This window comes from Hesperophylax consimilis, chromosome 6, assembly GCF_061612785.1.
Source record: "Hesperophylax consimilis isolate HC1 chromosome 6, BYU_Hcon_1.0, whole genome shotgun sequence".
In the NCBI taxonomy this organism is placed as follows: domain Eukaryota; kingdom Metazoa; phylum Arthropoda; class Insecta; order Trichoptera; family Limnephilidae; genus Hesperophylax; species Hesperophylax consimilis.
The window spans coordinates 23,024,962-23,097,050 of NC_142841.1; positions in this window are offsets into that span (position 1 = coordinate 23,024,962).

The window sequence follows — 72,089 nt, forward strand, 5'->3', positions numbered from 1 at the left end:
TAGGAAACTTAAATGGTCTTCCCATATTAATAATTTAGTTACTAAATGCGAAAAAAATTTAAATATCATCAGATCATTATCTGGCGTTTGGTGGGGAGCTCACCCTACTTGCATTAAGTTGCTTTACAATGCACTTATTCGAAGCCATCTCGACTATGCCTGCCCACTTTTTAGTACCGCCTCAAAAAATGTACTTAATAAATTAGACAAAATTCAATCTAAATCTTTGCGAATAATAACTGGAGCGATGCAATCGTCACCCATCAATTCCCTTCAAGTAGAATGTTCTGATCCTCCTCTTTATTTAAGGCGTCAACTATTTGCTGACAAATTTGTTCTTAAATGTTTAAATTCTAAATGTCATCAGGTTATCCCCAGCGTCTCGTTGTTCATTGACTCAACCCATTCATCTACAATCAGAGCTTCAACTAAACCTATTCCTGACATCTGTAAAAATTTTAAGTCTCTCTCAGAGCTCCACATCATCCAAAATGATCTACTTCCCTTATACAAACTAAAATATAGTCACGTCACCCTATCCCCAACAATATTAGAAGGGATCGGAATCTTGAAAAGTCATTCCAATCTCCCGGCCCGAACTGTCAATAATATGTTCAATGACATTATTTTATCTAAATGGCCCAACTTTTCTCTTTTATTTACTGATGGATCCAAATCTCCCGACTCTCCTAACTGTGGTATAGGTATTAACGTTTACCACAATAATTCTAATGATAGAATATTTCATTCAATTTCAAATCAATTTTCAATATTTTCAGCTGAGTGCATTGCAATAATAGAATCTCTCAAATATATAATCAAAAATAATTTTGAACATTCCCTCGTTCTCTCTGACTCTCTCAGTTCCCTCCAAAAACTTAAATCCAGTCCTCTTCTTCATCCTGATGATCATTTTGTATGCCTTATTCGAGAGATGATAGCATCCATTCAAAGCTCTGGTAAATCTGTAACTCTGATTTGGATTCCTGGACATGTTGGTATCATGGGTAATGATATTGCGGATGCCTTGGCAAAACAAGGAGCGTCCAACCCTGTTGTTACCCTCGTAAACCACATTCCCTTATCTGACATTTTTTCCATCATCAAAGAAAGATCCCGCAATGTTTGGTCAGAGTATTGGCACATTGCTAGTCAATCCAAGGGAGCCTGCTATGCCTCAATACAAAGGACTATTCCATCAAAACCGTGGTTTCAGCAATTCCCTCATTTTTCCAAAAAAGAAATTTCTTCACTCATTCGAATGAGGATCGGTCATTGTTCCGTTCCTTCCCATCTTTTTAAAATTCACGTCCTTGACTCCCCAGATTGTACATTCTGTGGTCTAGAAGTGGGAACTTTAGATCACATATTTTTTGGTTGTCCCTCTCTAAACAAATATCCTCTCTTCTATCAAGCCTTAACTAAAATTGCCTCCCCTCCATTCAACATTTCATCTCTTTTAAGTCTGAACTCGACTCCAATTTTCATTATAATTTTGAAATTTGCCTATTTAAATAAAATTAATATTTAAATTCAACTTTCAATACACCTTTCTCAATAATTTTAAATGATGGCCAAGAACACCCTTGAAGGGTGAAAGCCAGAAATAATGGAAAAAAAAAAAAAAAAAAATGTAACCCATATGATCTATATTAAAATAATAAAATATATATATGTGAATACTAATAATTTTTGTATAACCTATAACCATGTTTTATAAATGTCCTGTTTACGTTTCAAATAAATAATATTATGTTATTGTCCATTACACCATACACACAGATATATACACCCGAAATTAGTATTTTTAATAATACTGCCCAAAGAAGCTAACTTAGTAGCTAGACCTAATCGGCAATAGGTTTAAAAATAAAAGAGATCTTTATGTTATTATATTTTTGTGTTATTTTAAAACATTCATAAAAGCATTCGTATGTTTGTCTGAAAGTGTGATGTGCTATGTACGAAATACGAGAATGAAACGCATATATCAACAATTTTATGACTGGCTATCAGATATTCTTCATGAATACATGTATTTTCCGCTTAAATTACCAAAAAAACTTTGTGTATAAATTTATTTTGCGTGCTAGGGGAAAATATTACAACGCTGTTAAAAAAAATGCGTTTAATAACTTCATTCTACCACGCAATACTGAATAATTAATTTAATATTTCATGTTTTAACTGCCTAGGAAGAATTGCGTTAAGGGATTTTTATAATAAAATAGTAAAAAAGGTATTATAATATTTATGCTAAGCTTAATGGTGATTTCAAATACATTTTTTATTCTTATTGGAATAAAAAAAAACTATTTAAAAAACTTTAATATCGCAGTCAAAATGATACATATAATAATTTCTTTTGAATTGATTTAAGAAACATACAGCTGTACATGAGAATTAATTTTCATTTTAGTTGAATATAAAACAAACCAGTTCAGTTACAATTTTTTTTGTGGTACAGGTTAGGAAGAAAGTACATATTTAAAGTTATTGGTAAAAAATGAATGAAAATAATAGAAGAACAATAAAAATAATCGTTTTTAATTATTTATTTATTTAACGCCCAGAGGGCTTTTACATGGTTGGTAGTATAATTTTTATTTCACAGATACTTTGAAACATAAAAAAAAAGAATAAAATTACACTTGATGAAAGCTATGCAACAAGTCATACAAACACAAGAAACAAAAACAGAAAATTACAGCTATTTGTAGGTTTACATGATGTGTTTAGGAGTATTGTTGAAATAAATATTTAAAATGATTCACAAAACTTGCCAAGTTGGTATTGAATATGTCAACATCACCCAAGTAATGATTTCCCATAGTGTGAAGTCGTTGTATCGGAGAGTGGGCAATGTAGTTACGCTTATTTGTGCTGCTGTAGAATATTGTATTTTGTCGTGTTGTTACTGTGGGTGTATGTATGTTTATAAGTTGCAGGAGTTCACAACAGTCGAATTTAGAGTTAAGTATTTTGAATAAGAACAAATAAAAATAATAAAAAATTTACGAAAATTCTAAGGTTTTAAAAAGTTTTTAGGGTACAGTGGAAAATATCGTTATCTCTGGGTATTCTAAGTTTTGCAGATACGTCCGAGTAAAAATTTTGGGCGTATTTTGATTTGAAATGTTGTTCGATCTAGTATTGCGTTCAGGGCAAAGAAATGCAATATTTTCTAGAGCTAGTGATTAGAGTCAATAAGGCAGTTCAAAATCACAAATCAGTACATCAAACTTTTTTCTTTGTTTTTAAAGGGTAATAAGGTTACACTGATGATTTTCAAAGCCATACGACAGATATTTCAATTTTAATATTTTCTCTTCGGTTAATATAAGATTGGTATTGGGGATTCCAGATGGCAGATGCAAATTCGAAATGAGATCTTATGTTTGCCATATATAGTAGTTCAAGTGTAAAAGATTTATTGACTAGTTTTGTGGAGCGTAGAATGAAACCCATTTATTCCTTCCGTGTTTAATTAATCTCAGAAGTACAGAACAAGAATTCATACTTTACCAAAACATTATACTAGTATATACCCACGAAAATGCATAGAAGAATATAATTTAAAAAAAAAAACAGTTTTCTTTTGTAAATAGTTGCTTTATTTATTAGTTTCTACATACAGTGTACAAAATAAACACATTATTTGTTTTGCTTCTATTAAACTTAAACTTAATATTTATTTAGAGTTTATAAGCTTTTGAATTTAATAATAATAATTTAAATCAACAAAATACAGAAATAGTTTTTGTACCTCTTAGTTTGGAAGACACTAGTGTGAAATGATCATTTAAAATTAAAACGATGTTGCTGGTTTTTTATTATTGGATTAGTTAAGTCCAGCTTAATTAGTTAGTTAGATGTCGAGCTAATTTTATTTTCCTCGTTATCTACACCTTCCTCATTTCCACCAGCCTCATATTTGTCAGAGACTTCAGAGGAAGCTACAAGCCAAAAATGTGTATATTCTTGCCATATCGTATACTGTAGGTAATAGGCATTAAAATCGCGACGAAATTGACAAACGGAGTTTAGAAACGGTCGATTTCAAGCACAAAACTGGTTTTTAATTATTTTGTAAATAATTTTATAAGAAAGTTAAAAAGTTAATCAAGTGAAACTGTCACAGATAATCTTAGCTATAATACTGTATTTTTAAAAGTTGTTTCTTTCACGCGTTCATACATTTCTATTGATTTTTTTTTATAGTTTGAATTATTGCTTTTTATTGAGTAATTTATTATATTATTTGTATTCTACTCAAGCGAAACGTTAGGAAAACCTTCAATTTATATAAATCATATTTTTTGTAATCATAATGTACACCAATTCGTTAAAAAGATTAATTAAAATAGTGATTTAGCATTAAGCTTCACCTTAAGTTTAATATTATTTCATAATCTCTTCCTTACCTTCCAATCCTAAAATGAAGCGATTGTTCCGCTGTCTCCATGCAATTTGAGCTCTATGTTTTTGTAATCTGTGAAAGTTCTATTGATTTATTGTTCGTGAAGAAATCTACTGCTTGAATGCTGTTTTCAAAAAATAAATATATACTACTATTCGCATCTCTCAGTTATGTTAGAAACTTATATACGGCTTATGCTTCTTTTGCAACTTTCATTCTTTACTGTATTAGAATACTATTTATTATGTAGTCTTGTATGGTGTCTGTGCACTTGTGACGTTATTATAAATGTTATTTTCGTATGTATAAGTCCATATTGTAATAAAAAATCACATTTACATTAAAGTATTCACTCAAAACACCATTAGTTTTTACATCTCCTTCCTTGCCGGTGCTGTCAATTGGTTTTACTTGTATTCAATATCATTATTTTTATTTTACTCAATTATTTCAACATACATAATTGACAACTAGTTTAAATTTAAGTAAGGTATTTTGCAGCAATTAATTTAAGCGTTGGATAAAATTAATAATTAAAATATATAATACATATTGATAGAAGTAAGTAAGAACATCAGAAACTGTGCAGCTAGTGTAACTGGCCCGCTCATTTGGAATAAACTTCCCTCAGCTCTAGAATTTGGCTTAATTTAAACGTGCTTTAAAAACAACATTATTTAAAAAAATCCTACCATTCATAAATCGTAACTTCTTTTCAATGTTTTATACTAAGCCATATTCTCATACTTCTGGTAATTGTTTGGTTTTGGTTGCCTCCTTATTGTACATTTTTTAAGTGTTTACTTAGAAGATTCTCATTTCTGAGCACAAACTGCCTCCTGTTTTGTCTTATGTTTTAGTTTTAATGTTCTTGCTTTGTCCTGTCCTGCTGTTATTGTTATTCTTTGTTTTGTCATCGCTTTGCGTAAACTGTACATTTAGTGTTATATTTTTAGATCTGTATTGGGTAAAGCACACTGTAGGAATAATTTTAAGAACATGACCACTAATACTAAAATACAGTTTTTAAGGTTGTTATAGTAAAGCGCACTTGAAGTAAAATGACACTTAACTGCGCTATATAAATGCTATGTTATTATTTTTATTATTATTATAGTAAGTTTAATAATGGATCATATAGTATATGTTCAAAGCTGTTAATGAATACCTCCCTAATTACCCACACAGTATCACGACGTGCGGTTGTCAGTAGTAGTCAGCCGGTGGTCTGCCGGCTGTAATGGGCGTATCATGCGTTATACGAATCAATGAAGTTTTTTCATAGTTTTCAGCACTAATACACAATATTATACTTATATCGATACGTACCATGACTGAAATGATTTACGTAAGTAATAAATGTAATCTATTGATAATTTTTATCCAAATTGAAAACGACAAAATTTTAAATATGTATTTCGTATGCTGAGTATACAGCAGCACCGTTGCTCATAGGAGAAGGGTTATTACTTAGTTTTATTAATGCAATTAACCAATCCAATAATATGCACAACAAAGCCTAAACAAAGTAATAATATTTTCAATAGCACTGGCATGCACTGCTATGATCAAAGGTATTATATTAAAAAAATTGAATAAAGCAAATATATCTTCTTCCGCTGATTGTTGTAGCCAACTTAATAAATAGGATTTACCCAGTTGTATTAATATGATCTCTTGCGGTTACTTATTCTTAGGACAGGCATTGCTTTTCAGCTTTATAGACTGCGCGCCACTGCTCAATAGCTGGAGCAATTTGTAATTAACCAACCAACTAATACCTTGAAATGGTCAAAACAGTTATGTATTTAATGCAGTAAAAACATTTTATTAATCTCTTCTGCAAGGGAATAACAAATTTATTGAACCATTAGAGAGAATAAATGGCCACACTCTCTAGGGATTCATAAAATAAACAACAATTATGTAAATTTATATCGGAAATCGAGATAAATATTCATTTCATTCTGTTTTGTTCATATTTAAGTTGGAATTTATTCAAATGTAATTTCTTTTCTTTTGGGTGAGATTTAAATAAATTTTAACTTTTCGAATTTTTCCCATCAACGGGCGGGAAAATGTTTTCATTCAACAGAGTTCATAATGATTTTAATATAGTCCTGCTTCTAAAATTATAAACTTAAATATTAAAGTCTTCCACTTGCGTAATCTTAACTAAATACAGGAAATCTGGGTCTAAAAATCTAGTGATATTTTTTGTAAATTTAACTATAATAACTTTATTGCGACTATTTTCAACTAACAGTGTCATTACACTTGTGATCTTGGAAACCTCAAATAATATGTCCTCATTTTATTGATTCTATATTTAACTATAGTTAACGTTGTTCAAATATAGTTAACGTCGTTTAAATATTAGTTTTTGCCGTTTAAATATGGTTAACGTCGTTTAAATATAAATTTACGCCGTTTAAATATAGTTAACATCGTTTAAATAATACAATTGAACTTCGTTCAAAGTAGCAACCACTGTCAAATAATGAGATGTATAGAATGATTGAAATAATTATTTATTTTATTTTAGGGAAATCAATAGTTTACAATATGGTTGGTTTATAAATATACTTGTGCCTTTTTGCTTAATTGAGAAACCAATTATAGATTTTCTCATTATTCTGATATGACCGGTCGGTGGCTGATTGGACATAGCGTTTGTGCCCCACCATGTGCTCCATCACAACACAAATAACATTTTCAGCTTACTGCGATGGTAGTAGGAGATTTTCAAATATTGTCAGGTTATTCGTAACCCGGGATAGTTTGAATTTTTTTTAAAATAAAAAATACAAAATAGTAATAAAATCATTTTTAGCAAATAAAATATTATAAGTAGACATAATCTATTAACCATCATCACTTTTTATGTAGTTTGGTTTAGTTGGGATATGAAAAAAATTTTAAAACAGATATTTATTTTCGTTACAATTGAAGATATCTACATCAGAGAGAATATTATTATACGTTCAACGCAATCTTTGAAGGCAGGCTTTTAAATATCAATTTGTTTTTACGTTATTTTTCGTATATATTATTAATGTCTAAAGTCCAATGTTGAACCACTAAATATTACTCAAAAATTGATCCTTAAAGTAATGTACAAAAAAACATTCTGTTATCCATCCAACCTACTTTATAAGGAATGTAATGTTATGTGTATAAAACAGCTATATATCACTCAAATACTTTGTCGATTTTTTATCAATATTAAATTTGCTGAAAGAACACAACAAATGCGGACAACTAGAATTAGCTCTACATTGAACTTTGTGGCAGTACATACTAATACTTCTTTTGGTCAAAGAAATTATTTATATCAGGCACCACTTATGTTTAATATTCTTCCAAATCATATTAAGTCTACCAATTCCTGAGTTAAATTTAAACATTTAATTAAGATTTTTGTATTGACAGACAATTGTCTTAATATATTTTCATCCTTGTCCTTTCTTAAATAATAAGATTTTATATAAGTCCCATTTACTAAAAACTGAATGTCACCCTATCTGTCTTTATTATCTACTTTGCTTCTTCTTTTGAATAATGATTAACGATTAGTTATGGTTCAAATATTGTTACAATATATTGTCAAATTACCCATCTGGTAACACATCTAATACTTATTTTTTCTTTGATTTTGAAATATTTTGTGTTTGTATGTAGAATTAATTTATGTTTGTGATTACTCTTATGTTTGCTTCACTATAATGTAAATTGTTAACCTCGATACAGGCTCAGTCCTAGTGAGGTTGATTTTTATGAGAAAAAAAGTGTTTTATGTATAGTGAGATGCAATAAATAAATAAATTATGTGGCAATCATTATGAAGTTCCGATACAAAATTTTCTGGTCGCAAAAATTAATTTATTACTGATGTAATATGTTCATAATAACATTATTTGACTCCTGTTGAGCTATAAATCTGAGAAAGTTAATTATATTATCACTTATTTTCAATTTTATTTATATGTGAAAATAATTTTCGATAACCTCTCTTATTCATAACGTAAAAGCATCGGTTCGAATATCGAATTCCATAGAAATGATTCATGGGAATAAAGTAGAAAAATATTTCCCATCCACACAGTTCGCTCTGGTGATCCGTAAGGAATAAATTAAGGGCTCGGCGGGTCCGTCCACCCCCTGAGCCTTCTGCGTCCCTCGTCCCCGGGTGTATTATCATTAGGGCATATTAGGGATGGTTCGGATAAGGGATGATAAGGACCAGCGGGTCGATGGAACTAAAAACAGTGAAGGGCGACCCAAACAATTAACGGGGTATAGCTGACACAAAAGATAGGTTTGAAATTAATGATAAATTTGACTTGACATTGACTTTTTCCTCTTATAATATCACACAAGAGATAAAATAGGTTGACATAATACTTGACAGATGCTAAGATGAATAAATAGAGTATAGTGACGTTACGAAAATAACGCGCATGGTATCACCGAACTAGGTTTAGTTGATATACGTTGGCGGCCCGTTCATATGCATATTCTATGAATGGCTATCCTTTTCATAAAAGCTGTTACATTTTTTGTTCGATTAGTATGAATATAATGTGTCTTGTATTTTCATGATGTCATTGGACAGATGTCGTAATTGTACTAACATTCGATTGGTGAATTTCTTCTTACGAAAAAAACAGTGATCCTGCAACAAATATATTTTTAGAAATACGTTTAGCTTCACAAATACTGAAATTTTAATATCCTGTAATTTTCAACGGGTCCGTGCTAATGTTATAAATAATTTTATTGATGTAAGTCAGCGATGGAATGACACATTTCGTGATAATGTTTTTTTAAGGGTGACAATTTCGAAACCCGTTTGTTGATTGGTGTAATGCTGAAGGCAGTTAGGGGTGGAGCGGTAAACTGAAACAAAGAAAAGGAAAGTGCCTCGCCATTCAGATCTAGTAATTAAGCTCAAGATTGGATTCTGAATGAAGATCTTTCCCAGTGAGTAAATTTTTCTTTAAGACTTATCTTCAGGAAACTAAAAAAATATTTTTTTTATTTTCACAGAAATGATCTTCTGAACACCGCAGTAAAAATCAAACCATTTGCAACAATAAATACAAATAAATTTTTATTTATGTTATCTTTGCTGGGCTTGGAACCAGTGGCGCACAGTGGGCTGAAAATCGCCTTTCATAGACATAGAGACTTACATTTTCAAGGGTATTTTTTTTGGCTAGAAATGGATTCTGCTGATAAGCATTTTTAATTTTTCAATTTTATAGCATAACTATGCTATAAAATTTCGTACAAAGTAATTGCGTGTACAAATGAAGAAGTTATCATTTTTTAAAGAAAAATTTGTATGGCACTGACATTAAAAATGAGGCTATCTCTGGAATCATAAGGTTGGCCATTCTATCCTTACACACAGATATACTACTATTTATATGTATTTTTTGACATACTTCGTATTGTGGCGCAACTTTTTTTTTTTTAAAATCCTCAAAGTTGAAAAAAACACTTTTTAATGTTGATGATTCATTTTAATGCTTAAATGCTTTTAGGTTTGCAATGTAAATAAAATATTGTAAACTAGACAAAGCATACTCATATGTAAAGCATTTAAGCATTAAAATGAATCATCAACATAAAAAAGTTATTTTTTCAATTAAAGGTGATTTTCAGCCCACTGTGTGGCGGTTTTCTTTGAGACCCCGTAGTAAGCGTTCAAAGATGGTTTGAAAAGAAGATATGTAAATACGAATGTTAGAGGGAGCGGGCCAATATCATAAATCGATAATAATTCGTTTGGTGATTTAGCAGGAGTGCCCGGGTTCATCGGGTGAGGTGTGTTCAGGATGCGCCTACCCACCAGCTATAACCTTCCACCTACCTACGTGGCGTGACAGATAAGGAGAGGTTGTTTAGGGGAGACCCTTTGACCTCTCCAACTTATCTCTCCGGACCCATCGCCTTGCGCTGCAGCGGGAAGGATAGATCATACGTCCGTCACTCCTGAACACACTGATACATAGATTTCTACCCATTCCTCATACCTTTTCCTCCTCAAAACTTCCCTCCTTCCATTCCCTAAAAAATACTTCCACACAGCATTCCTAGAGATGACATAGGCCCTGAAGGAAAATTATTTTGTTCAGGGCCTCCTGTGTTGCATAAACATAAAAAATATATGATTATTTATTATATTCATTGAAATTGTTAAGTCACAGAAAGAAAATTTTTTTAAATGTAAATTATCAGTTTAATAGGCCCTGATATATTAATGTTGATTCAATTTCATGTTTCTGCCTTAATAACAATAATACATCAAGGTTACCTTGTATATATTATTGTTACAATTTATTATACTACGGTTTCAGGCTACGAATATTTTATAAATAGATTACATGCCATTGACAACTCTTATGCTATGTTAGGTGATGCTTTTAATATTCCTCTATTTATGTATGAAGCTACATATATTTTAACGAACTGACTGCATAATAGCTTTTTTGTGTTTGTTTTTATTGTTCTTATTCATTTCTTTCATCAACTTTGTTCTAATGTATGTTCTGTTTTTTTTTGTCTTGTTTACTGATATAATGTTTGAAGGCATTATCAAACTATCGTTACAGTTTGATAATGCCTTCAGAGGGCGAAACAGCTGTCACGCGTAATAATAATTACACAGCAGAACTTGTTTAAAAATAAACTGTTTTTATAAACCCAATAACAATATTATTAAATATATAAAAAAAAAAAAAAACAAACAAACAAATTTATATAAATTATTAAACAAATATTAAAAAAAAACTATTCCATATGGAATAGTTTTATGCAAGAATCAATAGATTCTTTTCGGTGATTATCGTTTTTTAAGTTGTCACTAAAATAAGTTAATTTCTGAATATGTTACTTTGCATATTAAAAAAATTAACAGTTTCTTACGCAAATTGTGATTTTAAATTTCAAACTGACTCACGATGTTAAATTCAAAATAGCCAAATTGTATCCTGTTGCTAGGTCGCTAATATCTGGTGCCGAAATATTATTAAATAGATGAGTTAATTTATTCTCCCTTTTTTAATCTCCTATTGAACACCCAATGAGATATGCCTCAAACCGCCGCTACTGGGAACCAATGCTCGAAAGCTTTCCACTTTGTACGGAGGCTGTATTTACTAAAATAAGGGGTGTATCAATGATGGTTTGTAACTTCTGAATATCGTTACACGAGTAATATGTTTGACGATACGAGATACGAGCACATGTTGAAGTCTCACGGACAATAGCAAAGGGGTGAGAAATGCGAGGTGTGTCGCATCGTCTCAATGGCGTGAGTGACACTTAGAAGCATAGTAGATATCCGATACTCTTTATTTAGTTCAGTCATGTGTTGTGTGTTTCGAAGAATGGGTGTGTGTCTAAGAGCAAACAATCGACTGCCGGGATATCTTTGAGACGTCAAGAGGGTGAATAATAATAGATGATGGTTTACTGAAGGTAGTGTGAACTCAATCGATCTCAATCTTACAGCCTATTAAGTTGTACTAAGCCAAGGTGATAAATCATTCAGTTGCTATTACTGGGTGTTAATATTTCGCATTTGTTACATTCGGTGGCCATTACGCTAGGAGTTCAATCGGAGAATAAAAATGGAGAATAAATCCTTTGTTGGTTTTATTATACAAGTATATTTTTTCCAGATCTATAGGAATTTCATCACGTCACTGCACCAGAGACTCGTGGCAGCGAATTCAGATAGTTAGTAGATTCCGAAGGTTTACAAGTCTACCGCTCTGGCACCTCTGGCTTGTTTGTATGAACCTAAGAAATATGACGGAAGATCACGTAGATGCCGATAATCTTAACGCACCTATGGGATTTGTAATACAGTTCTGACTCACTTTTGGGCAGTACGTGCATCATTTAGACGCGTATTTACTTTTCCGTGTTCAATAGAAGGCAGTGCTGCCCTGAATCATGCACAGGCTAGCTTTTTGTAAACTCGTATTCAATTTAAGGCGCTCGTCCTCCAATCGTGCACGGGTTTATAATTACCATGCGCATTGATTGTAACAAATCCGTGCGTGATTTAAGGCAGCACTGCCTCCCTTTGAACGCGGAAAAGGAAATATGCCATCCGGAGAGGTTGATTTTTTAGCACTGAATTTGAAAGTGCGCTGTTTAAAGTTTGGTGAAATTATGATACAAGTTTGTCTCATTCTCTTATATTTTTTTACTTTTATACTTCATATAACATATATATTTGTTTTATTTTATTAAATCCGCGGTTTTAGATCAAAATGTATGATAGAAAACATATAATATCTCATTAGAACAGTTTTAAACAATCAATTATTATTGTTATTATCATGAGTTTTACCGGTTCGTTTGATTCGGTCATTTCTTGGGTCTTTGGTGCATAATAATAATAATGACATGGAATTTATATAGCGCAGTTTAGTGTCATTTCACTTCAAGTGCGCTTAACTACTCGTTTATAAACTTTAAAAAAATGGTAATTCAGTATTAATGGTTCTTAAACTAATATACAAGGTAACAACTTTGCGAAATAAGTGCTTACCTCAATTATTATTTTCACAAATGAAACTATCACAAATAATCTAAATGTAATAGTATTTTTTTAAAGTTGTTTCTTATATGCGTTCATAAATCATTCGTTCATCGTTTTTTAACCAAAAAGGCAAAATATAACGAAAACAAAACACCAAAATAATGACATAAAAAGCTCTTTGTTTAATAATAGAACGAACGAATATTTTAAAAGGCAATAAAGATTCGAATATCAAGATTTGAAAAAAATATTTCCAGATCTAGAATGTTCTTGAAAATAATCAACGGGTAAAAAACTTCCGCTGGGGATACTAGTATAATATAACTGTACAGTGTAATCTCATCTCTTTAGTCTTCTCTGGTTGAGTCGAGATTTCTTTAAGGAAAGTATCACATTTGCATCATCGTGCCGTTTAGGATATAAGGAAAACTTTCCTCACAATGAAGGTGCTATCAAAACTAATTAAATTAGAACAATTTTGTATTAGAATGGAGAAAGACTTCGAAACGTATTAAAATAGATTCTTCTTAGTTAAAGTCCGATATTTACTTTTAATCTTACTATTAAACTCTTGCAAAGGATGTAATTAAGGTTTTCTTTTATTTAAGTTTATGTTATTTTCATGTAACACCTCACAAGACCGTCCCTGTCTGTATGGTGTAAAAACAGGGAACTATGTCGTCAGCAGGTTGGGCGGCGTTGTGAGTAGGGGCTGTAGGAAAGGATCTATTAATGCGGGTCTTGAAGAGGCCCGGATTATATGAAGGAGAAAAAAAATATGTCGGTAGCCCGTTCCACCAACGAGCCGACATACACAAAAACGAGTCGCAGAAGCGGCCTGTTCTCACGAAGCCAACATCAAATTTGAACGGGTGTTCCACTCGTGCCTGTCGAGTTTCCGGCACCTGCGCCGCTGCACCGGGGATACGTGCTGCTAGCTCCTTAGAGTAGGCTCCATTAAAATACCCGCAAAACAGACACAGCATTCTTACATTGATTCTGTGTATTAGAGATGACAATCAGTCTGTTAATAATGGATTATCAACCAGATGGACCACCCTCCTTTGCACAGAATCAAGTAGGTTTATCTAGTATTGTAGGGCTCCAGCCCAGAGGTGACTCACTTGAGATTTGCATAGGGTTGGAAGTTGGTCATATTGAAGAATATTGTATTAAGTATTAATAGTAAGTATTGAAGAATCTGCCAGCCCCATAAAAGAAGCCCAGTTTCTTGGAAGCTATATTTACTCGACTTATGCTTATTTTGCTTATTATGTTGAGTTTAAATATTCTTACTTACAAGCCTTACTAAAACAACATTGTAACAAACTTGACTTATTACCATGGAGTTTGTTTAGTTAAAACGGTCTTAAAGGCCGGTTTTACCACACCAACGTTGAACGGGCGCGTAAAAACAAAATAAGTAAGACATTAAATCACCTTATCATAAACAAACGGTTAAATGGATTTCAAAGCTCCGTATTTTCTAGTGGAATTGATATTTTGAGCTAAAAATGGGTGTGAAATCAGGACGGAACTTACTGTTCGATTTGCTACTCTAAGCAAACAGAATCTACTCTAGGTTGATAATCATAGTTCTTGGAATAGTTATTTAAAGAATCGAATTTATATTTGAATTGAAGCAGGGACAGTATTTTTTCGTATACAAAATGTCAACGTGTCAAATTACCTAGTACCGAAAACGTTGCCGCTATTTTGAGTGACGTGTCAACTTTTCTTGAGACGTCGCGACGCCGACGCACAGTGGGGCCGAACCCCCAAAACGTGGCGGAAACCCCGAAACGACGTTTAATTCAAACAAAACTCATCACTCAGGGGTTTTTGAGGTCGCTGATTACGAATTTGAAGTTAAAAATTATCCAAACACAATGGTGGATCCAATATAGCAACGAGACGCATGAAAACCCGAAAATATATAGACAGTAGGAGATCAATAATTACAACAATTAACATACTGAAAACGTCATTGTTTATTAAACTAAATAACAGAATATCAGTCGAAAATATATCGAAGCATTGTTGTCTTAAAATTCAAAACTTAATCTGATTAACCCTATGCCCTATCCGAATCAGTATCGCTCTCGAAGTCCTCAGAGTCAGAATCCACATCAGAGTCTTCCGTGTTCAGTCGTGGTGCGATTTGAATTTCAGGAGAAAGTAATAATCCTATTGCCTCCTTTGATAAACTTTTCATTTTCTTCTGTGGCAGTTTTCTGATGCTGGAGATGTATGGATCGGAAGTTACCAGAAGCCGCTTGAAAACGTCTTCCATTGTTTTTACTCGCGAACACTTTCTGGAAAAGTCTTCGCGATATCTTTTAATATCCTTGTTCCTCGCTTCCTGTGCTTCTTCGGATAACTGACCGATTGGTAGCAATGCGTGAGCTACAATTTGTGGACCGTGAATCAATAACTTATGCACCGAAGTAGGCATATAATACCATGGATACAGCTCAACGAATTTCCTCGCAGTTGTCAGCGTATAATTATGGAACTTATCAGAATTGATTTCATGTCCACTCGAAATGACTTGTAAGATGACGTGAAACCGTTCTATCAAATCTATGTCCAATGATGTTATGAGAGCAGATGTCTTCGAATTTTCAAAAAAGCGTCGAGCTGTATTTCCATCATTGGTATTTCCGTAACCAGGTTTCGGACGATCGACAATAAGTCCCAGTTTTGATCTGAATCCCTTTTGAATGATCTTCTTGCGCGTGTCTACCATCTCTTTTTCTTCGGCACTGCGTGCTTGCCATTTTTTTAAGCCAAGTTTATACGACAAATGCAAGCAGCATTCAAAAAACCTTATCCAAGCATGTAATATTGAAAGTCCAAACTTCAGATTCTCTTCTTTGACTTCTTTTTGCAAAACAGCATCGATGTTATTGAAATCTTTGCTAGTACTTCCACATAAATAGCATCGTTGCGTAGAGCTTATGGATGCGACTGCGTTGCATACTTTGCCATCGATCATTGTGAACGCCATATTGTACGAAACCGAGATTTCTTTCCCATATATTATATTCTCAAAGGGAACAAGTGATTTTATCTGCTCTTCAATATATTGCACCTCACTGACCGTAGATTCTGCACTTTCGTGCAAAAATTGTAGTCTCAGTGGTCAACAAAATCGAGGAGACGATGGTCTAGGATTCTTCCAAATCACGACTACTGCCTCTGATTTTGGATCCACAGAAATGAGTTGTAAGGGTACTACCGATGTAAAAAATACATTCGCATCTGATACGCGTTCATCCTCAAATGTTTGTTTATATTCACTTTGTCCTGAACTTCCGTCACAACCCCATTTGAAAATGAATTTCATGTGGCTAACATTCGCTTGATCCAAACTGCGAATGATATCTTCTTGGCATAGTAAAATACGGTCGGTTGTATGATCCAATAAAGCTTGTAGCTGAACTTCAGCCATGCTTTCTGTAATGGTGATAGCAGTATTAGGTGGATAGCAACGTTTTTTCGCTTCTGCCAATTTCTTGTATGAAGGATACAGCTTGCAGTTATTCTCATTACTTGTTATTCTCAATCCCTGATATTGATTCTTTGTGAATTTGTACTCAATATATAACGAAAGTGCGGCTTCGGAGGACAAAGTTTTCTCGCTTGTCGCGGTCAATTGGAAAGCCTGTCGATACTTCAAAGCTCTCGATGGACTTGTCATTGTTATTTCATAAAGAACCTTTGAAGCATCCAATTTACCTGCAGAGCGCAGGCTCATTTGAGTAGCATAAGCTAACTCTTGTGGCGTCAAAGTTTCGCGAACTGATTGGGTTCTTTCGCGTTTCGACCTCTTGCTCAATAATTCAAAATCCCCAGAAGGACGACCACTGCACGTACTAGTCGATGGCAGATCACAGTCAGCTTGATAATTGCCACTAACAATAGGTGCCGGAAATGAAACGGATGCATTCAGCCATTCATTATTCCGTTTCAAAAAGGGATTCTCTGTCCTGTTAGCTTTTTGCCACCTTGTTCTCATTTGATTAAACAATATAGAAAGCGAGACTCTCATGTCCTCAGGTACCTGCAACGGTCGATCAATTTTTCCGGAAAGTTGTTCCTCCAGAAAAGGGATTATTTCAGGTAGGCCATCATTCAACCGGTGTTTAACGATGTTGAATATTTCTTGCCGAGTGAATTTCACACACTCTTCATCCGAATCTGTATGAAAAATATTACTTTAGCATTAGCAACAAATTAATTACAGAAAAATAATCAAATATCGTAAGCGTGCTGCATGGGAAAAATAGTTCTGAAGCCTGCCGCACCGCGCGCTACATCGACCGCGGTGCACCGCCATGTTGTGATACGTTATTTGGGACGCACACGCTCGAAGAAAAATTCATTATACAAGAGAATAGGCAGATTTAGGCAGCTGATTTTTGTCAATTCCATCAGATAATTGATTATTCTATAGTCTGGGAGTTGTAATTCCGCATGATATTGCAAAAAATGCTACTTTTGCTCTAGTTGAAAATACAAGTACAGAAAATCATGCTATTTTTGTACAAGCGTCGAAATATGTGTAATATAAATAGGATAACCATTAGATTTAAAACTTATTAGTATATGAATATTTTTTACATACCTGAGGCAATCGTTTCCATTTTGTAGAATTGTAATTCTTTACTTCACTACTTAATTATGAACTCACTAATCGAGGGTAAATTTGACTAGTTTCGACAGCGACACGTGTGCTCTTGACAAAGGTCAACTTCGAACTGAAATGGTTTGACAGATCCCGAAGGTAGGGACCTATCCGTTCGGAGTGAGATGCACGAACCCTTCCCCCACCCGCTTCATTCCTTGAAATACCCCGAATCGAACATTCATTTTTCGGGGTTTCCGCCACGTTTTGGCGATTTGGCCCCACTGTGCGACGGGTCGTTTCTCATAAAGTGAGATTAAAGTGAAATATTGATATATTTTCGACACCCTTGAAGAAAATTTTAAGTTATTTGGATTATCGTAGGTGGAAAATCAATCCATGATAGCATTAGTATATGTCTGTTTGCCATTGCGAAAAAATAGGTACAGGGGATTGACGTCCAGCCTATAATGAATCATCCCTTGATGTCATGGTATAAGCGTGAAACCCAGCGCATACTAATCCTTAATTCCGTCACCTCCTAGACCTGCTGAAACCAACATTCTGAAGCTTACCAAATGGACTTAAAAATATAAATCAAGTTACATTTTTGCAAAGAAAAAAGATTTCTAAAAAAACAAAACAATTTACGTTGCAGTACAATTAGTTAAACAATAGTCAGTATGTTTCTCCTATTTTTTTTTAGAAAAGTAAGTAATTATCGCTATACCGAGGCAAAACCAAAAAATTACCGCGACCCCTTGAACCAAGCGAACAAAATAACATTTATCTTTATAATCTTGAAAATATAAAAGTACCGCGACCCCTTGAACCAAGAGAACAAAATAACATTTGGCTTTATAATCTTGAAAATATAAAAGTACCGCGACCCCCTGAACCAAGCGAATAAAATAACATTTGTCTCTATAATCTTGATAATATAAAAGTACAGCGACTCCCTGAACAAAAGCGACAGAATTACATTTGGCTCTATAATCTTGCAAATATAAAAGCTTTCAGTGTGTTTTCGCGTTAAAAGAATATTCACAAAGGCTCTAAGAGAATTAAGAACTAATTGAAATAGATTTAGATGTTATCATAACAACACAAAATCACTTTTCCGAATCGGAGCGAGGAAACTTTGTAAATAAAAACATTGTTTCGATGTAATTAAAGTTCTGGGATTCTTTCTGTCGCAAGCTTTATTTTATTATGTTTTATTGCCCCTTAGTTGCGACGCAAAGACTGCCGGGGAAGAAAAAGGCAAATGTTAAATTTATGGCGAACAACTTTTTCATTTGTAATTAACAATAAGAGACCATAAAGAAAAAAAGTTCACAGAGAAGAGCTTTGCTCCCTTGAGAACAGAAGTTCTGCTTCATGGCCAAAATATATATTTTTTAAGGCGTAAGAAATTAAACAGCTCAGATAAGATAAATAAATATATACAGCTAAATAAAATTTATGGAGGGTAAATTAAATATTTGTAAGAGAGTCCTCAGTCCTCAGTCCTCAGTCTTCAGTCCTCGGTCCCAAGAGTGAATCATCAATGACTTACAAAATTAAACGCAAAGTACAAGATACAATCCTATATTTTCTGAAGGATATCAATTGAATATTAATACTATGGAACAAATAATAGTACGGGGTTTTGTATTATTTTTTTACTGATCTAATTATATTTAAAGCTCCTTAGGTGTTGATGAATAAATATTTGCTTTCGCGGAAAAATATTTTTTTATAAAAAAATCCGTTTAAACGTTAACCCTAGATAACTAAACTGTTTTCATTGTAACTACACTTTTGTCAAGTGGACTACGCAATAAAACACTAGAAATAAATCAAAAATATTTAATTAAGATAGGAACTTGTTACATGGCATAAAAGTAAGGTTTATAATGAACAAATTAATATCAAAATATCAGTCTACAACAGTGACCACACGTGTCAACATTATGTGGACCACAAATAGCCCCTCTATATCTGGTGCAACGGTATTTGGTCATTCTCCGGGCCTTTGATGGATACAGGTAGCAAATTTTACGCACGTTTGACGTAGATGGAACCGGAGCTTCTATTGTAGAAGATTCGCCAACATTAACAATAAATATAAGAATATATGAATGTACGTACCTTAAAAATAAAAATTGTTGTTATAACTAAACTTTCGTCCAGCGGACGACGAGATGGTCATACGGCACGTCCTAGTATGCGTGTGGCCGCAATCGCGTCACGTGCTGCACTGTTTGCTCAAATTAGGAAGGTAATGAAAGAGTCAAGGTCGGGGAGCGGGGGGAAGTAAGTGATTTTGAATTTCACCAAGTAGCGCGTCGTCGCCTTGACGAGCGATTAGTTATCTAGGGTTAACACTATTAATGCGCATATGGTGATTTGAAAGGCACTTTTGAAATTCAGTACTAAAAATATATATTTAAATATGAATTATCGACACAAATTGGCGAGGAGCGAAATGATAATGTGTTTTTCTGTCAATTAGCTATTCAGATATTTTGCATTGAAAATAAGCAATTCAATTTCTGCCAAAATTAATAACTTATAACATATTAAAATTTATATGATTAATTTTTTTGGTGTAGGTAACCAAAAAAATACAACATGGAAAGTCTTGTAAACCTTTTGACCTACGACCTTTAAAAATAGATTCTTAAAGTGAAGGTATTTTCTTGAAATATAATAGACCAGCGAGCCGCTCCGGCTTCGCACGGGTGCAATGTATAATGTGGCGTCATAAGTGTCTGCATACTACATTGGAGCTGCAGATGTAACGATCAGATTGATATTTCTGCTGAATGTAGCTTGAACTGTACCTTTTTATATGCATATTATATTTATAGACAAGATAAACTACAATATAAACTAATCAAAGGCCGTTTGTGCTGTCTAATGAAAAAACAGCTGTAAACATTGTACATAAAGACATTATGTAGTTACTGGCAGTGTAATCTGATTCAAGATAAAACTTTGATATTAACAGTTAATATAATCTAATAAAGTCGTCAAATCGGTAAGCTGTATAAAAATGAATGTTTACAGTAAATATTAATAAGTAATAAAATATAATGTAAAGTAATATTTTTTTAGTTAATTCTAAACGCACTTTTTGGAACTATAATCTGTCAATGTCAAAGCGCCAAAAAATAGATCGGATTGTTCATGTGTCTAAATCACTCGGACACTTTACCATTACACCCGTGTTAAACCAGGGCGGGTCACTAGTTATATATATATTACATATAACATTATTATATATATATATATATATGCAATGTAATAAAAATAAATGTAATATAAACCTTTCCGAAGAAATTCTCTTCATGATAGTGAAAAACCTATCAAAATCAGTTGCGTAGTTTAGAATAACAAGCGCACAAACAGACAGATGCAGATAGCGATTTTATTAATTACTGTTTAGAAACGTGTTAATTTTTACCACATCGCAAAAATATGAAACGTTAAAATTGGAAATAAATTATTTTGAACGATAGAGATAGGCAACTATGACATAAGCTGTGAAATATCAGAGAGGAATTTCCCCTAAATCAAAAACTATAGGATGTAACTTAACGTTGTAACTAGTTCCAAGAGATTCGATGAGAAGATAGATAGCGCTGCGCGCTGGTTTGAAATGCTAATTTATCAGTTTGCGTTTGATCGATCTTCATATGAACCCTACAAATTACTTGGGCGTAATATGCTTATTAAGTAACTAGGCTTTGCGCCGACAGACAGTGGTTAACTACATTATCGTCACTACTCGTATAATCTCATCAGGCGTTTGTGACAGTGATAATGTTGGGCTGTTTCTCTGGAGATTCAACTTTTGCGATTCATGTCGAAATTATAATCATTTATTTATTTTGAGATAGTTTAGTTGTTCGATTCTTGCAGATTTAAACAATATTTCCTGAATAATATTCGAAAGAGAAATTATTATTTATGAGAGTGATTTGTAGGTAAAGTGGGATGATTTCTCTGAAGATTGAAGTTTGGCAAGCTCGATTCTAAACAATATTTTAGAGATTGTATTTGTAATTAAAATGTAAGTTATTCTAATCCGTTATTTATGACAGTGGCAGGGTAAGATGGTTTCTCTGGAGATTCAAGTTTGGCTTAATTTTTGGTAGAAATTAAAAAATATATTTTTATGATGATATTAGTGACAGAAGTGTAACTTACTCTTGCCTCGATATAATATGTAACAAAAACACCGGTTAACGGTTGTGAAATGTCTGATTTGTATTTTTGTTGTTTTTGGTGTATTTTTTCCCAGAAAGAATTAATCAAATCGTTGCAACTGGATTCTCGAATCAAAATTCCTATTATCACGGAATTAGGTTTTATCCACGAACACAAATTAAATTTCACGGGATTCACCAGAAATAAGAGTAATTTTTGTTGTTGTGTTAGAACAATAATAATTCTTCGAATCATTTTTACGATTGAAATTCTCGTAATTTAAACAATCTGAGAGATAATAAAATAAAGAAACGTAATTATATAATCAGATACAAAAATAGAATTATTTGTACCGAAAAAAAATCTTCTAAGAAAAAAAATATTTTTTCTATGGAAAAAAATTTTGGAAATTCAATCAAAGTTGTTTATGTTTTTTACTTCTACCATCGTATAGAATCACCTCTTAAGTTAGCGAACTTTACCCCCGGACATTTTTAATTTAAAAAAAATTAAAACCACCCCCAAAGTTTATCTAAAAATAAAAATTCCCAAACCTTTACTTATTGTGGCTTTATTTCGAACTTCCTGGTAAATAAATGCCAAAGGATCGTGAACTTCAAAAGGAAAATAATTTGTCGATTTTAACCCTTTTAAGTTTTAAGGCCACATGGAGAAGGCGGTTTTATCTCGCCATCGAAAACATCTAATAACATGTGTGCGGAATTCCGATTTTCATGGAAACTCGATAGAGGGTTTATTCAATATGTTGTAGTTTCACAGTTTCTACGTTTATGGAACACTGAGGGTGGATATCGTTTCGCTTCTAGACATTCTGTTGCTATTGTGTTGATCGTTTTCCGAATTTAAAGTTACATTCTTTGGTTTTTGTGGATTTCTAAAAACTAAACGAATTTAAATATTTTTTTAGATGTCATAAATGGTACAATGTACAATGGGGAGGTAATAACAAACTAAATATAAAAAAAAAATTCATCCGAATAAAGCCAGAATGAAACGTAAGTCCAAAACGAGAGTCCAAACTGCCCAAAGCCAAGTAGGAATATAATATTCCCAATAAGTTGTGAGAATAAAGTGAGTGGGAAGGGAAGAAGATTGGGAAGATAAAGGCTAGGAAATACCTGGCTATTCAAATGTGATCACTTAACACGGGTAAGAAGACTTTAAGCAATATTTAGATTCTGATGGTAGTCTATCGCCAAGGCGTTGATTAATCACAATATTATCTAAAACCATATTATCTAAAATAATAATATCTAAAACACAATATTTTTTTTAAATAAGAGAAATTCTATTATTATACCGTGTTAACTACAGTAGAATATTTTTAATTAAGGAGATGCTTGCTTGTGTACTGTTTGTATCGTAGGACTAGCGTGGGGTAAGAGGGGACCACGAGCGGGTGTTCCAACTAATTTAAACCACTATTAGTGTGCACACAAATATTCATACATGCGCTCCTTAAAATGAAATGAAATTTCCTAAAACAAAACAACATTTTAATAAGGTAATAATAAATAAAATCGATATTTTTAAATTAACCAGATGTTGAGGATATTGTAAATGTAAGAGTATCGTTGCTTCTTTGACAACATTTAATTTCCGCTCTCCCAGGTAAAACCCAGTAGCTACCATCTTTTCAATCGTGAAAAAGTGATTGGATTTTTTTACGCCTATTTATTAATTAGATGCGGCTTTTGTAAAACTTCAAACACAGGGTTTTCCAATAAGAGGTGTTATTTTGAATAGCCCGCTATTTCGGTAGATGTTACTTTTGAAGCTGCTATTTTTTGACATTTGACAAGTAAAAACTACGTCATTAATAAAAATGTAACGATACACGCTTCAACAATGCTTTGAAATTATTAAAATTCACTTGAGTGAATCAAATGCAAATCATCTTGAGTGATGAGACCTATTTCCACCTCGGTGGCTTCGTCAACAAGCAAAATTGTCGCATCTGGGGCTCGGGAAACCCAAGAATTATTGTTGAAAAGCCTCTCTATCCTCGACGTGTGACTGTTTGGTTCGGTTTATGGTCCGGCGGAGTCATTGGACCTTACTTTTTTAAAAATGTGGCTGAAGCAACAGTTACGGTGAATGAATTGCGCTAGCGAGAGATGATTAATGATTTTTTTATGGCCGGAACTAGATGGTATTAATTTGGACAACGTTTACTTTCATTAAGACGGCGCTACGTGCTACAAAAGTAACGAAACCATTGATCTTTTACGATTGAATATCAACATAACACCTCTTATTGGAAAACCCTGAATTTAAAAAATAACTTGTAAATAAGACTTCGATTAAAAATATCGACTTTGATCGTCCACATAGTCCTTAGTTCCTAACTTTTAATTGGATAACCATAGAGATAGCTCTAGTAAACTGCAATTTATGGCGAGAAGTGTATTTGATTTCGGTAATCAAATGATGGAAGAAGGATGTTTAGGAACGGAAAAAAGTAAATGATACAACCACACAGGATGTCAACAGAATATTAAAATGGGCATACCTTTTGATGGATGTCCTTTTGTTCACACTTTTGGACTAAAACTATAATAAACATTTGGATTGCTCTTTTTGCGCGTAACGCTAAGTTGAACATATCACTCATAACTTCCTTGTTGAACTTTTGAAATTGTCCCTTTAAGTTTTTTTTGGGTCGAGAAGAAAGTGAAATAATGATTGCTATTATCCTTTATTTTCCAACCAAACTCATAGACATTGAGAATCTAGGGGTCGAAGGTTAAATAAACTAAAAATAAAAATATATTAAAAAAGTATGTAGTGTGATCGCAATAGGCGAATCAAGAGTGGACTGTAAAAACTAATTGTGAACTTTAGAGTTGACACAACTATGGTTGGAGATGATGAACATGGATTAAGGAAGGAATCCGTCTTACCCCTTTGATGTTCTTCAAAAATGTTGATGGTTGGTTTCACTCACAGGAGATATGATTTATTTCACACACAAGCTTCCAAAACATCCAGGTTGGATAAGAAATACACTGAGGGAACCGAATATGTTCACTGCACACATTTCTACCCTGAGTTGATATCAACAACAGCACTGATAACAAATAGATGTTAATCAAACAGGTTCCATCAATAAACTAATTTGACAGTTACTTTTATTGTTGTAGAATGACAGGTAGGTAAAATAAGATGGGAAAAATTGCAAGGACAATGTTAATGGAAGATTAATAGTTGCGTTAACATGTAGTAATAGCAAAGATTTCCACTGAACGCACATTTTGTTTATGTCTACTTAGAAAACTCGATAAAAATGATCGTCACTAGGTTTTTTTTTAATACAGGGAGGGGGGGATTTCTGAAATTTCATTACACTTTTATTGGCTTATTCAGACGGATAATGAGAAAATACCTTGAAATGTTATTGGATATAACAAAGGGTTCTCTGAAGAACGTGCGTAAGATTAAGCAATGAAATTTTAAACACCGTAGCAAACGTAATGATTTCATTGTAGAGGACGAATTTTCAGCGAAGTTATTCGCTTTATTTATTTTCTAAAAATAAGTTAGTAGCAAGTTTTTGACGACATTCTGAAAATTTCTTTTTGGTTTATTATTTCCCATGAAGCCTTCAAATGCTGCTGATGGCCCATTTGCTCAAAGTATAAATTTAAGCTCTGAATAAAACTCAAATATTAAATTTGTTTAAATAACATGCAATACCAACAGAACTCTTCCAAAGGAACAATCACTGGATATAGACCAATGCACTATAGAGGAGCATTAATTTAGAGAAAGTACTTATATTTTTACCTAAAAGTGTATTTGTCGAAGTCAGTAGCGTTTCAAAGCCGTAATAAGCTCACAAATACTTCAATAAATCTTATCTTTGACAACAAGGGCTATAATAATAATAATAGTAATGTAGGTAATGTAATAACAAAAGATATTTTAAATATTTATGTTGAGGGATCAATAGGATTTATAGGCCCTGTTAGAAGTTCTACCGAGCCGAACCCTCTGATATGAAAATATCTGGAGTCGGTGAATTATTTTCCCATTTGATCTCTGTTGAGTTGACGTGTTGTTCTTGTATTGTTTTGTATTTATTTTGCTTATATAATGCACTTACATAATGTTGATTGACTAGATGATCATTTGTGGAAAAGTGAGTGGAAGGGTTAAGTTTTTCCTTTGGGGAAGATTTAACCCGGACAACTAAATCGGAAGTTAAAATAAAAAAATATAATAAAGTGTTTATTCCGGTATGTGGGGAGGTTAGTGCAGTCCCACACATTCCATATAGAGATACAACAAAATATATAATCAAAAACAAGAAGATAGAACAGAAAAACAAAGAAAAGAAAACAGAATAAATTGAAAATAAAATAGAATAAAATGATAAAATAAAGAGAATAATAGAAAGGTGATGCCTTTAGGGAGCCGTGACTATATTAGGCGCTAGTATTTTTCTCCAGTGTGCGTCAATGCTGGAGGATGGAGTGAGGCGGGCTTCCATAGTGAGGATATTTCCAGAGCTTCTTATCCTTTCCCTCATTCCTGCCACCCTGGATCTAATAAGGGCTGCATATCCGGGAACTCGCCCCTCCGTGAACATACGGGAAGCGCTGCAGTATCTGGGGAGACAAAACATTGTGCGGAAGGCGTTGTTGTATTGGACGAGTAGTCTTTCTATACTACTCTTTTTGTAGTTTGCCCATAGTTCGCACGTGTACAACGTTGCGCAGAAGGAAAGGAAGAGCGTCCTTTTTACTGCCGTAGTGCAAAGGCGAAATCTTTTACTGAGCATGTTTGCTTTAACGCTGAGAGCTCGCCTTTGTCTATCGATATCATCATCGTCCATCAGACTACTGGAGATTATGTGTCCAAGGTATTTAGTTCCTTCGGTCACCTTCAAGTTCACGCCGTGCTGGAGAAATATTTTTCGGGCCTTGCCCATGTCTTATGACCAATAGAGCCGTTTTAGCGGGGTTATATAACATATTTGTTTATTCAGCATACTCTTCACAGATTTTCAGAAGAATGCGCAGTCCCCTTATAGATGGTGCCATCAGGACCATATCGTCCGCATAACTGAAGTTATTCAGACACTGTCCTCCGATGTGGCAGCCTATTCCTGCATTGTTTAGCCTTTTGGTGAGTTCGTCCATGTACAGATTGAACAGTATCGGTGACATGCATCCTCCCTGTCTGACGCCACTCTTTAGGAGGAAAGGTTCGGAAAAATCATCCTTCCATCTTACTAGGTTTTCCTGCTGTCTGTGCCATGAGTCGAGGATATGTATGACCTCCGATGCTATGGCACCCCCAATTGTGTAGTAATGTAATAAGGTTTAACCCTTTCGGTACTACACTTTATTTCCACATATGAACCATATTTTTAGCTTGATAATACCTTAAACAATTGTTTGAAAATTTTGGTGTATACATTTTTATTGCTTACTAATTTATATAAATTGGTTTTTACTATTTATAAGTAGAGACACCCATTCATAGAATTAACGAAATTTCCGCGAATTAAAGCGATAAATGGTGTTTTTAGCCATAATAAAAAAGGTTTTTTAGTCGCTTTAATCTTGTATTGACAGATAGTAGAACGAACATGACACACTCTACTGTAGAAAAATGTGCCATGTTGAGTTTAAATCAATAATACAATAAACATGTTTCAAGTGATTTTGCTAATTTAACTGATTTTCCCCTCTTGCCGACTACCATTCCTTGAAGTTATCATATTTAGCTATAAACGCTATGAAAACGCAAAATTAAAGCTATTTTTTCAATAATTAATGCAAAATTTCTTAAAAATTAAAGCTATGAATGGGTGTCTCTATTTATAAGTCTCAAAGGGTTATTTTTTTATCAATAAAGAAAATAACCAAATGCTATATTTTTTGTTATTTAAAAGTATTAATTTACAATGTAACATGCAAAAATAAAACAAAGATAACATATAGAGAGCAAAACAGCCAAAACGGAATGTGTTATTTTATTCACAGTATTTTTTGCTGGAATAAAGGTTTTTTCTATTATCTTGGTACGAAAACACACAATGGTAGGCAGTAAAACACTTTTTTCGATTTTTCTTCACATCAATTTATTTGGATAAAATATAAATACAGTGGGTACCAACCATCAGCGGCAGCTGAAAGTGCTGTGATTTCCAAAATCACTGAGCTCAAACTAAGGGTCTAACTTCCCTAAGTCTGTAGGTACTTCTACATCTATTAGCACTACTATAATCTTCTGTGATCTTTCAAAATCACAGACTCAGATTAAGGGTCTATTTTCCCTTAATCGTAGGTATTACATTACCTACCAATTCCACAGACTACTCTCAGATTTAGGATCTAAGGTCCCTTAATCAGAAGGAATTTCACTACCTACTACTTTTCACTGACTCCTCTAGATACTGGATACTTTTAAAATAAAAAATACAAAGGAAGAAATAAAAATTAAGAAAGTTGACCGTTTCGTAGGACCATATTCTTACCCGCTTTGCCTGGCACGTAAAACTAAATAAAATTAATATTTTACAAGGACATGATATAAAAATAGATATTTTTTCGTAGGAAGCAATCACTTTGTGGTTAGACATTATATATTAAATTAAATAAAACACTTTGTTTATTTACCACGACTTTTTTATTATTAAATCTACCGGTTTAGCTACAGTCAAGCTTCATCAGGATGTGAAATATAACTTCATAAAAGTTATATTTCACATCCTGTTTGGTTAATAAACAAAGTGTTTTATTTGATTTAATAAAAATAGATACATTGTATCCCAGGGATATGTTCGAAATTTGAAATTTTTTATTTGGGGTTTATTTTTATTATGGGTCAATATTAGCTTTGCCTAGGTCAAAAGCATCCTTGCAATTATAACACCCCCAGTGGGCCAGAAAGTCGGACGCTTTCTTTAGAGCTGAATGCAATACAATTTTGGGAGATTTTAAAAATAGGCTAAAAATAACCAAGGGCTTCAGAAAGTTGGTATTTAATAATATTGGTGTAATGCAAACAAACCAACAAATTAAACATATATTTTACAATGAGAAATAATTTTTAATACTAGAAATTATGACATGGTTGAAGGACATTGTGTTTGCAAAATACAAGGCCGTCATTAAATTATTTTATTTGGTGTTTTAATGCAGATGTGGGAAAAAAATATTATTTTATGATTTTGTTAATAATGGTGGGAAAATCAATCTTATAATTGAATTATTTACAATAGGTCGTTCGCATAGCGTAGCACAAAGGTTGCAACGTAAGAGTAGCATAAAAAAATATGCCATGAGGAAAATCCTTCAAGGAAAATACGGGTCGATTTGTTTGACAAAATCAAATTGACAAAACGTTTGACAAGAAAGAAAAACACAATAGGCTTTATAAGAGTAAATAAATTGTATATTGTAGGAATTAGAATTAGACTAAAATATAATATTACAATACAGTGGAAGATGTAGAAATTTTAAGGTTTAAATATCCTAGTGCTAAACTTGTAATAATAGGTGATTATAACTTGCCAAATATATGTTGGAACCATGACGACCCCGAATTATCTGGTGTTAATTTGTCAACTACAAATCTCAGCGAAAGAGAGATTCTGGGTATGTCGAATTACTTATCAATCCCACAATTAAACACTATCACTAATATAAATAGTCGTCTTCTTGATCTAGTGTTTTGCAGTGAGCCCACTGCTACCGTATGTAAATCCTTGGATGAACTATTACCTGTAGACCTCTACCATCCTCCTCTTGATATAACTATTCCATTTATTAACAACACTTATCTTAAAAATGTCAAGTCGCATTATAATTTTTATAAAGCAAATTTTCCTAAAATTTCTGATATCTTAAATTCAACAGACTGGTCTTTTCTGGAAAACACAGATATTAACAATAATGTTAATACATTTTATTCTATTCTTAATGATGCCATTGCAAATTTTGTGCCCATTCGACATAATAAAATTTCTCATTTTCCAAACTGGTTTAGCCCCGAATTGATCACATTAACATATAAAAAGAAATTTGCTCATATAAATTACAAGCGATCCAGAATGTCAAGTGATTACAATAAATTTCAATTGTTAAGAAAGGAGTGTTGTAAAATCTCAAAATTGTGCTGTAAAAATTATATTGATAAAATTGAAAATGATATTCGTGTAAACATAAAACATTTTTGGAATTACACTAATTCTCAAAAAAATAATAACTTGGGTATTCCTCCTTGTATGAACTTCAATGGGAAAATTGGTTGTAATGATGAAAACATTGTAAACTTATTCGCCGATTATTTTAAGTCTGTATATGAAGAGGTCTTAAATCTTAGTCTGAATATATCTGAAATACGCATAGAAATTAATGATATCAAAAAGCATGTAAATTTGTTAGATGTTAGAAAAAATGCTGGACCTGATAATATTCCACCGGTGTTAATTAAGGAATGTTTAAACGGCCTAACTGTTCCTCTTTTCCTAATTTTTAATCAGTCTCTAGAAACAGGTTGTTTCCCTGATACATGGAAACACAGTTTTCTTACCCCTATTTTTAAAAAAGGGGACAAAACGGACATTACAAATTATAGACCGATATGTATCCAATCAGCGATTCCCAAACTTTTTGAAAAAATTGTACTCTCTAAGATAACTTCCAACATACAAAAAATTATAACTTCCTACCAACATGGCTTTTGTTCTAATAAATCTACTTTAACTAATTTACTAATATACGAAAACTTCATATCCAATTCTTTCGCAAACAGATGCCAGGTTGACTCAATATACACTGATTTTAGCAAGGCCTTTGATAAGGTGTGTCACAAAATATTAATTGATAAATTAGCCACACTTGGAGTTTATGGTAGTTTATTAAATTGGTTTATTAGTTATTTGTCCAATAGAAGTCTTAGTGTGAAAATAAATGGCACAAATTCATACACATTTATAGCCACAAGTGGAGTGCCACAAGGCTCTCATTTAGGGCCCATTTTGTTTATTATATTCATAAATGACATTGTTGATATAATTACTAACATAAAAGTATTACTTTTTGCTGATGATTTGAAACTTTATAAAGAGATTAATAACATAAATGATTGCATTATATTACAAACTAATTTGAGAAATCTTTTTGAATGGTGCTCTATCAACAAACTTGCATTGAACATAAAGAAATGTCAGTTCATTAATTTTTACAGAATAAATAATCCAATATTTTTTCAATATACATTAAATGATAAAAACTTAAATTGCGTCAGTGAAATTATTGACCTAGGTATATTGTTCGATAGCAAACTAACTTTTGTGTATCATATTAATAACATTATCAATAAGGCTCTTAAGACTCTTGGATTTGTTTTGAGAATTTCAAAAGACTTCAATAATTTAGGCACATTTATCATGTTGTACAAAACCCTTGTTAGATGCCAACTAGAGTATAACTCTACATTATGGTCTCCCTTTTACAATATTCATTCCGATAATATTGAAAAGATTCAACATAAGTTCTTGAAGTATATAAACCATAAATTGCATATTCCTGTAGAAAACATTGATTATAACTACTTACTAGATAAATTGTCCTTATTAAAACTTTCGGAAAGAAGAATAAACACAGATTTAATAGTACTACATAAAATACTTCATTACAAAATTGACTGTCTTGAGTTACTCCAATTAATCAGCATCCACATACTCAAAAGATCTTGCCGAAATTTACTACCCTTTTATTTTTACAACACAAGGACACTGTCTTATCAAAATTCACCAATTTCAAGACTTCACAGTCTCGGAAATAAATACTCTGATCTGGGAGATATATTTCATCTTAAAAATAATCAATATAAATATTGTTTATTTCAATTCTTTTATAGATCGAGACACAAATAGACATCTATAATTTCCGCAATATATATATTTTTATTTTTATTTTGAATATCTATTTATGTGAGACTTCTTATCATTTTTACTAATGTATCTTATTTTATTATATGCTTTTGTTGTAACATTTTATATTTTTTCTTTTTTCGTTGTATTATGTTTCCTTTATTGTTTTAATTTTGTAGAATCTATAATAACTGTGATACTCTACTATTAAACTTTGTGGTGTGTAAAAGCCCATTAGGGCGTGTAATAATAATAAATAAATATTTTGTCGTGATCGGTGCGATCCGGACCAGTCCAACGTTTTCTACATCTGCCGAGTATATTATACTGCACGAGCGATGTGAAATTAAACAGGCGTGTTGATTTAGCGAAATCGTTTAGTTCAGTAAATACAGCAAAGATAAAACGATAGAATCGTGAAGTAATTTTATAAGACATTAGTAAGTTAAACACCTGGGACTACGTGACTCAAAATTAAACGAGTATTTTCATTATTTTACAATGATTTGTAAAGCGTGCTTCGAATACTTGGTGGGAGAGAAAATATTATTGAAATAGGGGAAAGTTAGAGGGTGAAGCGCCAATTAAATGTGACAACAATTTGATTAAACGCTAATTAAAATTAATATTTTGAGTTCGACTGATAGTGATAATAAACATTGTTTTTTTTTTTTTTTAATTTCCAGCTTTTTTATATGCGATAATATAATTTAAATTAACATTTCCAACAAAATGTTAGAATTCGGAAACAAATCTGTTCGAGGTAAAAATTAATCCTTTTAGAAATCAAAGTTTTTCTTGAGTTTCACTTTACAATGGTATGTTTTATGCATTAAGTTGATATTTAAGTCAAGGAAGCGTATATAATCCATTTTCAAAAAATAATTTGTGTGCTTTTTAAATTCAAACATTTGGCTTATTTTGTGTTCATGGAGTATTTCGATTATAAAATATTGTGTGTAAAATGTAATTTTATTTGAATTATTTCATAATGACCAACGAATTACATGGAAAAAATCCAACATCGACCAAATTAAAAATAATTTCACATGAAAATCACTAGCTCCGATTTCATATTACGGTCATTAAATAATTGTAACCATTTGCAACAGCTATTTAACTTTTACAGAATATTGTAAAAGTCTGAACATATTCGACGTAATTTATTTAACGTTTTGCTGTTTAAGTGTGCGGTGTAAATGAACACAAGCCGTTTAAAAACATAATTAACGTAACAATAGATATTTTATAGTGAATTGCAATGTCTTTTCCGAACAGTTTGTTTAATGCACGATTTGTTTTTACTATTTAAAAAAAAACCTTTTATCGGGTTAGGTTAGTAAATACGAAACAGAATAACAAATTATTAAATAAATCAATGTCGATATCCAACGACAAAGGAGAAGCTTAAGCATAGTGTTTAATATGATTGCCGTATAATAATATAGTACTATATTACTGCAGTCAATAAAGTTATGTTTAATTACCAAACTTTGGTGAATTATTTTTAAAACTTGATTGTGCCTCAATGTATACTCGGACGGTGCTAATACAGAACATCCCGATATAATATGTTCTATATTTTCCGGAAAAACCAAACATGTTCTACTTAAATCATCAATTTCATTTGTATCTTTGATTATACGCTTTCTATAATTTTTAGTATTAATGACTCTATCCTGAATGGCAAGCATAAATCCTTCTATTTCTGCGCTTAACTCTCCAATACTCAATCATTTGTTTAACAAAAATTTGTCAACACTTTTTGTTTGTCAAAATTTGTTTGTTTGGTTGAGATAATTGAATTGTTTTGCGTGTATAATTTTATTTGACCAGGAATCTAATAATTCCTGGTTGGGATTTATAAAAATGTTGGCATTCTCGTCGTATGGTAATTATTCGGAATCGCTGGACAAGGATTATATGAAATATTTTTAAATAAAACCTCCTGATTTACCTTAATTACTATAAAAGGAATCTGACTGCATTTGGGATATTTTTAATTTTAGCATTTTAATTTTTAATTATGTTAATCGAAAATTCACTCTCGTTGTATGGGATGACAGCTGGAATGGTTTCTGTTGATAAAATTTTCTTTTGTTGGTATTCCTGATAGGAGTGGCTATATTTTTTACCATGTGCAAATACTAGGTAGGTACTATTTTAGCCAAACTCGAAAAATAAAATAAAGATATTTAGGTATGTTTCATAAAATAGAAAAATTAAAAAAGGTTAGGTTATTATATGTTAGGTTGGATTGTTAGGTTGGTTAGGTTCGATTATTATACGTTTGGTAGGATTATTATTAGGATATAGGTTAGGTTAGGTTAGGTTGGATTATTATAGGTTAGGTTAGGTTAGGTTGGATTATTGTAGGTTAGGTTCGATTATTATAGGTTAGGTTGGATTATGATTAGGATATAGGTTAGGTTAGGTTAGGTTGGATTATTATAGGTTAGGTTGGATTATTATTAGGATATAGGTTAGGTTAGGTTGGATTATTATTAGGATATAGGTTAGGTTAGGTTAGGTTGGATTATTATAAGGATATAGGTTAGGTTAGTTTAAGTTGGATTATTATTAGGATATAGGTAAGGTTAGGTTAGGTTCGATTATTATTAGGATATAGGTTAGGTTAGGTAAGGTTGGATTATTATAGGTTAAGTTAGGTTGGATTATTATCGGTTAAGTTAGATGTGTTCGTTTAGGTTAGGATATTGGTTAGGTCAGGTTAGGTTGGATTATTATGGCTTAGGTTAGGATTAAGGTTAGGTTAGGATTTAGGTTAGGTTAGTTAAGGTTTGATTATTATAGGTTAGGTTACTATAGTTTAGGTTAAATAAAACAATAATTATAATAATACCTAAATATAAATAATTTAAGTTTTTTAAGTAACATAAAAATATTTTATTTTTCGAGTTTGGCCAAAACAGTACCTAACTAGAATTTTCATTCTGAAATGATTCAAATTCTAGCTACTCGTATCAGGAATACCAATCAGAGAAAATGTCATCAACAGAAATCATTCTAGCTGTCATCCCAAACAACGAAAGTAAATTTTCGATTTACGTAATTAAAAATTAAAATGCTAAAATTAAAAATATCCCAAATGCAGTCAGTTTCCTTTTATAGTAATTAAGGTAAATCAGAAGGTTTTATTTAAAAATATTTCATATAATCCTTGTCCAGCGATTCCGAATATTTACCAATTTAAAGGTGTAATGTTTCCATCTGCCTTGCATTTTTTTTTAAATATATTATTATTATTAAATCAAATTATTTACTGTAAACCATCAAATATTGCTGTATTTGTTGCAAAATTAATTGATAAAATATTATTTAATTGATTGACATATCTGTAATGGTTTCATTTTTGGCTATTTAAATATGCGTTGAATTGATTAAACCACTGCAGCCCAAACTGTAAGCCCAACTCAAATAGGTTCATTTTAATTGCGTGAACCCAAAAGGAAAAACTTTAACTAACACTTTTCTTGTTTATTTAGTAGACTTCAATTATTGCTCTAGTGAGAGGCAACCTTCCAAAGTAGCTTTACTTGAAATGGTTTAGTAACATAGTCATAATAATTTGATTATTTGGATAGCGCCGTTTTCGCCTCAGGGGTACTTTTGTAATCTTTTCCAATAAAAAATAATTTTATATACCTTTTTTTCTAGGATAGGGATGCAATATTTTAACAGTTTTAGTTATTCCGATTCTCATTCGGAATCAAAATAAATATATTAATTACATTTTTTGGAAGGAAAAAAAAACAATTAGGGGTGTAAAACTTTTTTATGTAATGAAAAAGAACTACATGTGCAAATGACACAAAATGAAATGTAGGAATATCCGTGAATTTTCGCAACTTTTTAATTGCTATTTTATGTTTCTTTGCAATTGTAAAAAATTTAATTTATTTTCAATTTCGTTTTTTTTTTTAAATGTACAAAAATTATAAAATCTTTTTTACTGATCGCAGAAAAAATCTATGTAATGCAGTTCGTCAAATAATCTTCATACAAAATACGAGAAACGCAGATACGTTTCTTTGTCACTACGCAGGCGATTACATTAATTGAAAAACACACTTTGTAATACACCAGTTTAATAGATTAAAATAATTCGATCAGCCAACCGAGTTTCACTTAGCTGAAGCTTTTGTGTGTTTATATATAATTACAATCAATTTATATTTATTATAAGCCGTGATGAAGCTTGAGTTGCCGAAGGCGAAACCGGGTCGGCTGTTCGTATAATTTTAATTCGATAAAGTGTATTACAAAGTACGTTTTTCATTCAATATAAATTGATCACATTTCCACTAAAAGTTTCTGGTTACTCTGGATCATATAAAATGGGAACATTCCCAATGATCATTAATATGGCCGAGTCGGATTTGAAAACCGGTCGGGTTTTGACAGTTAACGAATAATGAAGATTGACCGATAATTTACTACATTTTAATGGTCTGAATTTGGCCGTTATATTAACTGACCAACTTAGCAACATCCTGTTTTATTCAACAGGGGTAGGTAGAAACAATAGATCGTAACACAGCTCCGTATTGTCACAGACTGCTTGCTTCATCCACATTCTCACGTACTCTCCTGTAATCCCATCTCTTTATAAGATCTCAATCAAGGTTATAGTAAGCTTTATCTAATCATTGAAAAGATAGAAATAAATTCAGTCGCATATGGAAAACGAACCTAGGACATCTTCCTTGCCAGGGAAGTGTTCTGCACTCATTCGACCATGTCAACTTACGTCATTTCGTCCGGGCGTCAGGGCGTTCGCGATTTCTTCTTTTATCCCGGATCTCTCTATCCATCCAAGGTACATCCCCAAAAATCAAGGTGTCCCAGTTTTAATCTTGTTCTTTACGATTGTAGTAACCAATTAATGTTTTTTTTATCTATTAATTTTCACTAGGTATTTAGTTGTGGCTATTCAATTTACACATGATCAAAAACTTCATGACTTCATTCAACATTTACTGCTTTATTTAAATTTCCACCACTACATGTCCAGCAAAAGTTTAAAAGAGATTAATCTTAGTTTACTCGTAGCAGACAGAAACTGGTCAAAAAAATGTGTAACAGAGTAACAGTGATAAAATTCGTCCATCACAATATCACAACGAATTTCCACAGCAAATTAACAGCTTCATAAATAACAAGTTTTAAAAGGTGCGTATAAATTTAAAAGAAGCACGAAAACAAAAACATTTTAAAAGTCAACGCTTTAGTATGAAACATATTTTTGCACCTCTTAAGCTTTAAGCTCACTGGCTTATGAAATGTAGCTTTTGTTCGGGCGCGCCGCATTAACTTAAAACACATCAAAGATAAGCAGATGCGGCCAGACCTCTCCGGCCTTATGTTGCCCGGGTAGCCTCTTTTATTGAACCCCACGCGGACTAACGCGCAGCTAACGGTGCAGGAATGGATAAACCTTGTTCTCAACCTGACTTTGAGTTTTCTCGTAAAAGGTTTCCTTAAATCTTTTTCATAACAATATCAGGAAATATCTCAAACTGGTACCAAAATGATATAAAGTATACCTATGTCATAATATCTACAGCCATTGATATGAAATATGAAAGATGATGCGCTTATTACGAATATTGTTTTTGAAATACAACTTTGATTCAACTTAATTACTATAAATACAACTATTTACATCGGTGAAGATGGAAAATACTGCATTTTGCATCCTGAAATAAACATTAAATTGTCCTGGTTTCATTTTTGGCTATTCACACATGCATTGAATTGATTTAACCACTGCATGTAAGCCAAAAGCTGCAAAAGGAAAAAGTGTAACAATCCCTTTTCTTGTTTACTTAATTGACTTCAATTACTGTTCTAGTGAGAGGCAACCATTAAAATTATGTTTGAGCTTTGCTTAAATGGTTTAAGCAGAGTTTAGTATTTTAATATTCCCGTACGATTTTTTTTGGTAAACTCATCCTACAATTAGAATATCCCATGATTTTTCACGTGTCTGCGCAAGTGAACTAATATAATAATAATTACACTTTTTTATTGTGTTCAATTGGATCTGCAATGACCAGTCTTGTGTTTTACAACTCTCAAATATTGTTTTTTTTTTAATTTGAAATGTACCTAAAAATAATATAAGAAAGTAAATAGAAAATTTTCGAGTCTAAAATAGATATTTCGTCTCAGTAAAGTTACCAGTGGCAGTTTTATACAATAAATGAAAACCAACGGCCTCAACCCCCAGATAAATTTTTCAGAACGAAACATAAAGCGGATTGGTTTTGACAGCTATTCGTAGTTGACGTGTTTTGTTTTTGCTGACAATAGGGAAAACTGAATGTTGAAAATCGGTAAAAAAAGTTTTGACATTCGCTAACATTAAAAATTGTCTGATGGAAACATTTGGAAAATGCAATTCTTGAGTAGGAATGTCATTCACGTCTTCATTTCATACCTTTAAGGGCATTAGTGATTTTTATTGAAATATTTACATGATTCCATATAATTGAGCTAGGATTCACTCACCAAACACAAGAGCCTTGTCTCTTTATGGTGAGGAAAAGCTATTATTATTTACCTTGATAACACTGTATAATATGTAAAATTGTATATTTATTGTAAAAAACATACTTAATATTAAATAAATAAAAAAAAAAATAAAAAAAAAATTGATGGTCAGTCACTGGTAAATCAGAATGTTACCTTCTAGAATGATTTTAGTCTAGATTTGCATTAAACTTCATACGAAGATTGGTAATATCTCAGTCAAAATCATTCAGAAGATTCACTAGTATTTCAGCGACGATGAACATAAGAGTAAAAATAGTGAGTGCGTGATTTCGAACTCAGCTTTTCACATGATGCTCATACTTAGCACAGAAAATTATGGGTGGTTTGAATTTCGTCTTTGACAATATTGTAAATAAAGATAAAACGTTTTATTTATTGGTTAGTAACATTAGTTTCATCCACGTCCCAATGAGTTTTATAATTTTAAGCAGTTGGTCTTCATTTTGCACACACAGCTAACATTTCACAAGTAGTGTGACAGAAAACGCTTGCTAACTAGACGAAGGAGACTTATCATAATATTTTGGAATCGGTTAAAGCGTTTTTAGTGATTCGAGTGAATGTATACAGTACTAATTTATAAAAAAATAGAATACTGACTGAAGTTGTATAGCGCCCTTCGTGGCAACAGGACGCTTCCTAACGCGTTCTCCAACCGCTTTGTGTTTTTTTTAGTATTTTCAAGGGAAATGAAGCAACATCCACTTGAAATTATTTTTCAAATCAATCAATCAAAATTTTAACTTAAATAAAAAAAAACTTAATAACCAGTTATAAGAAATTTATAATATGTGATTTGAGTGCATTGTTTTACAAGTGAATATTCAGAAATTTTGCTCAAAAATATTGGACATTCGAAACGAACGTCAATCGGTAAATGCACCCCAGATGTTTTACAACGGAATTCTTGGAAACTCTGAAGGCCCTGGCAAGCTTTTTGCTAAGCCCAGGGTAATGTATTATCCCGACCGTCGCTTTTTATTGCGAGCAGAATGCACCACTTCAACAATCACAAGGAAAAGGATTATATGGAGAATTATGGACTTGCCGAACGTCACAGCAATGCTGCCACGGTCTCTTATCTATGTGAGGTGTCAGCGCTTTATTGGAAGCAGAAACATACCTGGACGCTGTTGGTGTACGCGGTGGACTCTCTCGCTGCAGCAGCTGGTCCAGTTTCTTCACCACCTAGGATACTTGCTGTAAAGTCTCCATCGTCTATCTTTGTCGAACGTCACAGCGGTGCTGCCAAGGTCTGGTATCTGTGAGAGAATAGTGTGTCAGTGCTTTATTATCAGCAGACACATGCCTGGACGGATGAAGAACCTCGTGCTAGTACTGTTGGTGGACACGGTGGACTCTTTCGCTTCACCACATAGGATTTTTGCTGCAGAGTCTCCATCTTCTATTTTCGTGTCACCTGTTCCTATACTTCATTTTACTTAACTTAACTTCACTTTATTTTTGTAATATTTATACTTTTTGTAATACCTGCATCAACTGTAAAGCGTCCCTGAGGTGATATCTCACAAAAGTGGCGCTATACAAAACATCCAATAAATAAATAAAAAAGCCCGAATTTAACAAATATCCACATTGCCCTCTTATATACTCTAGGGCGTCACAGTGATCATCAAGATTCTAACGTACAAGTACGAAGGCCCCAAAGCGGCGACACGTTATGGCCGGTAGGTTTCTGTTTTATTATTTATTTGTGTGGAGCAGATCGTGCCAACGTGTATGCTCGTATTATTTCACGAGTGAACTTTTTTGTGGGGGTAAAAACAAGTGTAATAAAGTCATGTTGGTATATTTCACAAAACAATACAACATAAATATTTGAAATATAGCCTCACATTTCAAAATGTCAAGTGATGGGAACTCACTTTTGGGTTTAAGAGGAAGCTACAAGTCAAAATGTGTATATTCTTTGTATACCTTATATTGTAGGTAATTGGCATTAAAATCGAATGAAAAACGGAGTCCAAGCACAAAACTGGTTTTTATTTATTTTTTAAATAATCTAATAAGAAACCAAAAAGTTAATCAAGTGAAACTGTCACATAAATAGCTATAATACTATATTTTTTGAAATTTGTTTCCTTTATATGCGTTCATACATTTGTATTGAAAAAATGTTTTTTTTAGTAGTTAGCGTTTATACTTTTTATTGAGTATTTATTTTTTTATTTGTATTCTACTAAAGTGAAACGATAGAAAAACCTCTAATTTATTTAAAGCATATTTTTTGGTATCAGAAATGTACACCAATTCGTTATAAAGATTAATCAAATAGTGATTTAGCATTTTAGCACCAAGCTTCGCCTTAATACGCTTTAGAATTTGCATTTATGGTTCTTTTTTGAAAGATTAAGCTTATTGAAAACGTAAAAAAATTCCTGGGATAATATGGTACGTCATGTAAAATTATATCAAAATTAATCAAACACTTGAGTAAGTCAAATTAAAAGAGTTGGAACGACAAAGCAGCAGTATATTAAACGATTTATGAAAATGTATAATGCAAACAGTGTGTATCGAGACAGAGTAATGTGTCTTAAATGCTCTCCGCTTACCCCTACCGAAGCGAGGGTTAATAGTTCATTCAGATGTTATTTGTTATGTTTGATATTTCTTCGTTTCGATATTTTTTATAAATTGCAGTTAATTTAGTTGAAATTTGATAAATTTACCAAGGTAAATTGAATTTTTTTTTCGATATCGCTTAAACTGGCGACACCTGTTATAAAACTCAAAAGTTCGTTTCTGTTTTCACTGCGACAATTAATGTACGAATGTCAATTTACTTCTCGTAAACTAGAAGCAAAATAAAGTCTTTATTGTTTTCTAAAACTTAAAGGGGGAAAATAACCCTCGTCAGTTGCAGAATATCCTTATTAAGACAAGTTGAGACAAGTTTCACCGTTAAAAATATTTAAATGTGCAAAATAAAACCATTTTTCCGACAGGCGAAAAGGATTTTTTGCCTGCCGAATTTACCTTTCTCTTTGTCACGGAATTTAGAAAATTTAAGTGTCTAAGCTATACGACTTGCTGTATATTTTGTTACGAATTCTCTACATTGTTTTCCCTACACTGATGGAAGTTTTGGAAAGCTATATGCCAAAAGCTGATATTTTTCATTTTTTTAATGATTTAATATTCTTCGATAATATATCTTGCTACATATATGATTGCTCCAAATTGAACGCTTTACCAGCCTTAAATATTAAAATTGAAATAAAATATATAAAAAAACTAATTATAAAATAAAGTGTTATTTGAAAAACAGTGCAAGAGTTTGCTGCTTAAATTATTTATTCAATTTGAGATATTCGTTTAAAACTAATATAAGTTATATCCAAACAATATTATTACTAAAAGATATATTTCATTAATACAAAACACAAGAAATAACGACTACATATGTATTAGAAACACTAGATATCTTGGTCAAAACATATCCAACGAGCAACTACAAACACAACATTTGGGCAAAAAATCTTCCATACTATGGTATGAAACTTTACAACAAAATCCCACTCTCATTCTAAATACCAAATGCAGACAGAAAATACTCAACTGAACAAAAAAACAAATTGTAATAATATATTTCTAATTATTTCAGCAAAAATACTTTTCAATATATTTATAATTACTTTATACTATCCATACTAATAAATTTTAATCATATGTATATGAAATCCTCAGCACAGGCGATCCTAGTGAGGCTATAATTATATCCATTTGTTACAAAAAAAAGATAATAAAACACTTATTATTATTATGAAATTATTTTTACGACTGATTTTCATAGTTAAGTATTGTAGGAAATTGGAAAAATTATAATAATTAAACATGCAAATTTATCAATTTATTAATACATTTGTAAAACATTTATATATTTTTAATAAATTATTGAGAACAAAAGGAAGTGTCTTTTTACCATTTCCCATTACTACACGGAGAAAAATGATCATGTTAAAAAAGTAATAGCTTGCCAATTTATTATCTGATTTATCCCGAATTAGGCATTCAGAATATATGGAGAACACGTGTTTTAAACAGCCATCTCCAAACGGCATCTCATAAATTATCCATGCCAAAAACCATCTCAAAAATGATGAGCACACGAAACAACCATCACCAAAAAATTCTCACCAACCGAAAGGACAACTTCTCCAGAGCAGTGCCTAGACTGCCTGGACTGCCTAGCCTGCCTAACATGGCTTGGCATACTGATTGGGGAAAGGTACACGGTTCTACACTAACAATAACAACACTTATATTTGAGCAAATACATAGAAACAAACGTAAAATGGATAATAGTACGAAGATGACCTCGGACAATTCACTCTTTCAGTGAAAACTTGAATAAAAGCACATTAAAATGAAAAAAAGGATTTATTTATCCAAGACACTAACTAGATTGCATTTAGTTCAGCATGAATCTTGCAATCATGCATATGCAGAGACATAAAGGGAGACTGAACAGCAGAGATGAAAGGCGCCGACAAACAGATGACGAGAGCTCAGTTCTTGATAGTCACGATGTGTCCAGTTCAGACCAAGGTAAGTCCAAGACCACAATCCATCCCACTTTTCAATTTATCAGTTATTTAATCTGCAATTTTTTTGCTCGTTTGTTTTTTATTTGTATGAAATTACATAACTTTTTAATTAGAATTTTATAATATGGGAATATGTATGTGTATCTTGTCTATTTCAATTAAAAAACTATTTAGCTCATTTAAAAGGGGAAAATATTATTCCATTTATTATTCATTATGTTAGATAGATGTTGAATGGGATAAATTGTCAAATATCATGACAACTTGAACATACCTTATGAAAAATAAATTTGATTTAATTCCTCATTTTAAATTGATTTAGCCTGTACAAACATATATAATTGCCATACTATAATTTTAAACATGATATTCATATTCATAATTGAAACCATATTAATAATAATCGAACACACACATGTCATACTATAACTTTAACAAGATATTCATATTCATAATTGAAACTATATTAATATTAATCGAACAACATACATGTCATATTATAACTACATGATATTCATAATTGAAAATACATTACATACTATAAATTTAAACATGATATTCATAACCATATTAATATTAATAAAACAAGATACATGTAATACATAATCTACATGATATTCATAATTGAAACCAAACATACATGTCATACTATAACTTTAAACATGATATTCATAACCATAATCGAAACCATATTAATATTAATCGAACAAGATACATGTCATACTATAACTTTAAACATGATATTCATAACCATATTAATATTAATCGAACAAGATACATGCAATACTATAACTTTAAACATGATATTCATAACCATAATTGAGACCATATTAATATTAATCGAACAAGATACATGTAATACATAATGTACATGATATTCATAATTGAAACCAAACATACATGTCATACTATAACTTTGAACATGATATTCATAACCATTTTAATATTAATCGAACAAGATACATGCAATACTTTAACTTTAACCCATTTACGCCCAAGACTAAAGTAATCGTAGAAAAAAGAATAAATTCATTTTATGTGGTAGGAAATAGAGTTTTTTAATAAAAAAAAAAAAAATATATTTCATTTTTTTTTATTTACTTGAAAAAAAAGTGCCGTGCTCAAATGGGGGACACTGGGCACATTCAGTATGGTATTTCTCGAAGGATGGTTTTTCAATAAACAAAGTTTTTTTGCATTTTTTGCACTCCTAACGTGCCTTACTATGGCAAATAGTGCATCGCAACTGTTTTGTCAACTTCTCCGGAAAGTGGCCAAAACCATCAAACTGTAAATTGAGCACTACAGAGGCTGATGGGTGAAATTGTAGCTGGTCCATCTTCACGTCGTTACTAAGTATGTGTAGATCGAACATGTATGTAAATAACACCCACCACCACTTCTTGCCTCGTATTGAAGTTCGATACGTTGAAATCGACTGATCGGCTTGATCGACACCGTCCATGCCTCTGTTGTAATTCATAAATACTTGAGGAATATTTTCATCGATTTTCTTCTTTTCGATTGAGCTCGGAAGAAAATTATCGTAGTTATATATACAAACGCTGTTATCCAGCCAGCGAACAAACAATATTTTATTGACCGTGTTGAACCGGTAGTCAAAGTCAGCACGACTTTTCTTTTTCATCTCCTTGACGGGTGTGAGAGAAAATTTGCAGGTCCTACCCTCACGTACAGTTCCTGTAGCCAGATTCCCATAAATCCCGCAGCAATGCATAGCTAGTGAAAAAATTATCGAAGAACACAACATGGTCTCTAGGATCTGTGCTTAGCTTGTTCAAAAGGTTTTTCACAACTCGTGTACTCAACGGCTCATTGGTGGGTATTTGCGACTTGCCGCAATAAATATCAAAATTGTAGCAGTAGCCATCAGCACTAGCGAGCATCCAATTTTTATAACCGAAGCGTACAGGCTTACCTCGAATAAATTGTTTCGATGGATGACGTCCAAAATATTTCACCATGGATTCATCTATTGACAGATTTGTGTGAAACACTCCCCATTGCATAAATTTCTTCATGAGAACCTCAGCAAGGGTTCGCATCTTGAACATTTTATCTGATGTTTCAGCAGCTACAGTATTATCACAAAAATGTTGGTACTTTTTGATATCTAAAAATCTGTTTCTCGTCATTGCCTTAGAAACAACAGGTACATTACAGTCCTCGTCTAAAGACCAAAATAGACGTTCGCGAGGCAAAGTGTGATAACCAGATAGAGATAGAATGCCCAAAAATGTTTTCAACTCACCAACGGTAATATCGATATCATGTTTATTGTTTTGTGATGCAGACAAATCAGAATATTGAAGAATCATATCGATTACTTCCTGATCAAAAATCTTCTCAAAAATTGAAACAGGATTTTTACCTTTGAGATCAGTAATTAGGTTTTTGCATCGTTGTTGTACATTATTCTCATCAAAAGGCATGTGATCGTAGCTAGGCTCGCATTTACGCCAACGGGGCCCAACATTGCATCGTTGCCTTCTAGCGGAATTCGACAAAGGCTCTTCATCAGAACTGTCCCAATCTTCTTCGTTTCTGTTCACAAAAACTTCGATATTTCCAGGAATATCTCTTGGCATGTCATTGGTAATACTATTGTCTTCATCGCCTTCTTCTTCGTCAGTGAGGATACTTGTTTCTGGGGGAAGAGCAACGATATCAAATTCAACATCTGAGTCCTCTTCTGCCATAATAGCATCAAGGGCCTCCTGGAGTCCATGATAGTTATCGCTTACTTCAAATTGCCGTTTTGACATATTTATGTGCAGTCAAAACTCTGTAAAAAAAAAGAATATTTTACTCTTTATGTGCCCACTGTCCCTATTTGGGGACACCAACAAAAAAAAGTAGTTCACAGTTCAGTAAATTATATATTTTACCTTATAAAATTTTTATTCCAAAGTAAACAAAGTGTTCAATAAGATTATGTAGAAAAATTAAAAATTTACGAACGTAAACATATAAAAAAAAATACTTACATTTGGTAATCACCGCGACTCTGAGATTCACTTTATTTATGACACTAAAATACTTTTTATAAATGGTGTTATCCAGAATGTTTGATATAAAATGTAAGACACATCAATTAACTCGACAATAATGCACTGTTAGCAAAACTTACCACATTAATAACAAAATGGTGGGTAGATTTGAAGGCGTCCTCGTTTGGGCACGGCAGGCATAAATGGGTTAAACATGATATTCATAACCATTATTGAAACCATATTAATATAAACTAGCAGTTAAAAACCCGCTCCGCGGGTTTTTGCTGCTAGGCCCTGCGGGCGGCTTTTCTTGCACGGCACTGATATTAACTGTTATGGTACCTAATATAATTTGCTCATAGGAGACTTGCAGTGCTTAAATATGTGTTACAACCATCAATGTCTATAAGTTGAATCAATATCGTATAGTTTGTCACAACAATTAAAGATAGTTATAACAAAGTTGACTGAAATAATAGATTATTACATATTGATTAATTGTACCCGTGTTTATGGATAAAAGGAGGGTAATTGTGCGATGAGATTAACAGTCGGTTTAATTAAAAGTTGTAAGTTTTACTCCAACTGGTGGTAATTCTTTACCTAAAACTGTTACTGTATCTAATAAAGTTTAAAGTTAGAATATATATACACCTTCATCAGGAGAGTAAAAATCTATATATAAAGGTAGATTATTACAATATAGCGCCCCTGAGGTGATATCTCACAAAAGCGGTGCTATGCAAATTGTCCAATTAATAAATAAATATAATGTTTACATTTTATTATGTACGTATGGATTGATATACAATGGAAATAGATAAAATAATGTTATCCTATTAAACTTTATTTTATTAAAAAACAAATAACTTTTTTAACATCACTTTATTATATACAACCAATACATGTTTCATGAACGAAGTATACACCGAAGTCAACATTTAAATATAGATTACAATTGGAAAAAAGAAGTGGAAGGAGGGGGGAGGGGTAAGAGTAGGCTGGGTTTATAAGAATTAGGAATTACAATATGAAAGACCAGTTAAGTGGGAAAATATTTAAAAGAGAGTTTATAAAAAAAAATTCTTGTTAATTATATCTACTTTTATAAACATGTTCTCTTATTTCTAAAATTTCGAAATTATTTATTTGTGATGCTTTATATCCTGTGTGAAGTATTTTAAGACCTGAAAAAAAAAATTGCATAAAACCATAAAACAATATATTCATAAGACAAATAACATTTAATAACGGTTATTCTAATAAATTGAAAGTTGAAATACTAAATAAAAAAATTAAACATATTCTCTTCAAACGGTATTTTTACCCTATTTCTTAAGATATAAATAAACAATCAGGATTAAAGCATCGCAAATAAATAATTTTTAAATCTTAGAAATTATAAAACATGTCAATATAAAATCAGATATAATTAATAAGCAAAAAAATTATAAATAATAATGAAAAATGCCATTGCAAAGTTTAAATAAACTTCCAGAAGAAATCTTCTTATGAAACCCTTAATGGTCAAGTAATTTTGCATATTTAAATATTCGCGCCAGTTATTTGGTTAGTTTTTACACCGCCAGAGGTGCGCTCTGTGTCGGCCAGCTATTGCCGGCCATATTGAATGAACGCGTGCTTTTTTCGTCAAACGTCAAACGTAATCACGTAATTGTGGATAATTTTCACTGTAATTTAATTAATCCAATGGATTATAAACTTTCTAAAACATATTTTCTTCGATATTATCCAAAAATTATATGAGGAGAAACGATATTTTTGAAGAAATATCGTATTACATGTGGCGATTCTTTTTCAGTATGAAATCGTGTCTTAATTTTTAATGTTTTATTTTTTTTTGTATCCAGTCGCCTGCAAACCGAAATGAACCTTACGGTTGCTTAAAATTGAGAGGCAGATTGGTATTTTTTGCCTGCAGACCCCCAATGCAGAATTTATCCGAATCACATAATATGAATTTGACCAATCAGAGGGCCTACATCGTCCAGACGCTGGGACAATAATACTATCAGATCAAACAAGATACATGTCATACTATAACTTTAATGTATTTTATTAGCGTGGATTTCTCTAATATAAACTAACAATGCTTTGAAATGCAAGTATATTTCACTCAATCAAATATTTTACCATTAATTTTTCCACACGTGACATCCAATTATGTTCAACATTATTTATTAAAAAAAATAATAACCCTGATACGAAATAAAGCATGCGTGAATTTACAAAATCTACTCCATTTCTTTATTTTTTCGTGCGTAACATCCTTCAATGTTTTTGTTCGTAGCATCCTTCAATACTTTATAAGTACAAATACAAAATGAATGTATCAAAAGCTCTAAGATATGTACCTATATACGTGAGCTTAGTTTTCAGAAGAAAAGAAATAAAACAATTCACATTCGCAAATGATTTTATCAAAGTCTCTATTTCCGGTTTCAAAGTAATATAATTAAATAATTTTACAAGAAGCCTCTATTTCCTGTTTTTTGTTTGTTTTTAAATAATATTATTTAACAGTATTACAAGAAGCCTCTATTTCCTGTTTTTTTTTTTAAATAATATTATTAAACGTATTAGAATAATCCTCGATTTCCCTTTGAAAAAAAAATATAAACATGTATATTATTAAATAGTATTTAAAAGAAGCCTGTAAAAAACTTTATTTTAAAGAACAAAAAAATAAATTTAAATACTGCTATTTGTTTTTCAACAGCACCCTTAGTTAATGGGGTAGAGAATATCCAATAACTGAATTGAATTTAATGTAAATTTTGGAAACACAAAAAAATTAATTATTGAAGACAATATTAGCGATTTCTAAACAAAAATCTGAAACAGAAAAATCAGAAAAGGATACGGTCATATCTAGGACTCGAACCCAGGACCCTTGTCTTTCCGGGACACCGCTCTAATAAATAAATTTGACAAGTTGGTGTATAAAGTTACAGGTGCAAAATGTGGGCATAATATCTATGTTAACTCATGCACTACAGTCCCAACTCTTCCGTGCGAACCGGGGCCAGTGAGAATTTGGTATCCCCAATTGTGATATGTTTTGAGGTTAAATGATATGGGGAGGTGAAGGAGGTGAAGATGAAGAAGGTGTAGAAATACTTTCTAATTGAATTTAATGTAAATTTTGGCTACCCAAAACATGTATTCCATATAATGTTATTGTTTAATAATCTAACCTAATCTTTATTTTATTTTTATTTAATTTGGTTTTACGCCCAGCTGGGCTTTTACGTGCGATTTTAAAACAGAATATATCTAGTAAGCTATTTAAAATTTTACAAAAAATAAATTTAAGCTGGTGAATATAAAATAATATTAGTAAAACATGTAACAGTAACGTAATATATTATATAAACTAAAACAATACTACATGTAAGACAAATCACTAAAACTACATTACCAACGCTACTCTAATTTGTAGGATTCAACAAAGTGCTGGTATATGTAGATTACGCTTAGTTCTATAAATGGAGTCAATAAATATATCAATAGTACCCCATTCTTGTTGCCCAGATCATGCATCCTATTGGTTGGTGAGTGTGTCTGATGGTTGTGAATGTATTGCAGAAGAATGATATATTTTGTCTTGTATTCCTAGTAGGCAACGATGCGATGGCAGGATTGTCAATTAAGTTGTTAATGACTCTCTGTAATACAACCATGTCTGACATCTGACCTAACCTATCCTAATCTAATCAAACTAAAACGCGAATCCAAAAATTGACAAAAATATTGTGAAAGTGGAAGAGAAATATTACCTACCTACAGCAGAGGAATGGTTGAAAACTTGAAATCAATTTTATCACTGTTCATTTTCTTTTTTTTCCCGATACATAGTTTTATGGGTTCCAGAGACATGTTAATAACAATCTATTTACAGCTAGTTGCTAAAATTATTTCAGACAACCTTTCGATTCTGAATGGCGGTCTTTCACCAGGGCCATACTGATAGTATGTACCACTCGGAGACGTGACACATGTGTGCTATATTATTTTGTGTTAATCAAATTTGAAATGACACAATTTAATCAAACATGATTTACTTGCGCATGCCTGAATGTGAACCCGCGACCTCCGAAATTCTACATACATAATACGGTGCGTAAGTAATATTTTTCTTAAGGAATGATATTTCATGCTGCTAAAATCATGAATATCAAAATGTACAGGATAAAGGAGCCCAGGTAGCTGCAATACTCAGAAAAGTTCCCGGTCGCGGATACTTAAGTGGGTGGCTATCTTATATTCAGAAGAAGGAGGAAGATAAGTTTGGAAGCGTGACAAGTGTAAACTTTTGAAAAGCAGCAGCTCTGCCATGGAAATCCTTTAATCACAAATCACAAAGGCGAGACGACACAAGAAAGAATATTTTCATCCCCTGATGAATGTGCCAAGGTATTCCAGTGTAGCTAGTAGCTAAGGTATCTACTGAGTAAATTAATAATAGTCATCGCCTGTGTGAAGCAGTCTCTATCCGAGTTACACGGCCATACAACTTTTGTAGCACAAATTTAATATACACCAACATCATAAATAATATTATAATGGATCGTTTTATACGGCCTCCGTGGTTGACTGGACACGAATATAACGGTCCTTGGTAAATTTTATTTGATTAATTTATGTTATTTCATAATTTATTCATTTAAAATGATATTTGGTAATTATCTATATTTATGGCACGTTCTGGAGTAGATTCTTTCAGTATTAGACCATTTGAACTCGTCTTGCATCGCAGTGGGATGGACGAATTCATACGTATGTCACTACATACTGACCCACAGATTCTTACCCACTCCTCAAACCTTAAGTTCCAGATCTTTCTTTCCTCCTTTCTTTAGTAAGGCTCTCTGTGCATAATAATATTACTTGTTTAGTAATCTAGAGATAGCGATATTCCTAGGAGAATCGCTATCTCCTTATTTTAAAGAACTGCTTTGGAAAGCCAAATTAAAAGGAAGAGAATTAAAATACAAATATATTTGGTTTAAAAATGGATCAATTCTAATGAAAGAAGATGAAGGAAAAAAAATTAAAGAAATAAAACACGAAGATGACCTCAATAGAATTTAGAAGTTGTATGGTAAAAGGCACCGACAATATTTAATATATTAAAAATGGACATCGATTTAGGAAAAAACATTGATTTGGATGACAATACAGAACCTAATTTAACTATTAAAGATTCATTTACTTGCAAAAATTTTTTGAAACATTCAAACTTTTCTTTAGTTTGTTTAAACATTAGAAGTTTAAGTAAAAACTTTGATGAAACCTTAACTATGCTTGATGGCATAGAACATCGTCCTGAGGTATTAGTTTTTACAGAAGCTTGGCTAAAAAATTTGATCAATATACCTAGCATCCCAGGATACACAGTTTACAATACAAATAATAACTATTTGCAAAACGATGGTGTAGTTGCCTACGTGAAACAAAATGTTCAGGCGACTGTTGAGGAAATTGTTTTCCCTGGAGCAAACTGCTTAAGAATGCAGATATCGAATAATATATGTTTAATAGCCATTTACAGATCTCCGTCCCAGACTCATATAGATAGTTTCCTTGAATCACTGAGTGTCCTACTTGATTCTACATCTCTACAAAATAAGGAAATCATTTTATGTGGTGATATAAATATTAATACATTAGATTTGAACAGTATAAAAACTCAAAAATACCTCTCACTTTTGGCTTTTCACGGCTTAAAGCCTATTATAATTTCACCTACAAGAGTTTCGTCTACTGCTTCAAGTTGCATCGATCACATTATGGTAAAATCTAAATTTGAACCACAGGGAGCTGTCTTCACTACTGACATAACAGATCATGATGCGGTATTGCTGAGATTTATGAGCTTTAGACAAAAGAAAATAGCAAAGGAAAATGAAAAAATCAAAACCGTCATAAATAACATTCTTTTGAAGGCTAAATTAAAAGAAGAATCATGGCAGTCAGTCCTGTCATCGCAAGATGTTAATTCAGCTACTGAAAACTTCGTAAAATGTTTAAAAATGCACGTGGAAAGTTGCTCGTCGGTACAAAGTGTAAAACATAACATCAAATACTTAAAACCTTGGATTAATGATGGAATTATCAAATGCCTTAGAACCCGCGACAAACTGCACAACAAATGTCGAGGAGAGGTTAATAATATTCAACTGCTGGCTTATTATAAGAGATACAGAAACTGGTGTACAAAAATTATAAAATATACAAAGCAAACGTATTACAGAAGGAAACTGGATAAAGTCAACGGTAATAACAAGCAACAGTGGAAGATTATAAAGGAAGCCATAAATATTCAAAAGGAGCAAGTGTCCATAAAAAAATTAGTAATCAATAACAAAACTATCTCATTGGAGGAGGATCCACATATAATTACCAACCATGTTAATAACTTCTTCAGTGATATTGGTCCTACATACGCAAAAAACTTGTGCAGTGCTAATAAAACCAACGAAATGTATCTTGTTAACAATTTTAAACCTGGTACTCAAGTTACAGGAGATAGTTTTGAATTTAAAACTACTAACATTTTTGAAGTTACTAAAGTTATAAATGAATTAAAAATGTCTTTTTCCTGTGGTATCGACGGCTTAAGTATAATGGTGTATAAACAGCATGTTTATGAGTTAGCTGGTCCTATAACTCATATTGTTAATCTTAGCTTTAAGAATGGCATATTTCCTTCCCATTGTAAAAATGCCAAGATTATACCTATTTTCAAAGGTGGAGATCACAAAAATGTTAATAATTACAGACCAATATCTTTGCTCAATACTCTCTCAAAAATAATAGAAAGACTGGCTAAGTCAAGATTAGTATCATTTTTAGAAAAATACAAAATACTCTCCGACAGCCAATTTGGTTTCAGAGAGAACAGAAGTACGAGTGATGCTATATTAAAGGTATTGACCAAAGTTATAAACGCACTGGACTATGGCAACAAAGCTATAGCGGTATTTTTAGACTTATCAAAGGCCTTCGATACGGTTTCCCACGAGTTGCTTCTTAAGAAATTATTATCTTTAGGCATTGATAATACAGCTATGGGTTGGTTCAGATCTTACCTTAGTGATAGAACACAGCAAGTAGAAATAAATAAAATGTTAAGCGATAGTAAATCTATCTCATTTGGAGTACCACAAGGTAGTGTACTCGGGCCAATATTATTTCTTATTTATATAAACGATTTATGCAGTCTAAAAATTCCAGGTAACATTGTTAGTTTTGCAGATGACACTGCCTTAATATTTGAGGGTAAAAATTGGAGTGAAACTTTTGAAAAATGTGATACAGGTTTAGGAATAGTTAATAATTATCTGAGTAATAATATTTTAACTTTAAATACACAAAAAACCAAATACATCACTTTTAGCATTTCTTATAAAAGTCAGCCATCTACCTCTCATAATTTGATTATTCACAATTGTGTGCAAACGTGTAACTGCAACCCCTTGGAAAGTGTAGACAGCCTCAAATACCTGGGGGTAAAAATTGATAAATTTTTGAGGTGGAATGATCATGTCGAAATGTTAGTAAATAAAGTTAGGAGACTTATCTATATTTTTAAAGATCTCAGACATGTACTAGACAAGGAAAAATTAAAAACAGTGTATTTTGCTATAATTCAGTGCCTACTTTCATATAATATAGTGTGCTGGGGTTCCTGCCTGAAGACTGTAATAGAACCACTTAATATTGCCCAAAAACTGATTCTCAAAGTTATGTATAAGAAAAAATTTACATATCCTACACAGTTACTTTATAAGGAATGTAATATCATGAATTTAAAACAACTATTTATCCTACAAACGTTATGCAGATTTTTTAACAATATTAGTTCTGCTAAAAGAACGCAACAAATTCGTACTACAAGAATTGGCTCTGGTCTGAACTTTATGGCAATTCACCCTAAATCCTCATTTGGGCAGAGACATTATTTGTACCAGGCTCCACTTTTATTTAATAGCCTTCCAGATCGCATTAAATCGTCAAATTCCTTGTGTACATTTAAAAAGAATGTTAAATTATTTCTGCCATCCGAGGATTTCCAACATATTCTTTCATCTTTGTCCTTTTAAATTGTGGCATAATATTTTGAATAAGTTAATTTTTTCATCCTTTTCTTTTTTTAATGTAAATGTTTTTTTCTCTCTTTCTTTCTTCTCTGTTTAAAAAAAAATAATAGTTTGTTACATTTTTATTGCAATTAAATATCTTACATTTTTATTGCAATTAAATATCTTGGTCACCCTACATGTTTACAGCATTATATTGTAATGAATAGGCTGATAGGTACCATGTAGGTATCCAATTCGCAGAAACGTCAATGTAACAATATTGTTATCTTAATATTTGAATTATTTTTTTTTAATATTTGTACTATTTTAAATCTCTTATAATCTTTGTACTATTTTTTTAATATTTTGTAAAATTATTAACCTCAACACAGGCTTGTCCTAGTGAGGTTAAAAATTATAACTTAAAAAAAAGATACAATGTAAAGAAACGATAAATAAATAAATAAATAAATAAATAAAAATAAATCTTCCTTTTTTTTCAAACAATTGGAGATGATGCTATCTTCACTGTCACCTCTCGTGCTTAACATTTCATTTACATGTTATTAAAATTTAGTATTATGAATATATTACGCGGTGATTTTTCTGAAACATTTATAAAAATATAATAATATGGTGTTTGTTAGTACAGTTGATTGGTTTTGCTTTCAGTCTGTATTTAATGTCGGTATATTTTCGATTTCTGATTTCTCCTTGTTTTGTACTCTGCTTTTTATTTGAGATTTAATGAATGAAAGTGAGATTTTATTGAGTTGAGTACCATAGTATAAGAAGTTTTCTTGCCCAATGTTGTATTTGTAGCTGCCTGTAAGGTATGTTTTTGATCCTGAGATCGAGTGTATCTAATATACATGTAAGTTGTTATTTCTTGTGTTTTTTTTTTGTGATTAAAAAGAAGTATTATTTTGTTGTTTAATTGGCATGATGTGAAAATTGTTTGAGATTTTGTCAGGGCTAGTTTGTACAGGGAATTTCAGAATAATTTTCAGTTTGGCTTTTTGGGTTTTAATTATGGTTTATTGATTTCAGGATGTGTCACAGCATCCCAAGAATAATATTCCAATTTTACCTTATTCTGACAGTGATACAGTATCCTAAGGATGATTTTCGTATTTTACCGTATTTTGACAGTGATAAAGCATCCCAAGGATGATACTCCGATTATTCCATATTCTAAGAGTGACACAGTATCCCAAGTTTGATTTTCCGATTATACCGTATTCTGAAAGCGATACAGTATCTGTTCGGGCATAACGCTAAGAAATTATAATTATTTTATTACCTACATCCTATTGTTCCCACCTTGCCATCGGGATATAGGGATTTGGTCTGACCGGCGCTCGCTAGTACAATTTCTACCACCTACCGATACGCGTCTCGGGTCATACATTTCAATGGACATTTCTTTCGTGGACGATACCTAGTGACGGAAATAGATTAATACTGTGTGAGATTGGTGCTATCACGGAAGCTGTAAGGAGATACCAGTACAAGGTAGGACTTTCCTTTAATTCTGGTGGCATCCTCAAATTTCCTATTCCCGTTCCCGTATATCGATCAATTTGCACCCGACAAGACGCTAAAGTTTTTCAAGAGCTATCGAAACAGTATCCCAAGGATGATTTTCATATAACACCGTATTCTGATAGTAATACAGCATCCCAAGGATGATATTCCGATTATACCGTATTCTGACTGTGACACAGCATCCCAAGGATGATATTCCGATTATACCATATTCTAACAGTGATACAGCATCCCAAAGATGATATTACGATTACACCGTATTCTGACAGTGACACAGTATCCCAAGTATGATTTTCCGATTATACCGTATTCTGAAAGCGATACAGTATCCCAAGGATGATTTTCATATTACACCGTATTCTGATAGTAATACAGCATCCCAAGGATGATATTCCGATTATACCGTATTCTGACTGTGACACAGCATCCCAAGGATTATATTTTGATTATATCGTTTTCTGACTGTGACACAGCATCCCAAAGATGATATTCCGATCACACCGTATTCTGACAGTGACACAGTATCCCAAGTATGATTTTCCGATTATACCGTATTCTGAAAGTGATACAGTATCCCTAGAATGATTTTCATATTATACCGTATTCTGATAGTAATACAGCATCCCAAGGATGATATTCCGATTATACCGTATTCTGACTGTGACACAGCATCCCAAGGATGATATTCCGACTATACCGTACTCTAACAGTGACACAGCATCCAAAAGATGATATTCCGATTACACCGTATTCTGACAGTGACACAGTATCCCAAGTATGATTTTCCGACTATACCGTATTCTGAAAGTGATACAGTATCCCTAGGATGATTTTCATATTACACCGTATTCTGTACGATTATTTTATACAGCATCCCAAGTATGATATTCCAATTATACCGTATTTTAACAGTGACACAGCATCCCAAGGATGATATTCCGATTATACCGTATTTTGACAGTGACACCGCATCCCAAGGATGATATTGGCCGCGGTTAGTAGGTTCTTAGAAAATCAACCACCATGGTCAAGGGTATAGTCTTTCGACTAGAAAACCGGAGGTTCAAATCTCGGTGTACACAAGTAAATTTTATTTGATATTTCACAATTTACTAATTGAAAATAATTTACAGTATATTTTCAAGCAAGTTTCAAAGTGGAAGGTATTCTCAGTATTGCCCTGATTTTAATATACTTTCCGAATTAATTACTAATAATTGTTAGAATTTCGGACTCTGATGTTGGTCAACCCGTGCAATAATTATCCTAATTAAGAAAACATTTATCACACTGTCTATCTTTTAATACCACCATGAAGTCATCGTACAAAAAGTGATTGTACAATAACATTCAAAAAATGATTATATACCTTCTGGCTTGTATGGGGAAAATCACAGCAGCGACGCATTTACATATCACATCGTATTACGTATAATTAACAAAAAAAAAATCAGTAAATCGTATTTTATTAAATATTTAAAATTAATTAAAGGAATAAAAAACCAGCATCTATAAAACGAGTAAGTACTTATTAAATAAAATAAAATAATAAGAAAATGGCCAAGAGGATGTAACATTATTTGAAATATCCTTTTAGTAATTTGTGATAACAAGCCCGGGGTGTTTTCTTCTCCGGTTTCCCCTACCCCTGTTGTACCTTTCACCTTATAAAGACGTCTTCTCGTTGTGTCTCCAGTTATTCCACGTACGTGCCCCGGCAAACTAATCGATTTTTCACCCACGTAGGTCCTGAACCCGTTTCAAAATGAACTCCAAACCATGTCTTCATTATTTTTCCTTGTTTTCCTAATTATTACTGAAAGGGTTTTCGCTTAAATTAGTCACTATTATCTTAAATAAGACGCTTGCTAACTCTGATCTAAATGCAGGAAAATTTCATTCAGCCAATAATGCAAAGTGCACTATAATCATGCTGTTTGGGCTACCACGTTACTGCAGCGTTTTAACGATGTTCGTGGAAAGCTGCACACATAGCTTCGCATCCCTTATGAGGCACCGGGTTGCTGGTTGCCTGCTGGACTAAGTATATATGTATATGTATATATTTACATCAACCCCATGGTAAGAATATCCTCTAGCTTATCGTTTATCAACCTATTTAGTTTCGCGACCACATAAAAATAAAAAATAAAATGAAAAAACTAATATATATATTTCAACGTTAATAAAAGTTTTACACTATTGAGATTTTACTCGAGTCTCATAACCAACCAATTCAAATATCAGCTTACAAAACTCTACAATTAGAATTTTTCTCTTAAGATTGAGATAAGTTCTGGCTTGCATGACGATGTGAATAATGAAGCTTAGTAACAGATGCTTGTTCCTATTATGTTTCACTTCCTACTTGTCCGAAAAAGTTTTCTCGTAAATATGGTGGCTTTATACATAACACACAAATCTTCTATCACTTTAAAATAAACCCAACCATCGCAATTATTTATTAATCAACACATATTATTAATTACTGTATTGGGAAGTATATATATGTAATTCTTGATTATCGCTTGAAATTAATTGTTTAATAAAATGTTTTTTATAGATTTCGACAGCATGAGTAGATATCATTTAAATTTTTTTCTGTGTATTGTTTGAGATATTTTTACCTATTTCTTTTTTCCAACATTTTCACTATTGCATGTATATATTATATAGGATTATTATGATTCCGTTACCCTTCTCACATCAGAATTTACTTTGTCAAACTTTGACGTAAACGTAGAATTTGTGTTACGTTAAATAAATGATGTCATAAAATTTGATACTTTTCTTCATCAATATGTAAATCTCTCAAATAAAAATATCGGTTCAATCAGTCGACGTTCTGACGAAGCAAGTTGGCAAGCACATATACATACTCGAGGCATTTTCTCATTACCCAACTCCAAACCAGAGTCAAATCTCATGAGCTAGGTCAACAAGGGCCTAAACGTTTATTGACTAACATTTCTGGTATTTATCTAAGTATTCCCATGATAGTAATAAAATTTTCATCACATCAAAATAAATTACGGTGTGACAAAGCTGAAGGTAAATTGGTCGGGGTATTTAACAAATATCCAATTGTAACATTGTCATCAAACGGTCAATAAGTATTACAATCATTTTTTTTGACATTTGGAAGGTCCCCGTTCAACGTCGATTCAGATTTTGAACAAATTGTGATCAGCAGAAAATCACAATTGTCATGTTGTAACGCTCGTCAGATGATCACAGTTTGATAGGCATAGAATCGGGGTACTTTCAAATGTCGAAAAAGAAAAATTGGCGCTGATTGGCCATCTGATGAAAATGTTACATTTGAATTTCTGCGAAATGCCCTAAACTTATGTGTCTACACATATGTATTCATGGCACGTCCGTATTTCCGGTTTATTACTCAAAAGTGACTGCATAAGGGATGCTAAATAATCCAACGAACAGAAACGTCAACCACCAAGTTAACAAATGTTTAATTGAATGACTACCGCGGGTCGTGTGTTTTCGTTTGAAAGCCTCCTTTGCATTTTAATGTGAAATATGAAAGCATCCCTTTCCTTATTTTGATCATTACTATTTATAACGGGCATATGCTATTTTCAGGATAAATATACAATACTAGTTTGATTATAGTCTACGTCTATGTGGGTACATGATTGAGTCGCACGTAGTTTTAGTACCCTATACACAGCGTTCCACGCTCGTACCGCGAAACATTGGGGGGGGAGGGTGGTGATTATTCATGATAATCTAAGAAAAAAATTCTGATACAGTTTAAAAAAAATACAATTCTAATTACCAAACCTGTATTACAAAAATGTTCAACTGTAATCGTAGCTTTACTTTGGCGAGTTCTGATAACGTATGAGAGGCGTTTGATTAGGAAACATGTTCTAATTAACGTTTAAAAGCTAAACAAAGAGTGAAAATTCAAAAGAAATTTTGTTTCAACAGAACAATAGAACAATCCGAATTCATTTATGAACCTTTTCTTTTGTTTTTATTTCTCTTCTATTATTAGTGAAGGTAAAACGGACGGTTCAATTTTGAAAAATATAATGTTAATATTTGATTTGAATGTTTAGAAAAATGCTCGTGGAGGTTATTTTATCAAAATGTCGCTGTTAATTAAAATATTTTATGATCTAAAATTGGCAAGTCCTTTGTTTCTAGTTGACCGAGCGCGGAGAAATAATACTAATAAAGGTGTGTTTATACGGACACTTTACAAAACTCACAATATTACGAAAATTATTAAAACTTTTTTCTTTATAAGTTTTTAATGAGTGAACCCCCAATGTTTCGCGGTATGAGCGAGGAACACGATGTATACCTTTAAGAAGGTATGATATTAGAATGCCACTGAGACCACACTATACTACTGCATGCAGTCGTACTTCAATTGAAGTACTGAACAGGGCCCGCAGATATATTAATAGTACACAACTGTTAACCCTGTACAAACTACCTGTGTGCCCCACGGTTGAATTTGACAGTCACCTCTGGTCTGGAGCCCCAAAATACCTGAAGAACCATCGACACTGTGGAGAAACTGGCGGACCATATGATAGATTTCAACTGTATGATTCATTATCGACAAACAGATTTAAATCTTCAGAGCACATGCGTCGGGAATGAATACTGTCCTCATTTTACATATGTGGCACTTTTTGGATTGATTATTGTTTTTCATTTTTCCTCTTATTTTCTCTTCTTTTTGCATGTATTTTTTCCGGTTTTCTTTTCTTTTTTTTTAGTAACAGCAACGAGTTTACAGGCGAGAACTGAACTCCGTTGTCTGTTTTGTTTTGTTTATTTTCCCCATTAGGGGTTGGATAACGGGCCTCGTCCCCGCATGCACGACTGGAGCTTCTTATTATTCTTTCTTACCGGGGGACTCCGCCAATCACCTGCGCCACCCCTGATGAGCGTTGGTGGTCAGAGGGGTGACTGTGCGGGCTGGGGTAACCTCCACCCTGCCTCCGACCTCCTGACGCTTCTTTCCCCTAGGTTCTTTAGGGTTTTATCCCTCTTTTTCCAATACTTATCTTCAAGGCACCACCGGGTGGTCGGCTAAGGGGTGTGGAAGTCCTGACCTGCACCAGTCCCCCCAACCACCACCAATTTCTCAACAGGACTGCCAGTCGTGGTTCGGCGAAACTCCCCCGTCACTCTATTGTTTACTTTACTTTTATGTGTTTACAGGTACTGGAGTGTGGGTCCCCTCCTCCAACTATCTGCCTGACACTTGAACTTGATTGTTTTGTTGTTTATTTTTCTGTGTTGTCCTTAGTTTATTACTTGTAAGCGCTTGCATACCGCTTCATAACACCGTATGCGGGGACATTGAAGGCCTAGCTTCATTTATTTAAATTGTAGAGCCGTTTATTCAAAAAAATTAGAGCCCTTGTAAGAGCCCTGAAGGAGTTACCACCTGTTACTTATACCAAGGTGGGTAAGCGGTGGATAACCTCCAGTGTCCATATTTTACCAGTGTTTTGATGTAAGACGCTCCGAAGAACTAGCGTTACTGATTACTTCGTCACCGGTGCACAGTCGGAAAAAACGCCAAACGCGTAACCAACATTTATAAACAATTGACATATGTAAAATGAGAACGGATCGTTTCTACTTCTTCTTATTGAGTTCAACAGCTCGCCTGTGGAACGTGCGTTTCCTCCCTCCTAAAAACATAGGTCTCTTCAAAACCCATGTTCACTTCTTCCTTTCCACAAAAAGACCCACCACACAGCATCCCCAAAGATGAATGAAATTATTTTTCTCAGGGCCTCCTGTATGGAACTAATTTAAAAAAAAATACATTTCTTCATTTATACTTTTCTCAACGTTCAATCAGCACCTTGTCTAGGCCTTACTTAGGATGGGGTGTTTCAAAGAATTCGAACAATTCATCAAATTTCAAAGTTGATTTTCAAGTTCTGTGAAGGTTCTACTCATGTTTTGTTTCCGTATCATTATTGGCCAGTTGCTTCACAAAACTAAAATAATAACAGAACTTGAACATATCCTTAACAGAAATTTGAAATTTGATGAATTCTTCAAATTCTGTGAAACAACCCGTCCTTAGTCTCATTAGTGTCTCGCAAATACACTATGGGAGTTATCGTAAAAGGCGGAAATGAAAATATAATGCCAATTTATTAAAATCATTAAGGTAGATACACATTGGGTACCCGATACACGCATTACTACGTTCTCAGGTCAACGTGCCCACTGGATCTACGCACGCACTGCGTGTGACCAAATGACAAGTTGTCTCTAATTCTTAAAAACGCCGCCCGGAGGCCCGTCAGTTGATTTGACATTTATTTTTTAGGTTATGTTCACGTGTTTCACTTGTCAGCTGAGGCGATTCATAGCTGTGTCATGTTTTGATATTCAGAGAGTGAATTAGAGGTAGATTAACTTTCGTTTATTATTTTATTAAGCCGACTATCAAAACAACAGCAAAAATTATACCATTCAGAGATGTGAAATCAACTCGTTCTCACACGTCCCAAGCCGATCTGGGCATCCCAGATCGGCGCAGCGATGGACGCGTAGGTTTACGTTACGTGTATTTCTAAAACAACTATCCATAGAAAATGTATGGATTGTTATTATTAGTCCAGATATATTAATGGGTTGCTTACGTAGTGTACGTCGACCCAGTGTGTTTTTACTTGTATTATTCGAGCCATTCAAAAATCCCACCCATTTAACAATTCCACGAAAAAAGTGTTATTTACGAAAGAATAATCCCATTAGTCGGTAAATTCATTCGTTCAGGCTGGCAGTCTGTTAAGACGGATTCAATTATTTTATTATTTTGGGTTTTTAGGGTGCATTAGCTTCGAGTGAATCGTTTATTTAAAATTCGAAAAATATTCATATGCTGAAGAAGTATTTGCGAATTCGAATTCATTTATGAACATTTTATTTTGTTTTTATTTCTCTTCTATTAGTGAGGGAAAAACGGAGGGTTCGATTTTGAAAAACTAACGTTAATATTTGATTTTAATGGTTAGATAAAAGGTTGTGGAGGATATTTTATTAAAAATGTCGCTGTTAATTAAAATATTGTATGATCTAACATTGGCAAGTCCTTTGGTTCTAGTATCAAAGCTCGTAGGTTCAAAGGCAATTAAATAATCGAGGATCTTATATCCTTGATGATATAAGATCCTCGCTTCTTTTAGATAAAGATGAGAGGCCTGCTGGACGAATGTATTTTTGGAAACCAAAATTTTGAACATTGACGGGGAAAACATCCCTTATTTGGACAAAAGTAGCAGAAGGAAAAAAAGACAGCAGGAGATAGACATTTACATTACTTTTAGGTCTGAAGATAATGGTGATGAGAAGTAACGACTATTGTTTTTTTAATAATTTTTTTTTTTAAATTCCCATTAACCATCTTTCATACGGCTTCACAATAATATCCTCTAACGTTTACCACAAAGAAATAAATTATTTTTTATATTTTTAATAATTTTATTACCGCCCATTAAAAGGCTGCTTCAGACCTTAGTTTCTTTATATCATATTTAATTTGCCGGTTTCGGCAATTTCTAATAATGCCTTACGACTTGCTTCAACAATTATTATCTTAATGATCCCATTTCCGGCGCGTGTTGTCTCCATTCCCTCCGCCATCATTTGTTTATTTCCGGTTGAATGGCTCCACCATTGTGTCTTATGGCTAAAATACTTAATTATTTATTACGACATTTGTGGTAGAGCGTCAAACTCATTGGGTCTGGACCAAAACCAAACATTAGCGGGCGAGAAGCCGAACAAAGGCGTATCAAATTTTGTTAAGCGGTTTCGTGTACAAAACTTGGACAAAATAATTCTGATTTCATTAAGAGGAAGCTTTGAGCCAATAATATGTATATTCTTATATATTATAATAAAACAAATAAAAAACTTTATTCCACTTAATTTTATTTTGACCGTAACCGGTTTCAGCTCGTCAAAGCCATCTTCAGACTGGTACACAAAATTCTTAGTCTACGGTTTATATACACAACATATGGGGGAGGGGGGAGAGGGGTAGTTTATATAAACCGTAGACTAAGAATTTTGTGTACCAGTCTGAAGATGGCTTTGACGAGCTGAAACCGGTTACGGTCAAAATAAAATTAAGTGGAATAAAGTTTTTTATTTGTTTTATTATAATATATTATAATGGAATTCCACCACGAATTACCGGTCTCAAAAATAGAAATATTAAAATGTATATTCTTGGTATACCTTATATTGTAGGTAATAGGCATTAAAATCGCTTGAAAAACAGAGTCTAGAAACGTTCGATTCCAAGCACAAAACTAGTTTTTAATTATTTTGTAAATAATTTTATAAGAAAGCAAAAAAGTTAATCATGTGAAACTGTCACAGATAATCTTGGCTATAATACTGTATTTTTACTCAAGCGAAACGATACGAAAACCTTCAATTTATTTAAAGCATATTTTTTGGTATTCATAATTTACACCAATTCGTTGTAAAGATTAATCAAAATAGTGATTTAGCCTTAAGCTTCGCCTTAATTAATCCTTCGTTTCGGACTGATAAATTCTCCAAATGTGACCCCATAATTGAAATATTACGTATTGGTTGAAATTACTTTTGGATTTAATCTGCGAACAGATGATCTAATAGCCTATGTACCTATTTCTTAACCTGACTCTTCTTTATTCTTCTCCTTTCTTATTTGTAGAGTCAAAAATGCTTCCAGCAGATGCCTTAGCTAAACTGGTTCCGGGCAGATAAAATCCTTGTAAAGTAGATACCAATCGCATGAAAATATTGTTATCACATTTTAAAAATATTGGTCCCAACCAATAGTGTCAGATGTGCAATTTGGTTTGTAACTTTGAAAAAAAACAACTTAATTTTATATTTTGTGTCTCTCATACAAACATTAATTTCGGTTGTGTGTCTGTCTGCAAAGCAGTTCCGTTAAGAATAATAATTATTCAGACAAGCGGTAAAAGTAAGAAGCCGTCTAAATAATATATTTCAACTGAAAATTATTATAAAAAGGCATTTTCAAAATTGGAATTATAATATACGGACATGATTGCGTGCCACACAAACCTATACTTTACGATGGTTGGGTCTAAGCTTGCAGAAAACATCTTAAGTGTTACCAAGGAAACTGAAGACTCACTGGCATTGTCAATAGAATCAAAACAAAATCCTTTTTCATTTAAACTCACACCTACGACAAACGAAGAGGTTTTAAAAATCATTGACAGTCTTAACACTACACACTCTAAAGGTCCTGACAATCTAAACACATTTATACTTAAAATCATTAAACACAATGTAGCAACGCCTCTATCAAACCTTAACAATAAAAGCTCTTCTTCGGGGATTTTCCCCGATCATCTTAAAAAATCTATAATAGTACTAATCCACAAAAGTGTACCCAAACACCAAGTTAAAAATTATAGACCAATATCCCTGTTGAGCGCTATCTCAAAAATTATTGAAAAAATCTTTAAAAATAGATTCAGTAATTACATAGAGAGCACAAAACTTTTAAGCAAAAATCAGTTCGGCTTTCGATCGGGTAGAGGTACGGACGATGCCATAGCACAACTCACAGAACATATTTCTAATAATGTAGATCGTGGAAAGAAAAACATCGCAATATTCTCAGACCTAGCCAAGGCTTTTGATACAATTTCTAATAAAATACTCCTCAAAAGACTACAAAATATTGGAATTGTAGGTATGCCATACGAATGGCTAAAGAGTTATCTAGCAGTTAGAAGCCAGCAACTCAAAACTAGTAAAACTTTGAGTAACTCACTAAGCACTAACTTTGGTGTACCATAAGGAAGCACATTGGGACCCCTTCTATTTAAAATCTATATCAATGAGTTGTGCGAGGTACCAAAAGGTGGTAAAATTATTACATTCGCAGACGATACGGTAGCTATCTTTGAAGGAGATGACTAGGCTGACACACACAAACTTGCTGAAAGTGGAATTAATGTGATAAAACAATGGCTCAACAAAAATCTACTAACACTGAACACTTCTAAAACCAAATACATGAGATTCAGCTCAACTATAAAGCGACAATCTTTTTTTTTTTTTTAAATTTATTTATTTCATCAAAAAATAACAGAATATATATAATATATCATTAGTAAGTTGTATAATTATATGTCAGTTAGAAACAATGAAATTGTTGAAAGAATAATGTTACAATAATACGGCAGTTTCTAATATAAGAAAAAATATATATGAATGTCAGAGTGTTATATAGAAATGGCATAATATACTATATTTTAGGTTGTGCATAACCTGCCTCACTAGGCAAACCTGTATTGAGGCAGAATTTTTAGTTAATTATTTATTTTGTCTATGGTTTGCTAATATTTAAATGTTTAATATGGGTTTCCATAGAGCAATCCATTATTTTAGGTTACATTATTGTTTACATATTGAAGATACAGATAGAATAAGTTTAAACACAATACATACTATAATAACTCACTGTGACTTTTGGTTACTTTTCATTATTGTTTGCATTTACACAATACGTATATAGTAAGTTTTAGCACCGTACATACTGCAATAACTGTCAATGACAAGGCGTTTGGGTGAGGGCACCAGTGTAGGCTCGATCATTTGAATAAATCCAAATTTTAACATTTTTTTAAAACTCTTTCCGTGTTTGACTCTCTTTAATATTTTCCGGGAGCATGTTGAAGATCTTTGTGGCAAAGTATCTAAAGCTACGTTGACCAAAGGTGGAAGAAAGTGCTGGAACTTGCAAAACTACTCTTCCACTACTCCAACACATTGAAGTTTTTCTTCTTACCGAAACTTGGCTTGATCCTGATATTCACACCGAGGAACTTGGATTTTCATCTTACAACACCTACCGCCTTGACAGAAATCCAGCCACTAGTACTAAAACCAGAGGAGGAGGAGTTCTTATATCCGTTAAAAAATTACTGCCATCCACTCGATTAATTTGTAAACATCTGGACGTGGAACAGGTATTCGTTTTACTAAAAACTAAATCAGGCAAAATTCTACTGGGATGTGTCTACATTCCTCCTGGATCCAATATCACAGTCTACAGAAACCACATAGATGACCTCGAAACCTTTAAAAATAAATACCCTGATGCCAGAACAATTTTATTTGGTGACTATAATACCCCTTACATTGATTGGATGAATAAGGACTCTTATAACAACTTAAACCTACCAGAAAATGCCCGCAAAATAATAGATATGACGAACTTACTCTCTCTACATCAAGTCAATCAAGTCTACAATACCAATAATCGGCTGAAGATTTAGTATTCTGCAGTGATACCTCAGTCCATATTGCTAAATCAGCTGACGAGCTTCTCCCCCTAGACTGCCACCACCCCGCCCTAAGCATAACCATCACTACTAATAACTCACCAGATGACACAACTGTTCTTCCTAACCTAACTTATAATTTCTCCAAAGCTGACTATTCTAACATGAATCAATATCTTGCAAATGAAGACTGGTCATTTCTTCACCATAATAATACTATTAACTATAATCTTGAATTATTTTACAAAATTATTAATAAGGCCATTGAAAGCTTTGTACCACTTTCACACTTCAAGGAAGAAAAGTTCCCAAAATGATTCAGTGGCGAGCTAATTAACCTAGTTATCTGTAAAAAAATTGCACACAAAAACTTTAAACAATCGAACTCTCTTAACGACTACAAGATATTTCACAACTATAGAACTCAATGTAAAAAACTATCAAGAAATTCATATTTCAATTATATAAATGGAATCGAAAACTCTATACCTTCTAATATACAAAACTTTTTCACTCACGTTAACTCTCTTAGAAAAAACAAACAAGGTTTACCCCTTTCAATGCACTTCAAAGAAAAGAGTAGTACTGACATGAATGTAAAAGTTAACTATTTTGCTGATTATTTTAAAAGCGTCTATGACGAAGATATCCCAGACAATTATATACCACCTTCGTCGCTTAACGAGAGTATACATATCCCTGCCATACACATCAATTTAAACGACGTTATAAGTAAAATCAAATCCCTAGACAAAAACAAAAAGGCTGGACCTGATAATGTACATCCCAATATCCTGATAAATTGCATTACTTCACTGGCTGAGCCGATTTTTCTATTGTTTAATCAATCCCTTGACTCAGGGTGCTTCCCTGATATTTGGAAACGTTGTTATCTAACTCCTATATTTAAAAAGGGTAATAAAAGTGATGTTACTAACTATAGACCAATATGTAAGCTATCCGTAATTCCTAAACTTTTTGAAAAACTTGATAAAATTTCACAATGTATTAACCATCTCATTGTTCCAAATCAACACGGATTTTTGTCGGGTAGATCAACTCTGACAAATCTCTCGTTATATGAAAACTATATATCAAACGCATTAGCTAACAGAACTCAAGTAGATTCCATATATACGGACTTTATCAAGGCCTTTGACAAAGTATGCCATAAAATTCTCCTGATCAAACTACGTAAGCTCGGTATTGACGGAAAACTTTTAGAATGGTTTGCTAGCTATCTAACTGATAGAGTTTTACTTGTAAAAATCAATTTGTTCATTTCCAATCAATTTATAGCTACCAGTGGTGTACCACAGGGGTCTCATTTAGGCCCAATATTATTTTTACTGTTTATAAATGATATTGTAAATATATTTGATGAAGATATTAATGCATTACTTTTCGCAGATGATTTAAAAATATTTAAAATAATCAAAAGCGCTGAAGATTGTATCTGTCTACAAAATAATTTGAACAGGTTAATTAATTGGTGTTCTCTTAACAAACTTCATCTGAACATAAATAAATGTTATTCAATTAAATTTTACAGAATAAATCAACCAATTATTCATTCATATAAACTCAATAACTCAATCCTTACCTCTGTCGAAGAAATTAATGACCTGGGGATAACTTTCGACTCTAAATTAAACTTTATATCGCATATGAATAATATTAATAATAAAGGAATGAAAATGCTAGGCTTCATTCTTCGAAATTCCAGAGGTTTCAAGAATATTTCAACATTAAAAATTTTGTATACATCCCTGGTTCGTAGTCAAGTCGAATATAACTCCTCGATCTGGTCCCCCCACTACAAATTACATTCAGATTCAATCGAAAAAATTCAACATAAATTCCTAAGACACATTAATTTTAAACTCGGTATTCCCATTGAAAATATAAACTTTAATTACTTGATGAAAAATCTAAATTTATTAAAACTCTCAGATCGAAGAATTATATCCGACTTAATATTTATGTTCAAAATTGTAAATGGTAGTATAGACAGTCCTGATTTAATTAACCTCATTGAATTTCATATACCCACGAGAGCTACTCGTTCTAAAATTTTGTTTAAATGCAACAATATCAGGACTGAGTATTCCAAACACTCGCTTGTACCTAGGTTGCATGAAGTTAGTAATAGATACGCAGATGTGGCAGATCTATTTAACTGCACGCAAGGTAGGTACAAGAGGGCTTTGCTATCAAATCTTTTCAATCAATATTAATTTAAATTAATTCTACCTTATTTGCACTATAGAAACTTATGTACTTGTATCTCTTGTTTACTTACTCTCTAATGTCATTTCACAATCAAATGCCACATATATTTGTAATTCTTTTTTTTTTAAATATTTCTACGTTTTTAACTGTGACATGTTATCATTGTTTATGGTATATTTATACCGTTGATATTAAATAAATAAATAAACATGTCTTTGTTCGAATTACGCGTAAATCTAAAGTTAATTTTTTTTTCGTAAAGCACGTGTTTGTTTTTAAAGAGATGCCTGAGGATAGTTTTAACATAGATCTGTCGAACATCAAATACTCTCATTATGTTGAAAATTAAGTTACTGTTTGCAGTTTGAGGAAGTTTGAGAATAATTTTCATAATCGTTTTCTGCGCCTTTTCAACAGGATCTAGAGCTGATGAAGTACTCCTTCCCCATGCAATGATACCATACTCAATGATAGATTGGGTTAATGCAAAATAAATCGTTTTAAGAATTTGTAAGTTAAGGAAGTTCCTTACGGATCTGAAGAAATGTATTGTTTTCCTAATTTTATTCGCAATGATCTGAGTATGTATATTCCATTTGAGGTATGGGTCAATGGTGAGGCCGAGGTACTTCATCTGTGGAGTTCGCTCTATACAGGGTCACTCATTGCATACATTGGGATTCGTACAGTTATGTATTTTTATGGAGTAATCATCATTAGGTTGGCCTGCAGTATTGATGCTTGAAGTGATATATTTTGTTTTTTTCGTGTCAAGAGTAAGCGTGTTTATATCTAACCATTTTTTAACTAAGTTAATATTTTTTTCAGCTTTTTTAAATACAGCTGACCAATTGTTGCCTTCAAACAGTAAGACAGTATCGTCGGCAAAGCTAACAATGCTTCCCTCAATTTCAAGGTTGCAAAAGTTGTTTATATACAGTAAGAACAGAGTTGGTCCCAACACGCTTCCTTGTGGAATTCCATAGTCACTTGAGCGCTGGTTACTGAGGGTATTATGTATTTTAACCTGTTGTTTGCGTCCATTTAGGTAGCTTTTAAAGAAGTTTAGCTCTTTGTCTGTGATGCCGATTTTTTCAAGTTTTTTAATTAGTTTAAAGTGTGATATTGTATCAAAAGCCTTAGAGAGGTCTAAATAGATTTAAATACATTTATTTCCTTTATCAAGGCTTTTTACAATGAAGTCTGTCACCCTGGCAATGGCATCTGAGGTACTTTTCTTTTTTTGAAAACTAATATACACATAATTATATCCTCTTTCTTTCGCCTTTGATTTTGTTCTCCATAGAAGGTTGTGATGAAAGGCTTAAATCACAGTGAAAAAACAGATAAACCATAGCTGCTAAAAATATGCAAATTATTTATGAAAACCGTCATTCTAGCGACATCTGTTGATTTAAAAATTGATTCAGTTTGTTTGCAGTAGGCACCTGTAATAGTTGGAATTAAATCGAGGTTCTGGGACGAAAGCAGAGAGGTCGTAAAATCGTCTAGCACGAGAAAGGAATCCCCTGTCTAGGCCTAAAAATTAAACATTGAATTTTGTCAACCAATAGATCTGAACAAAAAGCTATAAAATTTTGAGTAACCAATCACTGAACGGAAAGGCGTGTGTCTACGAAAGACAAAGGAATGAACTTTGGACCCGACATTAAAATAGATAATTTATTACATTTCCATTCCCACAGAAATTAGAGGCGAACGCACTATAGAGTAAACAATCGACGTTCAAGGGAACGAATCCTGGGAATGTTTACAATAACTGAGACATTTATGAGATAGCGAACTATAGAAATCGAGTGCTTTGAAGTTTTTACAAGTTGAAAAACACACACGCGAAAATGCAATGGAAAAATTATAAGCGTGATAGTATAAAAGAATGACGGTAAAACGAAAGAAAGTTGCTGGCAGAATTTTCAAATGTAGTGCAATTATTTATGATAGAGATAGGGTGTCAAGTTCGATAAAAATCGTACTAAAGAGAGGTGAGAGTGTTGGAAACAATGGAAACTAATCGTTATCAATTTAAGATGAAGCGGACATATTGGTAAATCAATTTTGAATGAAAATCTCGCAAAAAAATAGACATTTTAGAAAAGTGCAGCGACTGAACGGAAGGATAATACAAAGATTTTGAGCTGCTACAAAGGTCCTAGGGACATGAAAATAGGGTACCATAAGAAGGCAACAAAGCTAAACATATAGCGATAGATTAAATTCAGGAAACGTAGGCATTTTACATGAATATCAGGGTAGATAGATATAAGAGTTACACAAGACTGCAGAAGAAGAGACATGAGATAAAAGGTTTACAGTCTCATGTGTATTTTAAAGGATAAACAATCGAAATTCGAACATGATTCTTATTTACGTTAAGGTAATAAACAATCAGAAAACCAATAAAATTTAACGTAGGGCTTATGGGATATTTAGATAAAGCAAAAGAGATTAAAACTAATGGCTCTAAAATTAAATTAATTTTACGGCAGTAGTACATAAATTCGAGACGTAAACAGATGTCCAAACGTATGATATATGTGAAATCTTGTATGTAAGAGATAGAAGGTGGGGCGGAGATCGAGTAAAACAATAAAAGTGACAGATATCCCAGAGTCAAATTAGGTATATCTCCCATGGAAGTGTGGAAAACTATATATTAATTAATAATAAATGAAGTATGAAATTTTCCTGGAGACCACACACATCGGGAAAAAAGAGAAAAAGAGAAAGGAAAGGGTAAGAAACGGGGATAAGGAATGATCCAAGTGGAGAAAAGCGATACAATTCTAAGTTATCCGTGAAATTAATAAATACGGCTTGGAATATAATTAGTTATAGAGTTATGAGAAATAACATAAGCATAAAGAAGAAATTTGTGGAGGAAAACGTCGCGAATAAAATAAAATTCAAAGAAAAAGGGAAAACTCAAATCTGCGACATAAAGAGAGAAAGTACGG